Source organism: Mercenaria mercenaria, chromosome 2, assembly GCF_021730395.1.
Source record: "Mercenaria mercenaria strain notata chromosome 2, MADL_Memer_1, whole genome shotgun sequence".
Lineage (NCBI taxonomy): Eukaryota > Metazoa > Mollusca > Bivalvia > Venerida > Veneridae > Mercenaria > Mercenaria mercenaria.
This window is the reverse complement of record NC_069362.1, coordinates 106,026,569-106,098,657: the sequence shown is the minus strand read 5'-3', so window position 1 is coordinate 106,098,657 and position 72,089 is coordinate 106,026,569. Positions and strand designations below refer to the sequence as shown.

General features: G+C 33.5%; 2 protein-coding genes across 3 annotated transcripts; both read left to right on the top strand.

Annotated features, from left to right (window-relative positions):
• Window positions 1–2,403: 2,403 nt before the first annotated feature.
• On the top strand, window positions 2,404–11,559 carry LOC123564822 (uncharacterized). 2 transcript variants are annotated; one of them, XM_053537437.1, is made up of 2 exons: window positions 2,404–2,540; window positions 9,190–11,559. In XM_053537437.1, exon 2 carries the CDS (start codon window positions 9,228–9,230, stop codon window positions 10,137–10,139), a length of 912 nt encoding a protein of 303 aa, XP_053393412.1. In that variant the 5' UTR covers window positions 2,404–2,540; window positions 9,190–9,227; the 3' UTR covers window positions 10,140–11,559. The 2 variants fall into 2 exon arrangements, with proteins under 2 accessions (XP_053393412.1, XP_045214603.2); XM_045358668.2 differs by lacking the exon at window positions 2,404–2,540 and adding an exon at window positions 8,638–8,970.
• Window positions 11,560–33,416: 21,857 nt separating this feature from the next.
• On the top strand, window positions 33,417–71,569 carry LOC123564819 (rho-related GTP-binding protein RhoV-like). Its single transcript, XM_053527618.1, has 11 exons — window positions 33,417–33,585; window positions 34,793–34,864; window positions 38,327–38,444; window positions 40,968–41,030; window positions 43,385–43,653; window positions 43,820–43,822; window positions 52,304–52,372; window positions 61,137–61,211; window positions 65,648–65,765; window positions 66,974–67,036; window positions 69,862–71,569. Exons 1-11 carry the CDS (start codon window positions 33,536–33,538, stop codon window positions 70,132–70,134), a joined length of 1,173 nt encoding a protein of 390 aa, XP_053383593.1. The 5' UTR covers window positions 33,417–33,535; the 3' UTR covers window positions 70,135–71,569.
• The last annotated feature ends 520 nt before the right edge of the window (window positions 71,570–72,089 follow it).

Sequence of the window (72,089 nt, the reverse complement as noted above, 5' to 3'; positions counted from 1 at the left end):
AAATGAAAGTTATTACTGTTTTTTTTTATTATTTTACTGATGTCTATCTCGGTCATGATTCAATGTTGAAATACGTGTATGAACAAATGAATTATATAGTGGGTTCACCAAAGAATGAACGACTTGGTTAAACAAATTGAATAAAGAAAGAAAGAAAAAAAAAAGAGTAAGTAGGCCTGAAGTTGCATGTGTTCTCATTTATGTATCATGACATGCCAGTTGCAATATTTGACAGCAATGAAATCTTTGATTTGAATAATTCTAATTCATAATAACTGCTCATTCGAGATATGCAAGTAAACCACGAAAACACAAATGCGAACCATGTTATATGTTAAACAATATTTTAAAAGCTTCTAAATATTCTACAAGAAATTATAGTACAAAAAATGTATATAGGTTACACGGTTGGATCTGTTGGTACTGAATTTCCGTCATATTCTCTAGTAAAATCATTGCTTCGTGGACACACTACATGAGACAGAAGGGAATGTTGACTATTACACGGATATAAGTTAGCTTTATATCAATAAGCATTTGCTATATTACAAAAGATGAAACGAAACTCTACTACGTGCATTCGTGATAAAAAAGAATGGTATGCATATTCATTATTTACTTCTAACCGTTCACTTACAGTCACAAAATGTCATCGCAAGTTAAGTACAACTTAAATTTGGACTTATAAATAAAAAAGGTTCGGCATATTTAATTTCTTTCATGGAACATTCGAGGCTATAATATGTTTAAACTGCTGATTGGTCAAAAATGACTTTTTGGGTATTACTTTTTTCTAACATATAAAAATGAAAAATCAGAGAATTTTAGAAATCCTGGGAAAATTCGCGCAGAGCATTCAACTGTCCAAAAATGACAGAAACCTTTGGACCCAACATGGCAATATGAACATTTTGGTAATTTCTTGGGTAACAAGGTTTGTTTTTGCAAAATGAAGTGCATTGCAAAACTGTATGAGAGTTAGAATAGGCGCAGTCACTCAAAACATCAACTAGTAAGTCTATGTAACATCAGTAATGAAGGTTTTGATCATCTTTCCTACTGATATTTGTTGTTGTTGTTTTGTCAGGTTAAGTGTCAAAACGACACAGTTTATGTCATATGTCGATTTTTCAAGCTTTTATGGTGGAGAAAGACCCCAGGTGCCCATCCGGGCATTGTTTCAGGCTCGGGCAGGTACCTAGGTAGAACTACCGACCTTCCGTAAGCTAGCTGGATGGTTTCCTCACACGAATAACGCAACACCCAAAACGAGGTTTTGAAGCCATATCGGTGTGTGGCAAGTAATTGTGTTTAAACAGTATTTATTTCCAAATCTGTGGTAGGATTGAGGGGTAAGCTGAAAGATGGTATTAAAACCTCTTTCCTAGCAAGTAATTCGAAGTCACATACCTTAACCACTTGGTCGCAGAAGCCTCGGTTTTCATTATAAACCATCCACTTAAAATGCACACATACTATAATATGTTTGTAACTTGTCAAAGAAGTTGTGAAGACATTGATACGAAAACTGTTTCTTTTTTTGTGAATTTGTAATAAAGACTACTTTTTGCATTGTTACGTGTATGAATCATGTAGTCCATTCAATGTCATTGTAAATTAAGTTCCAATTGGCCATTTACTTAATATCATAAAGAATAGACTCAATCAAACCGAGTCATCTTGTTATTTTTTGATTGGTTGCTCGGATCTTCTGACAATTGTTGTTAACCAATTTTTTACGGCAATATAAAAGACGCCGGTAATACAATGTCAAAAATATATAAACAAGCACAGCAACATCATGTAGAGTCCGCATGATAGAAATGTTGAATAGACATAACAGTTTTGTTTTGTTTTGTTTTGTTAGGTTTAACGTCACACAGTTACAAATGTTTTTGGTGGTGGATAAAGACCCCACCCTGGCATTATTTCAGGCACAAGAGGGCACCTGAGCGGAACCACCGACCTTCCGTTCGCCAGCTGGATGGCTTCCTGTGATGAAAGAATTAAACACTTCATGTGAGATTTCAAACCAACAGCTGTATAGGGCATGTGATTCAAATCAGTAACCTTTGCCACTTGGCTACGGAGACATCTACAGGTAACAGTATAATCAACACATTTAATACGACAATATGGTGTCCAAGCGTTGAAAGAATAGTTTACATATTACATGTGTAGACCCTCAAAAGTTAGGGCAATATACAGGTGAACAAGTCCGGAAACAGAATATTTCTTGTTTGCTTCGCATCTTTCAGATATGATATTATCATATGTTATTAGTTATATCAGCTTTCCCAATCTGCTTCAGTTCGATTTAAAATTATGTTATGATTCGCCATTGTGACATTATCTTCACTTATTATCAAGTATGTACAATGCGATACAATTGTTGAACAAAATAATATATGACATCATACGAGTATATTCAGGTTTCTATATATCGTATTGTGCAAACCTGTTCAGAAAATGTCGTGTGTTTTTGGAATGAATCAAGACATATCAAAACAAAGGAATGAATAGTTTGGTAGATATAACAGGTACTATGATTTTGTTTATAAAATGGTTTTGACTTAAGAAATCTTAGTATTTTCATGTTTAAAACTTTATTTTTATGAAATGTTCGACAAAACCTATGTTAAACGTCCATATTATCTTTTCAAGTACAACATGAATTATTACTCTTCAGTCTTCTCGTATTCCTTGTTTAATCTTTTTGAAGTAGTCCATATATATTTATGACCTTCTTCCGGATACACCTAGCAGTAACCAATGGCTCTAACAGATACACAAATACCTCGAAAAAAAATAATAAAATTTCTTGTTGCCCTAAGAGACATAGGCGTGGAAACTAAATAGCACATTTATGACAACTTATCTAATCCGTACATAAAACCTAAAAAACAATTTGTCGCTGTCGCTATTGTCTCCAAAGATGAAATTTTAAGTGAAAACTTTTCGGTGTTAGAAAACTTTACAGATTACTTACATGAACTAGTGGACCCGTCAATGACAGAGACAAGGGTCGTTCATCACGATCGTGTGGCGGTTGCAATGAATGCTGGTGAAAAATACTTCTACGAACATGGCGAATGTCGACTACTTGATCCATACAGACTACTTCTTTTTAAATTAATAGATAAAGAACTCTTATCTAAAACAGGAAGAAATGTGAAAAGAAATAAAGTAGCAACATTTGATAGAGGTGGTCGTGGTGTGTTAGGAAACATGAAAGCGGCTTACAAAGAAACTTTTAAAAACATATTTAATGCAGTATTTCTTCTGTTCTCATTTTACATTCCTTGCTCATTAGATTTCCACAACTGTGCAAGATTAATACATGAGTTTGTAAATTCATCTGGTCATGAAATGGCAATTGGCTATGAACGTGTTTACCAACTCACTGATAAAATTGTATCTCAGGAATGGCTGAACAATGTTACTGTAGTCAGTAATTACGAAATAAAATGGGAAATAGAAAACCAGGTTTCATCTTTGTTGAAAAATAATAAATGCAAATCTGAATGCAATTCCAAGAGTGATGGTGATTATGATGAAGACTTTGTCGAATACTCTGATGATATTGAGGATTTGAGAAAGGAAAAACACTTACGACAATTTGGAAAATGCTTATGTAGAAGGATATTGAAAGAATATAACTATTCGCGTTGATAATCCTACAATCATTGCGTACTGACCTTGTGCTATTACCTACCATTGATTCTTGCGTCATGGTTTTTGAATGCAGGATTATACTAACAGTTTTCTACTTTGGACCAACTTACTATGATTCAACTTACTATGATTTCATAAGATCGTTAAAGACATATATTGAAACCTAGCCGCAGTAGATATGCATGTTTTCCACATGTAAAGTGGTAAAAGTAATTCAGTTCTTGTTCATTAAGAACACAAGTTTCAAAGTCTCTTTTTTAAATTTCTAATTCAAATTAAGCGATGTGATGGAACTTTAAGTTTGCTTCCCATCCATCCGTCTGTGCGGAAAGTATGGATATTACGACAACAACAATAAAATCAAGATATGAGCCGCGTCATGAGAAAACTAACATAGTGACTTTGCGACCAGCATGGATCCAGACCAGCCTGCGCATCCGCGCAGACTGGTCAGGATCCATGCTGTTCGCTAACGGTTTTTCTAAATGCAATAGGCTTTAAAAGCGAACAGCATGGATCCTGACCAGACTGCGCGGATGCGCAGGCTGGTCTGGATCCATGCTGGTTACAAAGCCACTATGTTGGTTTTCTCATGGCGCGGCTCATATCTTCACCAAACACCGATTGCAACTAGAAGGCAATTAGGATATTTATTTTATTTCGTTGAAAAGACAGAAATGTGTTTGCTACGACAAAGTACACAGCAAAAAATGCACAAAAACACGGCTCCTGCAATGATGAAAAAGATATTTCTGATATTATTTGTTAGCACTAAAGTAACTGTAACGCTAATTATTGTGCAATGCCGCTTCAACATATGACAGACGATATTCAAAGCGTTTGGAATTAGGTTGTAGCGCTAACTTCATTTAATTTAGATCCAAATACTTTTTAACAGGAATACTATATGTGAAATGAAAAGGAAGAATGGAAATCGAATGCAGTCATGCAAGTTCAATGGCGATGATTATTTCTGATAGATCCACATGAACAAATACAAATTGGTGTACATACTCCTTAAGAACATGTAGCTACAGTGCCACTCGTGTATGTCCGGGCTTACACATACTTCTCTGAAGAGATTGTTTCTCCCTATATATGCTGGAAACCGATCTATGTGAATACATTTCTGTGTTTATGTAGTCAAAAATCATTTAAAAGAAACTCTAATCTTACAAAGTAAAATTATGCTGTATGGCTTGAAATATTTAAAACCTGATGCACTTTCGATGTCTTTCTACCTCAGACTGAACATTAAATAACTCTTTGCCTCGTTGTGTTTTTGCTCTAGAAAGAATGATTATTAAGCTACTTCCCTTTATGAATAATTACCGTAACCTGTGGTATAAAAAGGAATAAAAATTTAAGAGCAATTATCTTTGCCTCACTGCTTTCTGATCTAACACGTTACAATGTGTGTGGCCAATTTACAAAAAAAGTATAAAAAAAAAAATAAATAAACTTCAATAAACATGCTACTATATTCAAAGCGTTTGGAATTAAGTTATAGTGCTAACTTTATTTAATTTAGTTCCAAATACGGAATAACTTTTTAACAAGAATACTAGATAAAATGAAAAGAAAGAATGGAAATCCAAGGCAGTCATGCAATTTCAATGGCGATGATCATTTCAGATAGATCTACATAAACAAATATTAATTGGTATACCTAGCCCTTAAGACTTTTAAAACATATAGCTACAGTGCCACCCGCGTAGGCACAGTATATGTCCGGGCTTACACATACTTTTCTGAAATATTTTTTTTTCTTTGAGTAGTTTGATTCTAGATATGTCGGAAATCCATCTAGGTAAATCATTTTCATTGGGAACATGTTACCGATGCCCCCTAGCAACCCGAGCCTGTGCTAATATTATGGTGTACACCTCAGATTGTCAAAAATCATTTAAAAGAACTTCTTATCTTACAAAGTAAAATTATGCTGTATAACCTTGAAATATTTAATACCTGATGTACTTTCGATGTCTTTCTACATCAGACAGAACCTGAATAAAAATCTATTTCTCCTTTACTAATAGCTGTAATTTTGCAATCATTTATTTTTTCTTGAATGGGCGCCATTTACATCATACACAGTAATGGCTGATGTGCCTACCATGCATGCGTATAACATTTATAGCCTTAGCTATACGTATAATGTCCTATTAATCTTACATTAAACTACTTCACATTCACACGAGTGGTTACCCTTGGTCAAGTGTGATGTTTAGAGTCGATTAAATAACTCTTTGTCTCGTTGCGCGTGTGTGCGTGCGTGCGTGTGTGTGTGTTTTTTTTTCTTGTTTTTTTTTTTTTTTTTTGAAGGATTATTAAGCTATTTCACTTTACGAATACTTTAAGTAATTACTATAACTTGCGGTATAAAAAGGAATCAAAATTTAAGAGCAATTATCTTGCCCCACTGCTTTCTTATCTAACACAGCCAATTTACAAAAAAAAAAAAAACATCAATAAACATGCTATGATACAAGCTATACCAGGCACATTTAGTATTACAGATTACTCATTACTCTGCATCCAGTCTTACATATAAATTAAAAAAAAATCACCACTTAAAGTTCAGTAATATTGTACAGTACCTAACTGTTAGTGGTATATTAATAAGGAACGTACGGAAGCTTATCAGGGCCTCCACTTACCTAAAAGTTTCGCGTCAAGTCAACTTGTGTCTTTTCGTTTTGAACAAAAACATCTGATGAAGGCGTGATAACTAATACATTATACGTAAATGTTTTTAATCATTACGCATACTTTTTTATCGAATTGCGTGAAATATTTGTCAATGCGATGAACTTCTACACGTCTAACTAGATCTTTCAGCGAAGTCGTCAAGAAACATAACAAGAAGATAAATGTATTTGGTATTTCAACATAATTTACTCGACTTGTTACATCTTTTTCTCGAGAACTTTTACTTTAAGCGATATAATTTTGCATGTCTCGTGATAGTTAAACACGTCAGGTTAAAAAATTCCCTATATTGGTCTTGTCTGCACAGTGATGGTTTCATTATGTCTACGCCAGAAATATTCTAGGGAGACATATTGTTTTTCCCAGAGTTGTCTGTCTGTCCGTCTGTCTGTCCCGACGTGCCCACATGTAAATTTGGGGTTAGCGTTTCTGTTGAGTTTGACATTCTGAGGTTGTGGTCATTCTGGGATTAAATTGGTATTGTGGGGTTAAAAAATAGTATTGTGGGGTTAAAAGGATCAAAGGAAGATAAAAGGTAATATAAGGGATTACCCCACAAATCCTGTAAGTTCGTCCGTCTGTCCTTCACAAATCGTGTCCGGGCTGTATTGTTTAAACCCCTTAAAGGATTTTCAAATTACTTGGCATAAATAGTCACTGTAACAAATCATGGAGGCTTGGGGAGACATGTGTTTTTGTTACAAAAACTCTTCTTGTTTGTGAGTTGATTTTAACTAAACTTGCACATAACTTTTACCACCAAAAGATCTTGGTTCCTTTCTTGAACCAGGCATATCCCATGATTGACTCGAGAGTTATATCCCCTAAAAGGGCAAAACTTGTCTAAATTGTGGTCTTGTCTGCACAGAATTATTGTTTCATTTATGATTTTATTTTTCAGCTATATTTCAATATGAACATGTGAAATTTCATAATAACACAACAACACTCCACCCTCTTCCATCCCACCCCCACATCACAACCCCCTCCCCACACTGAGGTGACCTACCCCCCCCCCCCCCCCCTCCCTAAAAAAATCTGTTGTTCAGCTATATTTTCAATATGAACATGTGAAAATGTGAAATTTCAAAACAACAGTTCCCCGCATCCCGACACCCTGCACCCCCTCCACCAGGGTGACATCCCTCCCCCAGTTATTCTTTTTATTTTCCAGCTCTATTTCAGTATGAACATGTGAAATTTCAAAAGAGCACTTCCACACGCCCCCGCCCCCTCCCCTCCTCCCTCCCATTCAGTTATTTATGATTGTCCATTTTAGCTCGACTAAATATATCAAACACTATCAAAGCTTTGATACTAGCTAGATCAATGTAATTTTGTATGTGAATAGAGGGCAATATTGAAATTATGAACTACTCATGTTGCTATGGCAACAGAAATAGTCAAAATATAGTCTTCCCATATGGATCCTTTGATGACAAAAAATTATAGTGGCTAGGTTAATGTAATTTGGTATGTGAATACATGGAAATCTGGAGATTACTATAGGTTTACTCTCCATCTATCTGTCTGTCCATCCGTCTCACAATTTTTATCTCGAAAATCACGATGTATATTTTTTTTTTTCAATTAAATATTTGTCGAAAATAGAAAAACATCGAGCATATTGAGAAAAGTTAAGTCGAAAAGTGAAAAACATCGAGCATATCGAGAAAAGTTAAGTCGAAAAGGGAAAAACATCGAGCATATTGAGAAAAGTTAAGTCGAAAATAGAAAAACATCGAGCATATTGAGAAAAGTTAAGTCGAAAAGGGAAAAACATCGAGCATATCGCGAAAGGTTAAGTTGCATTACCTCTATACTTTAAATCTTTGTCAATAAATTTTATTGACATGTGTAAAACATCTTATCTAGGCGAGTAAAGACAAGTCGACTTAGCACAAAACATCTCACCAACTGTAGGCCCTAATAAGCTTCCGTAGGAACGTGAGGAAATCGAAAAACTAACTTTAAATGCATGATTAAGGGATAGAGCAGTAAGTCGTTGAAACACTTTTTCAAGAATTTGTCTGTATCGAAAGATCCGATTTATTACTTCAGCAACAGTTACGTTTGTAGAAATTCTGAGTGAAAGGATTATCTTCATCCCATAAATAGACATTCAAGGACGCACTGCTGTTAAACTATAATGCATGTTCGTTTTAGTATTTATAACAGATGAACATTTATATGACACTTAGATTTCCACACTCCGAACATTGTCTCCAAACCTCAACTTTCTAGTTTTAGTTCATTCTGTTAAAGTTATTTTACGTATTATCATGATCATGCAAATTGTTATCAAAACTGTATGATTTGATAAACTGATGATAGTGTTACATTAATTACAATAATAAGTGTTTACAAATTAAGGTTTTATCATTTGTACCATTGCCAATTTGTTCATACATGTTTATAACTTAAGGTAGATTGTCTTATCACAGATATTATAAATCGATACACACATGTCACTATGTTTAACTATTTTTGTAATATAGGGGTATTGCATTACAATTTTTAGAAAACAGTAAAACGAAAGTAGAAATTATTGTGTGATTTTCGTATGACTTGGAACATAGTTTGGTAAGTAATACCGTTTTGTGACATTGTTGTCTTTAAAGTTAGTAATGTTTATTAGCACAGTGGCATTATATTTTGAACTCATTTTGTTCATTAGGCCAAATTATATCAAAAGTTGTGTTGGATTCTGTATTAGTACCCACGTGTCTGTTTTGAAATTATCAATTTAAATGCCAGTAATAGTACATTCTTTGCCAATTCGATATATGTTCTAATTTCCAGGAACACAAACTAACATCTGATATCTGAATAACCGAAAAATGGCAGGAAAAGACATCAAAATATACCGTAAAAAGTTACTGAAATTTCTTGTTGCACTGAGAGATGTTGGCATTGAAACCAAATTCCACATCTATGATATTTTACTAGATCCACTCAAGACAAGAAACCGTAAAAGTCAATTTATTGCTGTTGCTATTGTTTCTAAAGATGAAATTGTAAACGAAAGTTTTTCAGCGTTAAAAGATTTTACAGATAACTTACATAATATAGAAGACCCATCAGTGATAGTGTCAAAGGTCGTACATCATGATCGCGTAGCGGTTGCAATGAATGCTGGTGAAAAATACTTCTTCGAACATGGCGAATGCAGAATATTTGATCCATACAGACACTGTCTATTCAAAATCATCGATGAAGAAATTTCATCTAATACAGAAAAGAAGAAGCGCAAGAAAATAGCAATAATTGACAAAGGCGGACGTGGTGTGTTGGAAAATATGGAGAACACTTATATAAAAACATTTAATAATTTGGATGATGCTGTATTGCTGCTTTTCTCATTTTATATCCCATGTTCAATTGACTTTCATGATTGCGCAAGATTACTTCATGATTATGTAAAAGCCTCTGATCATGAAATGGCTATTGGTTATGAACATGTCCACAATCTTACAGACAAAAGTGTATCTTTGAAATGGCTTAACATGAGAAATGTAACATTATTTTGTAATTCGGAAGTAGAAAGAGAAATTAATTATCAAGTATCCCCTTTGATACGGGAACAAGATGAAAACTGTTCCCTAGAATGTGACAACATGTATGCTGGCGATGAAGATACGTTTGACGACTTTATTGATGATATTGATGATCTTAGGGCCTCAAAACATTGGAGACAGTTTGAAAAGGGTCTATGTAGAAAGATTTTAAAGGAATATAAGAACTTTTATTAAATATCTGGAAACCAATACGCTTACATAACATCCAAAGAAATAACTAATTACACGCGGACATGGCTAGTTTTCAATCAGTGAGTTAATAGTGTGTGAAACATAACAACATTGTTCCATGGGAAATGACGGAAAACATAATCATGTTTAAAATGACAACTGATGACATATGCAAAGTGTAAATTTACATTTAACTGGTTATTATCATCGGCTACATATTATAATTACGTCGATATTTTATTTTTTTTTTTAAGTTAGAACTTAGGAGTAAGGTATTTCACGAACGCCATTATGTTTCATGAACACCATCAAAAGTAAATTCATTTTAAATATTCGGCTATTCTTAGAATATAAACCGAAGACAAAAAGTGATAAATCTGTCATAGAACAATTAATGGCACCTTTTTAAATTGATACAAGTTATATCCTATGAAGTAAATGAGTTTTAAAAGTCCATACTTAGAAGGGAGAAACTATGAAGGAACTTGTGATTTGTTTTTGGAAACGGGGCCCTGGTTTTTATACCAGATAACGGACTTTCATCGGTTGAATTTTGTATAGTCTGTCTAGTGAAGCTGAATGTAATTATAATAATCATCATGTATGTCAAAACGGTAAAATTTATATTATTTTTGTTTATATCATCGACTCGACTAAAAGGGGGAAAGATAAATTAATTCTTTCGTTGTAATCTGGATTTGCATGCTAGATTATTCTCCCTTGCCTGAAACAGATATCAAATAATGTAAAGTAGGACGATATTGTAGTTTAAGTATAACTTCCTGGTTCAATTTTGAATTCTACATATTGTGTGGTTGAAATATTTCAGGTTATTATGTGAATGCACGTTGGTTTTGTTTAGCTTGAATAAAATGCGACCGCTCATTCAAATTGAATCCTGTCCTTGACAAAAATATCTTATCGTACGTCGTATGCTTTTGTAAAGCGTAAAACTACTATTGTTTAACTAAACTGGCTTTAACTTACAAAAATTAAAAATATCGTTAAAAGATAAGCTAAACATTCTGCAGTACTCTATTTTAACCCAGTTAAACTATACTAAAGTTACAATAGCTTTCAATTCAGTATGAATTGGAATTTGATAGGTATCAAATATAATCGTTTAAACAGGTTTGATAAGGATAAAAATGTTAGATAAGGATAAACAGGTTAGAGAAGTATAAACAGAGTATATGCTACTTCCTTTTATTTTTAAGGCTAAAAAGAATGCTTTCTTGGAAGAAGTGAAAGTTCAAAATTGCATTATCATTCGATACAACGCTGAACTTCTGAAATTCAACCCCAATGACTAACACGTTTGCAGGGTTTCGTATTAACAGAGTTAGAAAGGTTAGAGAGGAGTACTCTCAAACCAGGAAAATGGAAAGTAGTTTAATAATATAAAATAAAACAATAAAATCAAGCTGATTTGATTACAAAAACCTGAAATTTGTACAATGAGAACTTAACTCTGTAACCGCCTCGCTAGCCTAGTGGTAGAGCATCACGGGAGGTCGTGGGTTCGATCCCCGGCCGCGTCATACCAAAGACGTGAAAAAAGGTACCAGTAGCTCCCTTGGTTGGCGCCAAACATTAAAAGGGAAACTGGCCTCTTCTCTCATACCCTCGTGGCGATGGATTCCTTCAGGAATGAGGTATCGAGAGTGATTAATACACGCTTTAGAACTTGTGTCACCAACTCTGTGATCCTGAGTACATACGCTATTTATGGTTGATATATTTTTGGTTGATAGCGTTGCGGTGCTGTTGGGTGTAGTACATGTCATTGACTCATAATCAATCAAAGCGCATCTGCTATTATGTTTTCTTTGCTTTCAAACAGTCTTCTTTTAGATCTTATTTAGTAAACATTCCTGATTTAAAAATACACGAAATAAACCTCCAAAATACTAGCCTGAAAAGCGAGTTAAAGGTGTCCACAGACGGTAGGTTCTAGCTGTACAACACCAAATATCTCAAAGATGTACAGTTTTAATATCGTACAATTTTCACATTCAGACAGTATTCCACTCCCATATAAATCAAAGAGTTTTCCTCCAAAAAGGAGGATCTTTATAGTTGACGGAAGTCTTTATAGTTTTATAAACTATGTTTTTCGCCTATATAACAGACGATAACTCTTGTTTTAACTTGCAAACGGTAAAAATGCATTCGCACTTTTGAAATTTAAAAGTGACAACTAAAACTGATACTTAGTGTATATGTAGATACATTGCTAAACTTATCGATATGTCATGAGAAAACGTATTCCTGTTAAAATACTGGTTTGAAAATAATCTAATCTTATCTCACATCATTTACATCACACCCGTCACGGACTACTTCTTCTTTCATCGGGTGCAAAATGTTTGCCGTATGAATCTGCTATGCCTATTAAGCTGTGGAGATGCCACCCTGGATTTAAAATGTGCAAAGAACTCAGTAGAACCTCGTTTTGGACTAATCTCAGCATCGGGTCCACAACTAACGAAGTGGTTATATCTATTAATGACCTGTTTGTCTTGCAGGATGTCTACTGTGTCCTAGGTACTTTTCATTTGAGCCGTGCCATGAGAAAACCAGCATAGTGGGTTTGCGACCAGCATGGATCCAGACCAGCCTGCGCATCCGCGCAGTCTGGTCAGGATCCATACTGTTCGCTTTTAAAGCTTACTGGAATTGGAGAAACTGTTAGCGAACAGCATGGATCCTGACCAGACTGCGCGGATGCGCAGGCTGGTCTGGATCCATGCTGGTCGCAAAGCCACTATGTTGGTTTTCCCATGGCGCGGCTCATTTGTGTTAACATATTGAATGGTTGTAAGTCGATAACTCTGTATTCCTATTGACCCATCTATATCGGTGGGCTTAAGATGTCTAACTTAGTTTTAAATCTCACCGGATCTACTGACATCTTACATCGTCTGTCCAACTCTTTAATGAGGCAGATGTTCATCTCTTCAGACACGAGCAGACACTCAAACGGGAGCCACTCTAACCCATTGCCCGAGTCAAAATATGACGTCAAACTATAACGTCAATTTGCGCACTTGTAGCTGGGATAAAAAAAGGATCTTATATGACTGCCGTTGAAAACTCGAGGGGCCAGCGAGGTTTTATCTATGTTGTCCCGACCCCAGGGTTGGGAAAACACCTGCCCTGCTCAAGCAGTCATGTAAGATATTTTTTCATGTCTACCATTGATATTATTACAATATTTCTTAGGATATCATGAATTTAAAAAAAAAATCGATCACACTATGACGTTATAATACGATGTTATATTATGACGTCAATATGCGCACGTGTTTTTTTATATCTTTTTCCTGTGGAAAAGAAAAGAGATAAGATGATCTCGTAACAAATTAACATTGTCTTACCCAACGTAGCAGGCAAGAAAAGGTGAACTCCTACCAGGATAAGGAAAGACTGCTTTGAACAAACATATAAATAGAAACGTTCTTAAATACTAAAAAAGAGTGGTTATTAGGAATAAAAGTGTCTGTTGCCGAAGTGTGACCATCTCTTTTAAACAAGGGTGGTAAACGCGCAATCCAATTACGCTTCAAATGGGTTGCGTGACGTCCGCTGCTGGCATTGCGCGTAGGAAAATGCAAAATTGAGGATGATAAACTTGCATTTTGCTCAGTTTGACACAATAACATATGTTCTCGGTAATGGCAAAATGCTGTTCGACACAAATATGAAAAAAATATCATATGTGATAATATCTGATTTGTAATTTATGAATCGGCCGTTTATTTTATCAGTAGGACACGAATATAAGAAGCGGCAGACTCACCCGCACTCTGAAAGGCATGTTTTAACCATGATGAGAAGTGACCTTGATTTAAACCGTATGTCAGTATGAGTGGCCTGTCGCTTCTGATTATTGAAATAAGTAAATTTATGTTCTCTTATGAAATAAATTGTTTTAATTTTGGTGGGTATCGTCTTGTCTAACATAACGCATCACTGCTAATCCGCCCCTGTATTTGTATTTATTGTCGTATCAGTTCAAATACTAGTCTGACAAGTTTTTATCCCACGGGATTTTCATGGGCAAATTTAGTGCAGTGACAAGTACATTCTTTATCGGAAATCCGTAGAGGACAGATCGTTTACAAAAATTTAAAGAAGATTACGACGGAAAACTGCAGCGCTACTGTTTTGAGAATTCACAATTGAGATGAGTATACATTATATATTTTCTTTAGATGTCTGCGCTTATAATTTTGATTGCTGAACTTTCTGTTTGTACGGCATTTGAATATGTCCTCTGGAAAGTAATGGAGACACGTCAGCAAGATATTGGCTATTTGGTTTTATTCAATCACTGACTGAATCAGTCTGAAGTGAATTTTAGTTATAAAAAAAATAAATAAAAAAATAAATAAATAAAATTAACAGACATAGTGAGCTGACAAACACTCACAGGTAAAACATGGGTGTGGTCGAGCGTTCTTTTTGTTTGCATGTACATACGCAAAAATGCAGTACGTTAGTTCCTGTACATTATTCTCGGTCATTATTATTTATGGACTTTAATCATATGTACAATATGCATGTACTGGTTTCACCCGAGGTGTATTGAGGATTATGCATTTCTAACGTACATTGTTGCGGAAATATTTTGTAACATGATTTAGTATCGCTAGGATTAATCAAAGAATTTTGCTTTGTAGCCTAATATAATTAAAAAAAAATCACAAGCTTTTAAGTCATTAAATCAAATAGAAATATACATTTGGTTGTTTCTTACCAATTGTCAAAATTATACGTTAAATATCTTGCTTCAAATGATAAAAAACATGCTGCATAGTCTAGTTACAGCTTAACAGATCGATGAGAAAGGAGCGACATACAATTAATTGGTTCCATGCCGTTTTCAACAGTATTTCAGTCAGATGGTTAAAGTGTTCGTAGAGACTGCACATGGGAAAATTGAACTGTTAAACAATATAATCCGGACATGTTCGAAGTAAGACGCAGTTCTAGCCTATACGATTTGATGCGGATTATCCATTACGTCAGCAACTGTAACACCAGCATTAACACGGTCAATCTCTGGTATAAGGGACTGCAGAAAACTAATGTCGTCAACCGGCTATTCTCCTAATGTCTTTAAACAGTTTAGCTATAGGAGCGGCGTGGCATGGTCGGGATCGGCAGCTATTGGGACACCTTGTGTTGAAAGGTAACTGCCGTACCTGGTTAATTTTATTAGATCCGATTTATCTAGGTCCGTTGCATGCATTACTTAGCTGCCTGCATGTAAAAGAATAAGTTATAAAAATGCATTGATATGGAAAACGAAATAATCAAGAAATATCGAAAATAGGTGTAAAACAGAATTGAATCAATTATGAGAATAATGTTAATAATAATAATAATAATCATAATAACAATAATGATATGAATAATAATTTCAATAATATGAATGCAAAGAAGACGTCACATGAAACTGTCCAAGCATATTCTGTTTATGACGTAACAAGTCAGTGGCAGTAAGACTCTTCTAATTGAAAGTCTTATGGCTATTGGTTTCCTATTCGTCCGCCTGTCCGTCCGTTCGTCTGATGTTCGTTCAAAATAAATAGATAATACATTTCGACTGAAACCTCAGCAAAAGGTTTCATGATGACCCTAGCTTATAGTAATCGAACTATTGGATAATATGTACATGTACCTGAATGACATTGTAACATTTAAAGATATACAATATGTAAAATATGCAGCGAGTTTCATAGATTTTGATACATCTTAAAAAATTAAGGTACATAGCAAAAGTAATTTCTAGCTCTAGACTTTTAACTGTTTGTCAATGACCTGCTGTACCTATTGAGTAAACGTGTATTCACTGCATACCTCGTTTTGGCGAATTTTATTTTCATAAAATGTTGAGTGGCCCTCATACACGTAATGTGCATTTCGGTATGACATATTGTAAATCTTATTAGTACTAAAATCTAAAATGCATTACATTCGTTGAAATCTATAGTTATCATCTTATATCATAGAGATCGGTTAGAGCATCTTTGTCACGTTTCTCATTAGTGCGAAGTACTAGAACCTACAATTTCCTATTAGGTCTGGTATGTTCTGCTCTTATTTTCATAGTTTTCTGCACCTTCGCGCTGCTATGTTGCTTCCAGGCATTTTAGCTGGAGCTTTGTCTTTCATATTTTCTCATCATTTTCATATATACCATGCTATATATTTACAATATGCCATAATTTTCATTTGAAAATTTACAATAAAGTCACGGCCTTATCCCACATAATTTTGTTTTGTTTTTGCTATATTACTTGGTACATTTACCTTTGTCATAGAACCGATGAACTCCCTTATGCAGTCAGACCCGTACTGTAGACAGCCTCCAAAAAATATAACCTGCTTACTATGGTCACACGTCACCTGTCTTGCGAATATATATGTTATCACAAATACCGGCATTTTTTAGTCCCCAAGGGAGGTTCTGCAGCCGGGTTTGACTGTATATATATATAAATACCCTAGCACCCACCAATAAATTAAGTAAATTTATGTTCTCTTATGAAATAAATTGTTTTAATTTTGGTGGGTATCGTCTTGTCTAACATAACGCATCACTGCTAATCCGCCCCTGTATTTGTATTTATTGTCGTATCAGTTCAAATACTAGTCTGACAAGTTTTTATCCCACGGGATTTTCATGGGCAAATTTAGTGCAGTGACAAGTACATTCTTTATCGTAAATCCGTAGAGGACAGATCGTTTACAAAAATTCCCTCCCACCCTTCCCATTACAGTAACTTTGTTGTTTTTTAACATATTTCTGCCGTCAAGTTTAATCTGTTTCAGGGTCACAATGGTGAATCATACTGCTGAACCCTGCAACAAAATGTACTGCTGCACCAAACATGTCACGCCGCTTCTGTAATCTATGGTATATTAGAGAATAAACTCTTTACAGTGTGTGTATAAACTCAATTTTGCTAGTATGCTTCTGTTGGTACATTTAATCATCATGGAACAATACGGTTGAATGAAACCGGCTTGATTTTTAACTGCATGTATTCATTTATAAACATTCCGAATGTTACTATCTTTTTCTTTTTGGTACTTTGTTTGTTGTTTTTTGTTAAATTTGGTTTGAAGTTAAGCACGAAGATAACATGAATTAGTGCGGGTTTGATGATAGTAAATACTCGGAAAGCAGGGGGTGGAGAGAGCCTTTTCGCTGGTCAGAGCCTCGGATTCTCCCTACCCCTTATATAAAAATATCATAAAAAATAGAAAAGAGTTAGGGTTGGGGCAGCCGGCTCGCAGCATACGATTAACCTGTCTTTCTGGGTAGTTTTTAGATGAAATTTAAACAAAAAATAATAATTATAATAATAATAATGCGTAAAGATTAAGATAACATGACAAGTATTTGTCATATTACATATGAATTGTCCATTCTGTATTCTGTCTTACTGCATATGTTCATAAATAGTCCGGTATATTTTATGTTTCTTTCGGCATATTGATTGCTTAAGTACATGCATATTTGGATGCATATTTGGAAAGAATTATGATATTTCTGTCTATATATATTTCGAAGGCGTTCTATTGATGCATTGTGTTATTGGGATATTGATTGTTATATGAACAGTAGTTAACCACCATCTTTGAAACCAGTTTAAGTTGTTTGTTTGGTATTAGTTATAAAGTAAAGGAAAGAAATAAGGCGTGTATGCTATATAAACTTGATTTTATTAGTAAACATACATTATTTGCATTGATCTGATTTCATCAATTTAGAATTTGTATTGTCGTGACTTAAATGGCGCTTACAAATTGTAATCTTTATTCGGGGGGTACAGTAAAGAAAGTCTTCTGTATTAAAATGTTTGGCTCAAGTCAATTCTAATTTCATTTTAATTTTTGTCGTGTTGTGAGCAATATTTAGTGATCCACAAAATATTTTATTCTTGTATACTACGGCAGTATCAAAATAAAAGCTCACTTGTCTAGGTTGACCTTCTCGTATCTGCAACCTCGCGCTCGGTTGGTCATCTCTTATTATTGGTGTTATTGGGCGGGCGCTCTTTAACCGTTAGAGGGGGCCTTGTACCATGTGGTCGGCCATTCACCTGGTCCATGGATTGACTGTGTCTTATATAAACAGGGTTGTTCAACTTATCGGCCATACGATTATTAGTGATCAGTCGAAAGTTGCATTTGTTATATGTACGTGTAGGTCCGTACATATTTTTATAATTTGTGGATCACTTTGCTACAAACCTTAACACATGGGTTATGTTGAAACAGACATGTAAATCCCCCCTGTTTTCTTACGTTTCCAGTCTGCTGGTTTAGCTCAGTCAATCGCTTGGATGGATTATATATTATTGTAGCATAGTTTGCTATAACCATTCCCTCGCACCGGGCCGTTTGTTCATATATTACATTGAAACAATTTTTTCAATATTTCAATATTTTTGTGCGTTTGTTTGCTGAAGACTTTCTTGACTTACATCAGATTTTATTTTGATCTTGGTGTTATGTTTCATTTTGCATTTACTTAATCTAGGAAGAATATTTTTGTTGATATATCATCTCATGTCATAGAGATCTGTGAGAGCATCTTTGTCACGTTTCTCATTAGTGCGAAGTACTAGAACCTACAATTTCCTATTAGGTCTGGTATGTTCTGCTCTTATTTTCATAGTTTTCTGCACCTTCGCGCTGCTATGTTGCTTCCAGGCATTTTAGCTGGAGCTTTGTCTTTCATATTTTCTCATCATTTTCATATATACCATGCTATATATTTACAATATGCCATAATTTTCATTTGAAAATTTACAATAAAGTCACGGCCTTAAACCCACATAATTTTGTTTTGTTTTTATATTACTTGGTACATTTACCTTTGTCATAGAACCGATGAACTCCCTTATGCAGTCAGACCCGTACTGTAGACAGCCTCCAAAAAATATAACCTGCTTACTATGGTCACACGTCACCTGTCTTGCGAATATATATGTTATCACAAATACCGGCATTTTTTAGTCCCCAAGGGAGGTTCTGCAGCCGGGTTTGACTGTATATATATATAAATACCCTAGCACCCACCAATAAATTAAATAACAAATGCTGGATAAGGCCGTCACTTTATTATTACATTGTATAATATCATTACAGAAAATTCATAAAGTATCATGGCATATTGTACGAGATATAAGTATCGTGAAATGAAGCATGAAATGATAGACATCTAGCTAAAATGCATAGAAACAAAATAGACAATGCTATTATTCTGAAGAAATCATGATAAGCACATATGCATCTGACAATATAAGGAGAATGCATTGTGCTAGGCAAGTCCAGCTACCGAAAATCCGAGGCCAGATGCTCAACGAATTCTCAACATGATGATGATTTTATCTCTGAATACCTAAAGTATGCTAATGATTATGCATACAATATGCCATACCGAAATGCACGAAGTGTGTTGAGAGCCCCCAAATATTTTATCAAATAAAATTTTCCCATACTGAATCAGTACATTGAATATCGTATATACTTATAAATTAAATAGCCGCATGGACAAATTAAATTCTTAATAATATCATATTCTTTCGGATTATGTACTTTCAAAGATGACAATAAAACTTTATACAGCTCTATTTGACCATTATTTCTCTTGTTTTTATCTAATCCACCGATAGCGAATACTTACAATACTATACAGCAGTTACTTTTTTCCTAATAAATTTGTTGGGTCTTACCCGAGATAGGTCAGGCAGTAACCTTGATAAATCACGTTGTTAATGATCCAGCCATTATGTAAGCATATAATTAAGTATACTTGAATGGATCAACTCATAATTTTACTTACCCTTCTAGGAAAGCGTCCCCTTGATTTCACCAGTCCTAGATGAAACAACTCTACCGAGGTCATGCCATCCGCCAATCCTAGTGTACTGTTAGATTCGACAATGCTCTCATGCTATCCTGCTACTCCTAGAGTACTTTTTGAATCGACATTGCCTCTCCCTCTCCAGTATAATAGCATATATCAACAGCGCAACGCATATGACAAGAGGATGTAGAAGTTGCATACGCAAGCCTCTAAATAAAAGAAAATCAAATATCAAATTTATTTGTTTATTTTGTTGGGTTTAACGTCACGCAATCAAATACCTAAAAAACAGAATTACTACACAGTTATTAATAATTGATGAATGACTTCGTTCTTACGATAAAGTCACGAAACACACAGTCCTAGGTTTGTCACTGTGGACAAAAATGATTGCGAATAAGATACTCAAGACATTTCCTGCTCGACTAAAGCATTGATATTGGTCCGAGAGCTCACGGACTTTTATTGCAACAATTGAGGCCAAAAGAAGTTTATACATTTTTGGAAACACTATTTCATATCCTCCATGAAAACCCATTTCTTAAGTGTCAAAGCCGTGCCTATCTATATTTTGTTCACTTATGTTTGTGATATGGGAGGTTAAAAATCCACTTGTAAAATTTAGGGGGTAGGGGAAAGTTTAAGTTTACCAATTTTTTCACTGTTTAATTACAGTAGCTTTGATTGTCAGTAAATGTATATATGCCAACCAATGTCAGCAAAAAGAAATTCTCAAAAAGGAATGAAGGGCAAACTTGATATTTAAGGTCAAAGGTCAAATTTATGTACAAATCACAAAAAATTTGGGATATTTGGGAAAATTTTTTTTTATTCTTAAAAATTAGTTTGTTATCATAAGTCACTCAGTTTTACTTAGTAATGTGTTTATATCAGCCAAAGTCAGAAATGCAAAACTTGTTTTCAAACGTCAAAGTCAACTCTGATAATTGAAGGTCAAAGTTCATTTTCATTGCAAAATGTGAAAAACGTTACCCTTTTCTTTTTTAATCTGTTTAATATGTATTCTCATTATAAGTCACCGAAGTTAATTTGATTAAATGTCTGCATGTCAGGCAAGTCAGCAGTGCAGATGTTACAAAAAAACTGCCAAAGGGGAAAAGCTTATATAAAAGGGGTCAAAGGTAAAATTTTGAGTGAAATTTGCATAAATAGCTTCCTGTTTGAAATATAAATGCTTTTCCCTAATCATTTTTTGTAATTGCTCGTGATTTATTTTAAATGTATATATGTCCCAAAATGTCAGTAATAAAGATATCATTGAAATCAAAAAAGTTCAAATGTGATATAAAGTGTCAAAGTTCGTTTAAAAGCAAAAAAAAAAATGGCTCTTTAATTTTCTTCTTGTTGATAATATTTTGTAGATTTTGGTCAACGATATCAGTTCATTTAATGTATAAATGTTAGGCGATGTCTAGTATGCAATACAATTTCAAAACATTCAAGGTCAACCATAATATCAAAGGTCAAAGGTCAAAGAAGTGAAAAAAAGGGTTTGCAAAGTTTATCCCCTATTTGTATTAATTTTTATTGTTTAAAAGTATTTTTTTTGGGTCATTTTAGTAACTAAATCGTTGTTCATTTTCTGTATATATGTCAGACGATGTCATAGAAGAGAAAATAAGTCAAGGTAAAACCTTGGTATTGGAGGCCAGGGGGTCACTTTTGTATAAAAAATCACAACCTTTTTACCATACTTATCATTATTTAAATTTCAAAAATAGCTTGTTGTTATAATTCACTGTTAGCAATTTACTTTAATGTATACATGTCAAGCAAGGTAGCAATGTAGGTCTAATCCTTATAAGTAAAGGCAAACCTATTATCAAGGTCAAAGGTCAATTTTTGTGTAAGAATTCGCAAAATAACAAGAATTTTGCAATGATTTTTGGTTGCGGGTTTATCCCCTACCGATTTTTAAAGTGTATTTCTGACTACCCTAGCATCTTTATTTTATTCAGAAATCAAATCCAAAGATGTTCATGTGCTACTAAAAATAGTCCCATTCATGCCCAGTGCGGATGAATTATCAATGAACAAGCAATTCTTATTCAACCTGTATCCACTCACATTTACCATTTAGATTATATAGACAATCAATGAAAAGGGTTTATTCTAGCCCATGGTTACATCACAAGCTGGGTCAGGCAGCGTTCATCTTAGATATGATGCCATAAATTTGTATTTGTTTCTCTTCATGTATATTCATAGACTGGCATTTTAAACAGAAAAAAAATTTTCCCCAAAAAAACCCGAAACCATCAGACATTTCAGGCTTCGATTCTTTATTGTGTAGGTTATTTCTGTCATATTAGTAAAAACTGATCGTATTCATTTTCAAATATATACAACTGACAATATCACTGTTGAAATAATAATAAAAAGTAAGTCAAGGTCAAACCTGACATTAAAGGTCAAAGGCATTTCATGTAAAAATTCAAATACAGCATTTTTTAATTTCTTCTTCGTTCAAATTATATTGTCATTTTGTTCATTGAAAGCAATTTTGTCTTATGTTTATTTGTAAATCAATGTCAGCAATGCAGATCTAATTTAAAAAACAGTGATTGTTAAAGCTTATATCAAAGGTAAAAGGTGAAATTTGCATGAAAGATCGCAAAAGTAGCATTTTTGCAATACTTTTCATTTTTTAAAAAGGTATTTTGTCATTTTTTAATATTAATATTTTATGGTTATTCCTTGAAGTCTCATACATGTATATACATTATCTATATATGGGTAAATGTCTACAATGGAGATATCAAAGACATGGGTCTAGATCTGTCCTGAAGTTAAAGTTTAAAATTTCATTTTCGGGTAATAAATACAAAAGATAGCATTGTTTTTTATTTCTTTTTTTCAAATATCTTGTTATAGCTTGATGTTAATTCATTTTAAAGTTAGCCTTATTTCCCTTACTGCCTTCCATCTTCTTAGGGCCCGTTTTATATCTTATGATTAGATGCGGCAATGAACTCCCTTCGTATTCTGCAGGTCGCTGAATCTCTTCACGGCTTGGTCTCAAATGGGATGTCTGTTGGCCAAACTTTCTGTCCTGCTTCTTCCAGATGGGAAACAACTCGGGCAGAATGTGAAACGGTGTTTGTTCCTCTGATCCGCACTGACATTTAGCTTTCTCTAATTGGCTGTTTAGCTTGTGTGCAGTCATGATTTGGCGGGTAACCTCCATTTATGTTCTTCAAGTCTGACGCAAAGCTGTTTTTCCACAGAGTCTGAGCTTCTCTGTATGAAGTTTGAGGTTTGGGGTGTTATTTATCTGGTTGCTTTCTTTGCAAGATTGTGCTCAGCTTCTTTTCCCAGCTATGCCATATGTGCAGCAATCTATCGAAATGCTACTTTTGTTGTTCTCAGGCAGGAGACTGAGTTTTTTCAACAGCTGTCTGATTAAGTTGTCTGATGGATCTGCTGAGAGCGCTGAAGGAGGGGACTTGGGGTTGTTAGGAATTATATTGTCCCTTTTCTCCTCGCTCTACTGTTTGGAGTGTCGTGTGATGTGAGGGCTTGAATCTGGATCTGTAGTTGGAGCATCTTTTCCCGACTGTATGAGAAAGTATGAAGGGAGGAGCTGTCTGAAAATTTGATGTAGGCACCACCCCAAGCTTTCTGAACTGCTTTTTTCACTGATCCATTGGTATTTTCTTGGATGCAAGAGTGTGCTGGATAGCGGTTATTGTTTCATTTCTAGCTTTAAGAGATTGTTGGTTAGCCTGATTTTGCTTTCCCTTTTCTTCTACTCCTGGCACCTCAAATGTGATCTTGGGAGCACATTGTCTGGGAAACCATTCTTTGGGCTCGAGCGGCTCTGCCTCTGTGTCCAGTGCTGCTGCTTTCTATTTTTGCAGTTTTTTACGATGTGGATAAGACTCTGTCTTATCAGTTTGTTCTTGGGTTTGCTCTCGAATTTTGAGTGGAGTGGGGGGGATGGTAGTCTCTTTGCCTTTTATGCACGGTCAAAAGCTTTGTACTCTCGTCTTGTCTCTAATTGTTCAGGGTTGGCTGTCTTTTCGATTCATTTTATTTTTAGTTGTTTTCATTGCCCCCCAGCCTGAATTTAACCTTGTCAGTTTATCTTTACTGGTTTTGGAAACAGGTACCAATGAGGTTGATGGTACTATGCTATGTATCGTACGTTGCCTGTGTAGACTTGCAGAGGAACTTTGCATTCACCCCCAACCTGTTTAAGCAGTTTTTTTTATAGTGGCGAGTTTTTTAAGGCCCTCTTTTTTGACCTTTAATGGGCAGATTTGACCTTGACTAATTTTTCATTATTATTTCAAGATGATATCATCTGTTATAAATACACAAAATGAATAATAATTAGTTATAGTTTTTAAATACCCTAAAAAATAATGAAAAATCGTTGCAAAAATACTGTTTTATTTTTTTTGGCTAATTTTCACGCAAATTTGACCTTTGACCTTTGGAATAGGTTTTTGCTTTGCCTTATTTGAATAAGCCTACATTTCCCGACCTTGCTTTACATGTATACATTGAAATAATTGCAAAAGAAATTTAAAGAGATATTATTTTTGAACAAAGTAATGAGTAAGTATCTACAAAATTTATCTTTTACATAAAATGACCCCCGACCTTTAATACCCGGTTCGACCTTGATTATTTTCTCTTCCATGACATCGTCTGACATATTACAGTAAAATGAAAAACGATCAGTTACTAAAAAGACAAACAAATACTTTTAAACCATAAAAAAATATTACAAACAGGTGATATTATTGCAACATTTTATTCACTTTTTTGACCTTTGACCTTTGAAATTATGGTTGACCTTGAATGTTTTGAAATTGTATGTTTCATACAAAACTCGCCTAACTTTTTCATTAAATGGAATGATATCGTTGGGCTAATATCGACAAAATATTATCAACAAGAAGAAAAGTTAAAGAGCCCTTTTTTTTCTTCCTTTTACATGAAAAAGACCTTTGACCCTTTATATCACATTTGAACTTTTTGATTTTAGATGGATATCTTTATTACTGACATTGTGGGACACATATACATTAAAATAAATCACGAGCAATTTATTAAAAATGATTAGGAATAGCATTTATATTTTAAACAGGAAGCTATTCATGCAAAGTTTCACTCAAATTTGACCTTTGACCTTTGATATAAGCTTTACCCCTTGGGAGTTTTTGGGGTTACATCTGCACTGCTGACTTTGCCCGACATGCAGACATTTAATCAAATTAACTTCGGGACTGATTTAATGCGATACATATTAAACAGATTTAAAAAAGTAAAGGTAACTTTTTTCACATTTTTGCATGAAAATGAACTTTGACCTTAATTATCAGGGTTGACTTTGACGTTTTGCAACAAGATTTGCTTTCTGACTTTGGCTGATATAAACACTTTACATAAGTAAAATGAGTGACTTATGATAAAAAACAATTTTTAAGAATAAAATAAATTTCAAAATGCCAATTTTTGTGATTTGTACATAAATTTGACCTTTGACCTTAAATATCAAGTTTGCCCCTTTATTCTTTTGATGAATTTCTTTTTGCTGACATTGGTTGACATTATAACATTTACTGACAATCAAATAGCTACTGTAATTAAACAGTGAAAAATTTGGTAAATTAAACTTTACCCCCCCCCTAAATTTTTACAAGTGGTTTAACCTCCCATATCACAAACATAAGTGAAAAATATAGATAGGCACGGCTTTGACACTTAAGAAATGGGTTTTCATGGAGGATATGAAATAGTGTTTCCAAAAATGTATAAACTTCTTTTGGCCTCAATTGTTGCAATAAAAGTCCGTGAGCTCTCGGACCATATGTTCCAGGGTTATTTTCCTGCGTAATACTTAATACATGCATGCACAGAAAGCCGCAGTTTAAAGGGAAATTTGTATGACGCATGCCGTTCAATTTTGTTCGACCAATCTTACCTCCTTAGAAATTCGATTTTACAAGAGCCACAGCAAAAGCGTAAACATCAATATTTCGGACATAAACCAATGTATAGTCTGTCTCATATATGGTAGAACAAAACAGGACGCTTTTAATGGACCAAAGACAACTGTTCAATAACATTTCACTTTTACTTGTCCGCATTTACAATAACCACAGCAAAATAATTTTAATAACAAGCGTTAACATCAGTAGTTTGTTCACAAACCAATGTATATGGTAGAACAAAAGGGACCAAAGACAACGGTTTAATAATATTTAGCTTTAATCTTTCTACGTACCTTCGGGTATTGCTACCAAATAACTTTTTCTCACTACTTTACCCAATACCAACTTTTAATTTTCTCTTGTCCACTTGTACGTTTTTCTTTACCCATGGCTCAAACGAAATTTCGTATCAATACCTGCTTAAATGTAAAACAAAACAAAAGATTGTAATGCTGTATACTGAACAAAGTGTAACACAATCTTATACTTAATGCATTAATTTAAATAATTGCCCGTTTCAGAAGGTCAACATAGTTATTGCTGTAAGTATCATCCAATGTACACTAAAATGATCAGTCTAATCATCATCATCATCATCATCATCATCTTTTACTTTAGCGTTTACTAGCATCATCATCAGGATACCATCAAAATCATAAAAGAGAACCATTAGTGCATAACAACTATATTATATTTCTTTAAGTAACAACAGCAATAATGAAAATGATAATCATTGTGATCATCATCAAAATCGACCCTTCCAGTAACATCACAAGAATCGTCTTGACCACTAGACATATTCATCAACATCGTCCTTTTTCTGTACATAAAACTACTAAATCCATCCTAGTATACTTTGTATCATCACCATCAGCAACGACAGCAGCAAGACCATAATGGACATCATGATAAATTATCAACACTTTCAAAATTATTCAACGATTGTAGAAACAACCAAAGAAAAGTATCGAAAATATGTAGCGAAACAAATAGAATATTGTTGATCAAACTGTTAGAAGCATGTACCATAACGAATAAGGCCGAAGCAGCTATAATTCCCATTTTAAATGCGTTACAATCTTTAGGAGTAACCGGCAAAGAAAACCACATAAAGCCGATCCCGCGTAAAATGCCGCCAACCAAAATGTAACTACAATAAAACTTACTTAAGGTCGACATTTATCTTCTAGTTTTAAAAAAATAAATAAAATATGGATGCATTGAGACCGTCCGTCATCAAATATTCAAAGACATTTTCTTTATTCAATTAGGGAAGTATTACAGGTTTGACTGTATAAGCAGTATAAACAGTGTGAAAATTTGTGTTTTCATCCTAAATTATTAAAATTTTGCGACGTGTCGAATCTAGGACGTGACAATCCAAAATCCAAAATGCAATGTCTCCACAAAACGGTAACAAATGTTGCTACTTTTTCAGTGAAAACGGGAGTTTACCTTGAAAAGAACTCAGTTTTTGGTATTATTAAATAACTAATGAGTGTTCGACATAAATAACGCATGGACTAGTACTTGAAATTATTCATGAGCATGAGCGCACAATAATTGTATCTAGGCATTTATCTTTTTAATTAAATACGTAATAAACTAAAAAGAAAAAGTGTGTTCAACAATTTATCTGCATTTCGCTTGAAGCCTATATGTGGCAACATTACTGGAAAACGCTAGTTCTTCAAACATGTGATGTACATCATTTTTGTACACGAAGTATCGACTGGCCTGCTGAGTTATTTGTGAAGGAATGAACCGGTTTGAAATATAAAATGACAAAACCCGTGAATTGCTCGTTCGTGAAATTGATTAATCGAGGCGCGTTATATTATTTGGACTGGACTGAAATAACAAAATAAACAGCTCTTAAATAACTCTTGCGTGCCTACTGAAAAATAACATAAATTTATTTCTCAAGATAACATAAATTTAAAATATTGTTACAAAAACTCTGCCAACACGTATCATAACAAAAGTATGAAATCAACAAATATACCCATTTCTGACATCATGTGCCTATTCTGAGGACACCTATCACTTCAATCAGCGAATATTACATTCATTTTGTTTTTCAAATCCTGCTTATGTGGAAAGAATTGACTAAACTATCATTGGCTCATTGGCAATACGGTAGCGTATTGAGTTGGTCGTATACATGATGCAGTGTAATCGTCCTTTTTCAGTCCCAAGTGTTTTTATCAATGTCATGTTTTGCAATAGAACAATGTTTGTTGACATTGTCCTGAACATTTTACGGCCAACGGTAGGCTGAAAGCACGCATAAAGAACATTCATTTGAACTAAGAAAAACAAAATTACATATGCTATGTTTGCAACAAGATAAAATAAACGCAGTCTCTTTCTGTTCACAAAGAGGGTAAAAATACACAATCATGTAACGTTTGCCTCAGGGAATTTGACGAAATGGTTTTAAAATTGACACAAGAGCAGGAAAATGATGTTTGTTTTGGGTTAAATGTCGTTTTCTCAGTTGTATTTCTGTTATGTTTGGGTGGACATATACCTAACCAGAGTCTGTACCCGCATTAACCTGTTCTCTACAAGTAAGTGCAAGCTTCTCTACAATCAGAGGTGAAGAACGATGTATTTCACCATATCGTCGCGGACAACATACGCCTCGATCAATGATCGAACTCGCGACCCCGCGATACGTAGATCTTCACTATCCTTTCTGTTATTGTTAAATATACGTGCGACGTGTGTTGAAACAGTGCAACATGAAGACATTCTAGGGACAACAATACCTCGACAGAAAAAGTGTATAAAATAAAAAAAAAAGACTTCACTAGTAGCACACTCCGTAACTATGACCAACATGTTCGTTGTCGAGATCAAACGCTGAAATGTATGTGTGAAACTTGCGGAGATGTTTTCTGTGGTCCGTATGCATTACGAAGTTAAATCTTAGCAAACATGCACAACAGTGACAGACTATGTACGAACGGATGGAACTGTTTCAGATTTTGTTCTATATACCAGTATAAATGCGCCTCTAGCATTGATTTTGTTTGAAATAACCCCCGATTTCAAAAGCAATAAATTTCGCTAGTGAATATGATTTCATTATAGGCTGAAAGTGTATAAAATGTAAATTATGCAAAAACGATTGTCAAATGATTTAATGATCTCTTAATCTTAATGGTAAATACATGCGTCATGTTTCGCACGGGAAACACTGATGCTTGAGACAACGTAAATATTTCTAGCAATGTTGGCGACAAATCTCGTATGTCCTAACCAATTATTCTTTCGGTTTTGAATTTGAAAACATGGTTCTGTATAGACAACATTGTTGAAACAATTCCAGAGTTTATCTTTTGAAGTTGTTAATGTTGCTTATTTGTCATTTTTATAGTTCCTTTAAAAATGATGTGGAACCGAGCGACAATCATAGCTAAAATTTCTTAACCCTTTCACGACTGCCTATCTAAATTGGAAAGAAAAAGATATCACTTGAAGTTTAGATACTAATTAAATCGTTTTATTTTTAATAATGAGTTTACTTATATTAATGTAGGTAAATGCCGTTTATATCGAATATCAAATTTCAGAAAAAGGAAATAATTTAACCCCGATATATAAGAGTTATGTATCTGTAGCTTAAGTTAATCGTCCAGAATTGCAAACGTTGTTACTTGCGTTCTCTGCTTATTGTCTTATAACTATGCAATTGTTATGCAAAATGGTAACAGCTCGGCTTAAAATATAGTAATTATGCATCTTTCCTTAGGATTATATTTTGCATTATATTTACTTTAACATGCCTGAGATTCACTGTACCATTCGCTACAGAAAAGATACAATTCTTTTACAATTACAATTGTGTTCGAATCCTGATCACATACTTCTCCGAATCATTTAGGCAAGCATATTCATTTGAATAATGCTGTAACAAATTGCTATGTTGACACAAACTGGTTTTCTAGTCACGTATGTGATAGGAAAGTTTGATTATAAAGTGTATACAAGCAACTTCATCCCGGTGAATTTTTGTCAGTTTTTTCCATATAAGCAGGATTTGAAGCAAATGAATTTGATATTTGCCACTATGACTGATTTGGAGTCAGAAATTGGCATTTTTTTTTATTTCATTTTTTAACGTTTGTGTCGACAGAGTTTTTGTGATAATAGGACATAATCAAATTGCAAAGCAGGTATTTCAGACATACGAATAGCATTTTGCTCTTTTTAGAAGAAATTAATGTTTTGGAATTCTTTGATAGAAGACAGGACATAGAATCAACCCTTTACACATTTAATCTATAAATTTTACATTCGTCAATTTTGTAGTGACTAAGTATGGAGGGTATTATCCGCCCCAATACAAACTTACATATTTCAAATTAGTAAATGCAAAGTCCATGCACCTAGATAACAACTTCTAACTTCCTGTGAATGCAAATTGCGTTTTGGTATTATCCGCCACAATACAAACTGTATATTTCAAATTAGTAAATACATACTTCATGAACCTAGGAGACAACTTCTTCTAACTTCCTGTGAATGTAAACTGCTTATTTGCACCTTTCAAATTGATAATTATAAATTACATGCTCCAAGACGACAAATTCTTACTTCCTTGTGCGTAGACCAAATGTGGCAAATGAGATATATGCAAATCCTAAATTCTTATTCCCATGCATGTACATTTGATGTTGCAACTTGGTGTTGTTATTTTAGCTGTTCATAGTGATAAACTTACTGTCAGTCCTACAGTTATCTGGCATATTAGGATTGACAAACAGGCTCGGGTCCAGGGCCCCACCCCCGCCAACACACACACTTGGCTAAGAAGTAACCTATATACTCATCAAAGATGCACCCTACTGTTTTAGGAAAGGAATACTTTTTCTCAAAATTAAGACCCCAAAACGCACCAAAAGCCAGCATTTCATACCTGTATTTCAAAATTTCTCAAGGGGAGAGCCCCCCTGACCCAACCCATCTTGAGGGGAATAACCCTTCTATTACCTCAAAATTTAGACCTAAAATGCACCAGATGCCACCATTCCATGGCCTGTATATATTTCAAAAAGTCCGCCCGATTAGCTCAATAGGGAGAGCGCAGAACTACAGATCTCGGGGTTGTGAGTACGAGCCCTGGGCGAGGCGTTTGTTCTCCGTGACGATTTGACAAAAGATATGGTGTCTGAAATCATTCGTCCTTCACTTGCGGAGAACAGTTTGTACTGGTACGGAATCCAGGAACACTGGTTAGGTTAACTGCCCTCCGTTACATTACTGAAAAACTGTTGAAAAACGGTGTTAAACCCAAAACAAACAATATCCATGGGGAGAGCCCCTGACCACCTAAAATGAGGAGAGTACAGCCACCAGTAAAACACCAGAGGCCACTATGTCATACCTGTAATTTAAAAAATTCTAGGGGGACCCCCTGACCCCCTAACATGGGCAAAGGCACCCCTCCAATACCTACCCACTCTCAGACCTTGTGTCGGTTCTAGACAGGTACCCCCATCCCAGTCAAAAATTTCTAGATCCGTGCCTGACAAATATGTAAAATGGGTTGAGCCTCTAAGCGCCGACCGGCAACTAAAACCAATTCAATTGTACAGTATCATAGTCTATATAACCAAGTCAGTATTTCGACAGATAGGTTTATAACACTGGGAAACCCCTGGAAAAAAACTTGTCTAGATTGAAGCGCCTTCTGTCTTAAAAGGGCACCGGTATTTCTGGTTCCTTCTGTGTTATAATTTCTATGTAGCTGGATACCAATATTACTGGTACCCTTCTAAGCTCTACTTTCCAAGTTGAAACTTCTAAATGCGTACGAGACAAGTTTCCTATTATAACTTCTAAATGATGTTATATATGTTTGAAATAGATTATACAAACGAAAAATACATTCTACATGAAAATAAAAGCGAACAATGAGACTTAATGAAACACTAGTGAAGTGTGTTATGAAATTTACATTTAATGATTATCAAATTAGGACCTAATCAAAACTTCAGCATTAACAATTTAAACATAACAAATATGTGAAATCCCTTTTGCATGCAGGAATTTTTGTGATAAAATGTTATGTTTTACACTATTGATTCTCTTTTCCATACAAAGAAATTAAAAAATGATACACGGAGATGAGAAATTGGGATAAAGAATATTAGAACATTAAATTATCATTGTATCAATGTAAAGTTACTTGCAAGAATAAGTCATTTACATGAATGGACTTTTTACTTAAATGCCCTTCCATACACTGGGATAAGAAAATGGGATTTGCGTATAAGAACACTCTAAATGTTTAGTTGCAAATTCAATTTTAGCCACATGGAAGTTAGAAGTTGTCATCTAGGTGCATGGACTTTGCATTTATTAATTTGAAATATGTAAGTTTGTATTGTGGCGGATAATACCCTCCATAGCTAAGATTTCTCCATATACTGACTATAGGGTGACATTGCTTAAATTTTTCAATCGCTTAGATTTTGTTTGAAAGTTGAGGCACTTGCTGATTTCATCTAGTCTCTGGTTAGTTTTCTTTTCTATTTGATTTAAGAAAAAATAATTACATAGAAGACATACATTCTAACACAAGCGATATTTCGTAACATTTCCTCATTTCCTGACTGCGTAATAGCGAGTTAAATAGAGTTTATACCCTTATATCATAACATTAAGTAGACATTTTACATGGATTATTAACTAATATGTTCACTGAATGATGATCAAACACGAACAACAACAGGGCATATTTGTGCTTTTCAACAGACATGTGTAGGTGCAAATGTTTGAGTAACATTTCAATTCAATATCTTTATTAGTCTCAGGCGGTACAATCAAACATGGAATTTATCAATACAGTCAATATAAATACATTTTTTGTATTCTTAACAATGTTTAAAATCAAACTACATTTTATTATATCTACGATAAGCTCGCCAAAATACTGAAGAGATCGATATATTGTGTTGTGTGTGTTTTTTTTTTTCAAACATACTGATTTCTTTCATTGATGACTGTGTCATTGAGCCTTCTTTCTTTATGGACATGTGAAGAAAGTCGTGCTACATGTATACATGAAATGTTGTGATTAAGTTTCCTTTCGTTCAAAAGTTTATTTCCAATTCAGAATGTAAATGCATACGTTTCTTTTTAATTTTATTGTAATATGCTTGCCGGATTGATCGAATATAAACAGTTACGTCAGTGAGTCTTACATAACCAGTGACACCTAAGTTTTTACATATGCATCAGCTTTGATGTTTTAAACAAAGTGTTTATGTTGATTAAACTATTTATACCATATGGGCTTTTTGACTAAATTTAATGTCATTTCTCATTTTTATTTATCTTTCGACTTTTTCCCATGTGTTTATCGTGACTATTCAAGTGTCAAATTTTCGCGTGGTTGCTGACGTATCCCCGATACGGCCTACTGAGAAGTTGTGCCCCCATTACTAATGACAACGTTTTCCATTTACATTAATTCGGAAACTGTTAATACAAGTACATAAAATACATGAGATGTGACGAATAGCTGTATGAATAAAACAGGAAGTGAATGCGCCTATAGAAATACTCATTGTACAAGGTACATATGAATGTTTGGACAAAGTGCATAATACTATTAGCCTCTTAGGTTTATAGAGATTTTATGTAAACGTTAATAACAAAGTTGTTACAATTTTAGCTTAGGATGGGTGAGGTTACGAAGGAAATAATTCAGAGTCATTAACTTTTGACAATATTTTTCTTGACAAGGAAGGGATGATTATGTTTTAGGAAGGAAATTATTTTTATAGTATATTGGAATGTTTATTGCTTAGAGAAGAAATGAAATAAGAAATTAACTGTTTACAGTGACCTACTTAGGGAAAAAACGGATATTGACAATTTTCTTGTGAAATATAATTGATTTTAGGATTAATCATACACAAATTTATTTAGTGTTTTTACAAGTGTTTCGCAGATGGCAGCTGGGGGCAACCTTAAATGTGTTGTAATAGGAGATGGGTAAGTATTTAGGTGTATGACAAGGTCTTATTGAAACAATTAGTTATGCTATACTTTTTATGTTATATGTTCAATTCATGTATTTAGTTGGAAAATGTTATGTACAAAATCACAAGGTGTCTGAGTAGTTTCTCTTTGAAACGGAGATTTAATGAATTGAACGTTTAAACAATTACTTTGACTCTATTGACTGAGTAATCAAGATTTAATTTGATACGGAAACAGGTCATTGATAAAAATATATAAAATTATAAGGAAGAGTATTAATAAATGGGGTTTTAACTTTAACAATAGCTAGAAAAGGAAAACTTGGTCGTTGAAAATAAAGGAAAAATTCAAATAAAAATGATAAAAACGGGGAAAATAAACTTTATCTTTAAAAAAGTAAGGATTCCAATGAAAAATAATAAACTTTTAGAAAGTAAACTTATTTACCTAAAGTAAAAATTAAAATGAAAAATGGCAGAAACAAAACCATGTTTCTTGGTTACTGACTTCCTATTATGTTTTCTTCCCAATATCTGTTCAAGGGTCCTAGGCTTTTCCAAATATAAATCAAGTCGTAAAAGGTGTCAAAAGTATCTTTTCTTTTACCACAAGCCCAAAAGGTACACATCCTAAACCATTGTTTTTCTTTCAATTAATTCTCGTTTGTGCACCAGTGACATTAACTTTCCTTATAAACAATAAAGAAGTTGGGTTTTTGATACATGCACCTTCAATATTGTGTGTGTAATGAAGTGAGATTAAACGACTGATCCATTTGTTGTTTCTGTTGTTTTCAGAGGTGTTGGAAAAACATGCTTGATGAAAACTTACGTAGATAATTCTTTCCCGTCAGAATATGTACCAACTGTGTAAGTATTTTAAATACATTTTCATTACATATATGGTGACCACGTTGGTAATGATGTTGTATATGCTAACATTGTAGCTAATAAATATCGTTTTCCTTTCTTCATACCAGCATCATGAAAGGTACTTATATTGACCTGCATGTATCGTTATTTTAAGCATCATGAAAGATAATGATATTGACTTAAGTTGCAGCTAACCTATATCGTGGTTTTTATTTTCCTGTCATTATCACGAAAGTTAATGATTTTGATTTTAAGTATGAGCTAATATACAACATTTTCTTTACTTTCATACTAGCAAATGGTAATGATATTGACTTAAGTTCCAGTTTATATCATATATATCGTTATTATTTACTTTCATAATATAATCACAAAAGGTAATAATATAGTCTAAAGTTGTAGATAAATAATATAATTATTTTTTACTTCATATCAGCATCACGAAAGTGAATCGTATTCCCTTAAGTTGTATTCCCTTAATACCTCATATCAGCATCACGAAAGTCAATGGTATTCCCTTAAGTTGTATTCCCTTAACTTGCAATTTAAATGTATCGTTATTATCTAATTTCATAATAGAATCACAAAAGGTAATTATATTGTCTATAATTGTAGCTGATATATATTTCGTTAGTTTTTATTCATACAAGCATCATGAAAGGTATTTATATTAAATTATCATATATCGTTATTTTTAAATTTCAAAGCAGCATCAGAGGTTGTTTTTTTTTGTTTTTTTTTGTTTTTTTTTTTTTTTGCTGTTGTTGAATTACTAGACCTTTGTGGATAAACAGTACAGTAAATGAATTTATAATCCTTTGTTAATGCACTTACATTTTTATGAAATAAGACTGTTCAAATATGATAGCAAAGAGAGTCTCCCATATACACTTATACATTTGTAAGGCGTAGAATTATGAACTTCCGATGCTCAGTTTTGTGATAATTTGTCACATGCTGTAAGATCTAATATGGGAAAATCAGATTAATTGCCTGTTTCCGGCCTCACATCCTGACAAACTGCATTCCTCCTGTATGAATCTTTTGTACGAAATACAAATCAGATTGGAACCTTTGTCATTTAGTGCCTTTCAATATTAGTAGTAAATGTTATTTCATGAACAAGAGACAAGTGCATTTCTTTACTTAAATAATAAAATGCCTATTTAATTCTTTAAAATGTTGCAAGTACATGTATTTGAAAAATCACGCTGTCTCATGCTGTAAATAGGCAGATGGAGGAAATATAAATTTATCAAACTTGCATTTGTTTGTTGGACAATTAGAATAGGACATCAACTTTTAAAGTATTCAATGAAGATTTAACATGTACTGTATGCACACTCAGTCAAACTGATCCGTTGTTAACGTTTCAAACAAATACAACAAAGACTTTACTTGAATAAAATCTGATTAACAGTAAGTCTTGGGTTTTGGAAGAAATATATGATAGATTTTATAAACCATTAAGATTACCTAGAGCGTTCAATCGCTGATAAGAGAAAACAAATTTACACTGATTACCATCCTCTTTTGTCTCAATGCATATTTATTATCGAGTATGACTCACTACTGATAATTTAACAGGATTGATAGATTTTTAAGACGATACGATATATAGTTTAGTTTTATCAGTTATACACATGAGTATTTATACCACTCTATATCATTTTTCAAACTGGGAACATCCCTGTATAATATTGTCTTGTTTTTGTCTTACAACATCTGCAGAATCCCAAGAGACTGATTGGTACCCGAGCCCGATAAGGAATTTATGTTTACTTTATTCAGCATTTTCAGGTATTACCCTCAATTGACATAGCTTATGACAGTCGGGTAAGCGAACTCGTGCAAAATATATTGATTTACCTTCCTCCCACTAGGCTCTAGCGTTTCCGCTTGCCAAACGGCATTTCCGCGGAGAGTTAGCAATTGTTAATTATTATCATGACATTGTCACACCATACACAGGGGCATTGCATAAACAAGGCTGTTTTCTCGTGCAATTGTCATATCATACACACAAGGGCATAACATTTGTACAGTAGCCTGTAGCGCATACATAATTTATTGACATCTTTATAACACTGACAGAACGTTTCTTTTCATCCGATCTTTATTATATCACATACACACATAGACATTGTATTAATAGAACTCTTTATCATCCGGTCTTCACACAAAGGCATCACATTAATAGGACTGCTTTATCGTCCGGTCTTCATCATATCATACACAAAAGGACATTACATTAATAGAACTGCTTTATTATCCGGTTTTCATCATATTACACACACACTGGCATTACATTATTAGGACTGCTTTAAGATACGGTCTTCATCATATCACACACACACACTGACATTACATTAATAGAACTGCTTTATCGTCCGGTCTTCATCATATCACACACACAAGGACAATACATTAATAGAACTGCTTTATCATCCGGTCTTCATCATATCACACACACAAGGACATTACATTAATAGAACTACTTTAAGATCCGGTCTTCATCATGTCATACACACAAGGACAATACATTAACAGAACTGCTTTATCATCCGGTCTTCATCATCTCACACACACAAGGACATTACATTAATAGAACTGCTTTAAGATCCGGTGTTCATCATGTCATACACAAAAGGACATTACATTAATAGAACTGCTTTAAGATCCGGTCTTCATCATGTCATACACAAAAGGACATTTCATTAATAGAACTGCTTTATCATTCGGTCTTCATCATATCAGACACAAAAGGACATTACATTAATAGAACTGCTTTATGATCCGGTCTTCATCATATCACACACAAAAGGACATTTCATTAATAGAACTGCTTTATCATTCGATCTTCATTATATCACACACACAAGGACATTACATTAATAGAACTGCTTTATGATCCGGTCTTCATCATATTATACACAAAAGGACATAACATTTACAGAGCTGCCTTATCCGCCTGTACTCGTCATATTGCATACACATGGACATTACATATTCATCCAGTCTCTATATCATTGCATTTGAAGAACTGTCTTACATCCTAGTACCAATAACAATGTATACACACTGACATTACATCTACAAACTTGTCTTATCATCGGGTCCTTATCAATATGATATAGATTGGTATTACATTAACTTCACATAACTGTCGTACCCCCTGTAACAAATCGTATCGCATTAAGAAAGACATAAATTTGCAGACACTTGTTTCATTCCCTTACACGTCATATCGCATACATAAGTTCGTAACATTTGCAGAAGTGTATTAATCCTAATACTCGTTCTTTTCGCATAAACGAACCCTATAGTTTTTTTTTTGTGCTTTATTCGCGTCTGAAACTACAGGAAAAATATATTAGGAAAACAGGTAGAGGTGTTTTTTGAAGATTGACTCGATGAAATTCCAACCATTTGTGCTATTAACATTTATTACTGTTTCAGGTTCGATAATTATACTGCCGTTCTGTCTGTAGAAGGGCAACGTATCAACTTAGGCTTGTGGGACACTTCCGGCCAAAGTAATTATGACAGACTAAGACCACTTGCATACCCACAGACGGTAACATAAAATATTTTGAAACGATTTAATTTGCCAAAATGAATAGAGAATATTATTTTTTGTCGTTTCAGTATATGTTGACCGAGTAACAAAAACGTAATATTGATTAATGTAACAACCAGGCTGATCTGGATCCATGCTGGTCGCAAACGCACTATGTTGGTTTTCTCATGGTGCGGATTATATATATATCACAGATATATTTATTTCAGTTTTCAACAATTCGCTCAAAACATGTAAGAAGGAAGTGTTATTCTACTGCCTATACATAATTACATGATATCTGAGCTCTTGTATTGTACACTTTTTTTATACATGGGTAAAATCGTTAAAGTATGTAACCCAAAACTGCAAGTGAGCCGCGCCATGAGAAAACCAACATAGTGTGTTTGCGACCAGTATGGATCCAGACCAGCCTGCGCATCCATGCTGTTCGCTTTCAAAGATAATTGCAATTAGAGAAACCGTTAGCGAACAACATGGATGCGCAGGCCGGTCTGGATCCATGCTGGTCGCAAAGCCATTAGTTGGTTTTCTCATGGTGCGGCTCAAATATGAAAAGGTATAGCTAGAAAATGTGTAACATAACAGTTTGGTCATTTGCGTTTTAAACAAGAATTCTTTAAAAAAAAAACAAACTTTTTACTGAAAATTTTGTGGTTAAATTCGTGTTTCAGCAGTGCCTACCATTCAGATAAACTAGCCAATTGTTGTTGATAATAACAACATCCGATATAGCTTTGTTTGAAAAACATTTGCTTGTCCATTTATGCAGTTGTTTGAGACAAACATATACATGAAAGGAAAACTAACAAGAAATATCTTTAAAAAAGATGGTCGGCGTGATGTAACTGAAGTACAAGTTATATATGGACAGAAACCTGTATTTTAAATCTTTTGGCAATGTTGAAAGGGGCCTCTGTGAAGTTTTGTATAAATGAGGACAGTAGTTCTGAAAAAGACTGTGTTTAGAAATTGTGGCGGGACACACGACGGACACCAAACAATCACAAAAGCTCACTTTGAGCCTTTGGTGCTTAAAAGATGGTAACAGTAAGCAAACAATATTGAAATACGTTCTATACTTTATTTCTGGAATTGTTGGAAGCAACATGAACCCTTACCCTACTTCAGCTTATTATTAAATTTGTCTATCATTCAGAATATGTACAGTACTGTTTTCACCGGAAAGATTAATTTAAAATTTAGAGTCTAAAATTTAACAGTATCGGACATGTTGTTGCAGGTTAGAAATGATTTGCACTGGTTAGAAATTGTTGCTGTAATGCAGGGTAAGAGTTAATGACTGTATAAAACAAATAACCTTTTTGTAAAAACAAAACTTAAGGAAAGGAAACTTAACAAAACAGAAATAACTTAACAAGAAAACTTAACAAAACAGAAATATGTCCGGATGAGCAGATGAATATTTGGTTACGCACACCTGTTCAAGTGGTACGCTTACAACCCGATGGTGCTGTACTTATAGAGGTTATAGATGACGAACGCGTTGTCATTTCACTCAGTGTCACACATGACCCGGAGTGAAGCATTTTCAGCCTTTCATCCAGTCAGCGCCACTCTTACAAAATCTCTCATTATGGCTATAAATACCGAGAATACCTTACCAAACAATCCGATTGGTACATTATTCAGGCGGCATAAGGTCATACGAGGTCATAAAATCGTGCTTAATACGGCACACCGAAAAATGTTTCTTATTTGTGATGAAGATTTTGATGAAAGGTCGGAAAAATATTATTTTCATTAAATGCATAGATACTGAGATGCTTAGTTATATTTACTTCCACAAATGCATAATCTTAATTTTAAAAAAAACAATGGGTTTTGTAAACCTGCATAGATATCGATCCCATACTATATGAATGGAAGGTGGCATATGCCAACAAGAAGTAAGGTAAAAGCAGCATTCAATTCCTTTAATGTATTGGGAAAATATTTCGAAATATTTTATCAGTTGTCTTGTCAAATTTGATAAATCCATTTTTGATATTCAAGGAAATTATACATATTGAATGCTGATCTCAAAAGAATAAAAAACAACAAAATATGCATGTTTCAAATAAAATCATTTTTGCGTGTATCTAATAAGTAATATGGTTGCTACGGAAATTTTAATGTCAAAATCCATAGAAATTCTACTCATAAACAGTTTCGTAAAGCATTATGTTTTCAATAAATATATTATTGCTAACAATTATGCACAGTTAGACATAGACCGGAAGTACTAAAGCAACAATACAAGAAAATTGCCAGTTTTTAGCATTGCTCAGGTGAGTTATTGTGATCGCTCGATGTCCGTCATCTGTCGATCAACATTTAGCATGTGTATGCGATAGAGGCTGCATTTTGTTACGGCAAGGTGGAGTTTATAATGAAGCCATCTGACTTTTTCAGTCCAAATTAATGTTAGGATAGTCAAAGATTAGTAGGGAAAATTAGGAGTTTTTGTTTGGTCAAAGTAAAAGTGTCCATTTTTGTATGAATTTTAATTTATTTCAGGATGTGTTTCTGTTGTGTTTTGCAGTCGATAGTCGTGATTCTTATGATAATTTAAAGCAGCGGGTATGTTTATTATTTTGATCTTAGTTCATACGATTCTCTTCATACACTTAGAGCATACCTTTCCCGCAATGTGTCCATTTCCTTTATTTTTTATTTTTATTCATTTTAAAAGTACTTTTTGCTTCCAATTCAAAATTTCTGTCGTATATGTGCACCTAGATTATCATAGTACGAGTACAAAAAAAGAGTTTCTTATTGTGTACATCAGAGTTTAGCTGTGTTACTTGTCGTTGTACGTGTGTTAAAACGGTATTCATTTATTCCAATTACATTTAATTTTGCAGTGTTTATACAAAATATCGGAAGATGATTTTTTTTATCTACAATGTCAATTTCTTGTGCATGGTAACTTGCAAATAAACTATGGGTCTACAACTTTCTTAGCTACTAATTAATAATCATTTTATCAAGAGTTGGATGGCCGAGCCCTCGGTTGTTCCTACATATGTGGGGCTTTTTTTGTCAGTTTGTTTTAATTTGTCTATGCATTTCTGTGTACATGTTCATTATGCACAAATATATACATAGATTGTTGTTGTGTTTTAGTTTAAGCAGGTTACGTTTTTGCTGTATTGGATCTTAACCCTTAACCTGCTAAATTTCTATAATGAACTTGTCCATCTTTCAATTTGGACAGTACCATTAAATGTTAAAAGGGGTGATTACCAAAAATCATGATCTACACTGGTCGCAAAAGCAGAATCAATGCTGTCCAGCATGATAAGGGGTAATCATTGTAAATTTGCTATTCGCAGCAGGTTTGCTATAATAATTGTTGTTGTCTCTAGAATAAGCAAGGCAGCTGTCGATTTAGCTCAATAAATATGCCTTAATAAATGCTCAATAAATATGCATAAGAGCATCTTTAATTTTTTATAGTTACACATTTTAACAAGGAAATACTTCTCTTGCATAGCTAAGTTGTTAAATTGTCAAATAAATTGTTTGTCCAATTCTGATTGTTTCGAGCTTTACGAATTTCTCTGAAATTGGTAGCATATTGATATTAACTAATGGACAAATATCCATTACATAAATTATTATGATAATTTACCAAATTCATATTTTAACATACAAGTGCAATAGGATACTGCTTGAAAGTGAAGTGTTCTTAAAAATGCTTAAAATACTTCCGCTCGGGAAAAAAGAAGTGCAAACCACTAGAAAAGTTTAAACGTCAATGATGTCGTTATTATCACAACTTGTGCATGTATTGTATGTTTTACTGCGAACAACAGCTGTGAAACATTGTACAATGATGTATATAAAGGTAGTGAATATTTAGTTATGCAACTGACGCACGCAATTTACTTTTGTATATGCATAGCGTTCGTTATATTATACTGCAAAATTTCATTCTAAAATTCTTTCAGCAAATGAAGTAACAAATTGAAATCTCTGGCTAGAAAGTTTGAAAGGATATACATGTACACATCTTCTAACTCCACACTTTGTTGATTTTGTTGTTATGTCTGCAAAGTAATAATAAATGTCAATAAAATAGAACATAATGTTAAGTTAATAATGTGTGTTAATGAAATATAATAACTATAATAATCAGACGTAAATGCCATTAGTAAAATAAGGTTACGATGAAGACAGAAGTCACATGATCGCTTAATCCCTAATAAGTTACTGCGTTTCATATGAGCATGTGGAATTGGTGTATTTCACAGAAATTTTAAACTTATGTAAGTTGAAATGGAACATCCGCAAATATTTTAAAAAGTATTTTCTAAACTTTATATCGGCTGTGTTATGTCACTAATAACACTACATTCACGGATCATTTTATAGAACATGTAAATATGAAAATGCAACAAAACGATCACTAACTTTACATCGAAAAGCATGCACGTTTTTTTTTTTTCGGAAAAATAACTTTAAGTCTTGCAGTATTTCTCATGCAGAACTCGTGCATATTTGTAGATGCATATCTGATAACTTACTAATGTACATATACGTCCTCATCAAGGCATCTTTCTTTTTTTGACGAGTGAAAGGTTGGCTACAAAATATTTTCATCCTTCAGGACACAACACTTGCCTCATAATTAAAGATTTTAGAGTTCTTTTTGCAACATGCACATGTCTGTATCTATATTTTTTATTGTATCCTACTTTTATTTTCGTTTTATGAAATTTGATATTTCAGTTTTTCTTGGGTGTTTTTTTTTTCCAGAAATTTTGTAACCTCACGCTTCTTTTTCACGATAACATTATCACATAGTAAGGGTAAGCATGTATTTATCTTGCTAGATCTGCATATTTCTATAAAATAGTAAGACAAGAGCATTATTTGTACGTCTTATGTCAGTTGATATCTATTCGTTAACATTTTATTTAATTTTCCAGTGGGTTCCGGAAGTTCGACATCATTGTCCATCAACTCCAATTATTGTAGTGGGTACGAAACTTGACAAAAGGGACAGCAGTGTTGATCATGACAAGAACTTTGTCTCAAATAGCCGAGGTGTTCATTTAATGAAAGAAATTGGTGCAAGACGTTATTTGGAGTGTTCGGCATTAACTCAAAAAGGGGTGACAACTGTGTTCGAAGAAGCTGTAAAAATTGCCCTTGAGCCACCTCCTAAGAAAAAGAATGAAATTTGTTCTTTATTTTAGCCAGTGACGTGTTTCGTGGAAAAGGAAAACAGGAATGCAGTTCAATTCCTGCACTTTCAGCTCATTAGTTTATGGGAATAAGTCTTGACGTATGGATTTCAAATAAGGAGAAGTCAAAGGATGTCCCATAACGATATGCTAATTCTCATCACATTTTGTGTAAAGCCAGTAAAATCACCAATGTGACAAAAGCTTTTTTCAGGTTACCTCTTCTTTAAATTGTCACTGAGTTTGTGCAATTTACAATTAATTGTAAAACAGTCAATAACCTTGCTCGATTGTGTTACATACAAGAAGGTATATTTTAAATGGTAGAACAACCCTTTCCAATTTAGAAAAGGATGAATTTGATAATTATAAACTGTTTGAAATGTCAAACCGCTGTGACTATTTGTGTATGTTGGACATAAATCTTGTGAAGAAAATACCACTGTGTATCACATGTTGGAATTAATACTTCCATTTTGGTCAGAAATATTGGGAGGATCGGCGTTTTTATTTGATTTTATACATACACCATGTGCTTTTACAAAAGTTCCAATGCTTAATATGTATGATTTATCATAAGGGAGGGGAGACTATCAATATGGAAAGACTGTAGAAGTTGCTGTGAGTCAGTGGCCTTGTCATCAATCTTGATATACCGGTATATTGAATTGTATTTCTGATAATACATGTACGTTGAAAATTATAACAAGTGAAAAACATGATAACTAGTATTAATCAAACCACTCACTCAAAGTTAGAAAGAAAACTTCCTTCGTTTATATATAAGTGATCTGATCTAAAACATTAGTAGTGAAATCACAAACGTGACAAAACCTTTCTTTTTCAGGTTAGGCTTGTTGAAGTTGTCACTGAGATTTTGTAATTTACAATTTAAGCTTTAAAAGTTTCTTATAACAAACAAGAACCACTGCTCGATTGTGTTACATACAAGTAGGTACATTTAAAGGGTAGAACAACGCTTTCCAATTTAGAAAAGGATGAATTTGATATAAAATGTTTGAAATGTCAAACCGCTGTGAATATTTGCAAATCCTAATACTGTGTATCGACTTAAAATACATGTGAGTATGGCGATTCAAGTTAAGTTCGGTTATTTATCAGATTATAAGATATTCGGGCCGCATTATTTGTTAACTGTATTTATTTACATGCAAACATTGTAAAACAAATTCACGTTTACACCAAACCATGTTTGTATGTGTTGGACATAAATCTTGTGAAGTAAATACCACTCTGTTTCGCATGTTGGAATAAATACTTTCATTTGGTTAGAAATCTTGAGAGGATCGGCGTACTTTATTTGATTTTATACATACACCATGGGCTTTTACGGTGTTTCCAATGCTTATCTATATGCTTCATGTAGTTTGTATCAATCAGCATGATCTGTCGTTAGGGAGGGGAGACTATCAATTTGGAAAGACCGTAGAGGTTGCTGTGAGTCAGTGCTCTTGTTATAAATCTTGATATATATATATTAAATTGTCTTTCTGATAATACGTTGAAAAGTATATCAAGTGAAAAACATGATTACTGTATAAATTAAACCACTCACTTAAAGTTAGACAGAAACTTGCTTCCTTTATACCCAAAGTGATCCGATCCAAAACATTAATAGTAAAATCGCAAACGTGACAAAATCTTTCTTTTTCAGGTTACCTTTAACTATTTAGGCTTGTTAAAGTTGTCACCGAGTTTCTGCAATTTACAATTAAGCTTTAAACGTTTCTTATTACAAACAATAACCACTGCTTGATTGTGTAACATACAAGTAGATACAATTTAAAGGGTAGATTTAGAAAAGGAATTTGATATAAAATGATTGCTGTCAAACCGCTGTGAATATTTGCAAATCCTTATGTTGTGTATCGACTTTAAATACATGTAAATATGGCGATGTCTTTCTGGTAATACGTTGAAAATTATAACAAGTGAAACACATGATTACTAGTATTAATGAAACCACTCACTCAAAGTTGGAAAGAAAACTTGCTTCCTTTATACCCAATGTGACCTTATCTAAAACCTGGACCCAGTTGTTCGAAACGTTAATAAGCGATTATGCTAACGGTTGATTAACTTTTAAGAGATATATTTTGACATTTTAGAAGAATCAGAAAAACAAATGTATGAATTGAGGATAATGAACACTAAAAAGCTTTGCAGTAAAGGTAAAACATCATGCAAGACGAATATTTTGAATCAAAATTCAAATTGAGGCACCACACAAATGTGTAAAATACAGTACAACCTCTGTAGAGCAACACCCTTTGGGAGATACAAATTTTGACTGTTATGTAGAGGTTGATGTTATGTAGAGGTAAATTTGATAGTATATTTCAGCTTAGGGAAATTTTGATGATGTTGTTATATAGAGGTTTTTGCTTAAGAGAGGGCCACTCTAGATAGGTTGTACTGTATATGATAAAACCCACAAAGAGAAGACGCATACTACGTATAGAAACCGGATATTGGGATATAATTAAGACATAGAAAATATACATTATGAAACCAAAGCATATTGGAGATGGATGTAATACAAGTTATAAGAAGGAAAAGTTATATCAACAAATGTTCGATAAAATCCAAATATATTTAAATTTGAAAAAGTTGTAAACACATATCCGTTAAAGGACGTGTCATATTGAATGCTGTGTTAGTTTAATTATAACTTTGAAAAACTATGGTAAATATAATTCACTTTCTAAATGATTTTGTAATATCATTTTGTTTTCTGGTTATCAAAATATTACTTTCCCGAGCTATGTCAAGCATTTATTTTTAGTCTAGATATGTAATAGTCATGCAATGTTTGTACCTCATTCACGTTTTCCCATTGTATATTCTTTAACCTCATAGTGAAATGTATTATGTATTGAGTGAAATGATAAAGGAATTTTGTTTGTTGGTCGCGTGTACTACAATACGTGCACTGCTGTGAGTAAAGGTTCTTGGAATGTGGCTTCCATGTTAGATATTTGCCCTTGTTTATTTTTCCTTTATTTCTATTTATATTATTATAAGACAATGTTTATTATGTTATGCATAGTTTTAAAGAATTGCGAGCATGGTAATCGGAATTTTTATATAAAATTCATCGTCGTCAAAAACGGGTGGTGGGGTATTGTCCATTGTAAATTTCAGTTATTTTGGCCACAAAATATTTAAACATTGGTTAAAATAATTGTTGATGGATACCGAAGCATTAAACCAAAAGCAACATTTCTTTTAAAACAAAACGTAAAATTTCAAAAATAATGTTCATTGACCATAATTTTATTCGAGGAAAAATACATTTTTTGGTTAATTAAATTTATATTTTCTGAGACATGTGAACATATCAAAAAGACCTTTATACCCTCCTCCGCACCGGAGATCTTTAAAATGGTGTATAACTAACATCTAAAATTTGTATTGTAATAAAATCGAAATTCATGGAAAACCCTGTTACGGATCCGGTGGATCAAATATCATTAGTTTTGCAGGTTATACATCCAGTATGTCAGTAGGTGGACGACCAGTCGATAGTTTTTCCAAGTATATGTAAATTATGGAAAATCAGTACATCAGAAATGTTGTTCCATCTCAATACAGTTGGCTTAATTGTATCTTTATTTGAAAAAAAGATGGCCATTTTACTACATTTTTACTGTTTTTATATAAAAAATATGCCATGTTTATGAATATATTTTTCCTACCCAAAAATAACGGATTATCATTAATTCCATCTGTTTGTTTTCTAAATCGTAGTTACTTCTCTAATAAAAGTGGCTGCTGTGCTCTATACAGCGCAAGATCGAGCCTCATACTGTTTCTTCTTTTTTACCAAAGAAATGAATAAATATGACAATTACCAATTTAGTTTGTTTGTTGTTTAGTTTTGTGTGAGTGTGTGGTGGGGGGAGGTTTGTTGTTGTTGTGTTGTTGTTGTGGGGGTTTTTTTGTTTATTTTTTTTTGCTTTTGCGATTGCTTGATTCTTTTTACTGCAGATAGTAACGCCGCTCGAACGATCAATCGGGAAGAAAAAGTTCACGCGTTTGGTCAGCCAATTTACCACACCAAATAATTATAAACCATATGTAGCAAACTACTCGAAAGAAATGATATGGAATCACTCGCATATAAAATAGACAAATGAACATATGTTTCTTTACAAACCTTAGTTGGAAAGAGGCATTTTATACATGAAACCCTTTTTTGATTTCCGAACCAAACATCTCTTAACATTTGAACAAATGAAATATATGTATGGCATTGGAAATGGTGAATTTCTTAACTATTTGACAGTGAGAACAGTAACTTAACACTTGGAACTGGATATCTAATAGATAAGATTAATCAAACTATAAAAGTAAACAAAATGTTGAAGTGCAAGTACAACAAAAGTATACGCAAAACTGAATCTTTCAAACTTTATAACTTTATTTATCACGGCGTATTGGTATTGAACGAACAATAGCAACCTTGAAAGACAAAAATAGATATATTTAATACAACATGGAATGATTTATAACTTGAATTTTTATATTTCCATACAAATGCATCTGAATATGAAGAAACGCAGAATATAATATCGTACAATTTATATCTTCCAAACATTCTTGCTCACAATCTTTTGGGACCTTTTCCAAATTTTCAATTCCCAAATCATAAAACAAAAATATTTCAAGCCTATCAGATTACACACTATATTAGTATTGGTTATACGCAGTATGTTTACTTTTTCCTTTTTGCAACATATATTGTTAATATACAATATCTGTAAGTGTTTAAAATGTATAACATTTGCAGCCTGTGTACATTGTATACTTAAATGAATAAAAATGTAAAAAAAATGCCACACCAAGACAGGAAAGACGGTAGTCCATGGTTGTGTCTACTAATGCACTTCCATGCGCTAGTAAGTAAATTTTCAATTTTCCATGTATCTATATTCGGAGCTTCTTTTTTATTCAATGGTATAATATGAATTTATTTTATGTTTTCCAGTGAATTATAGAGTTTTCTCAGTGAAATAAAAGTAATAATCCACAGTTTTGAAACAGTAGATTATCATTTTTATTTTTCACTGTTTTCGCCGAACTAGTACCGGTCCTCCCTCGCGATTGAAGTCAAATTGTATACCGAGCGTTATGAATACCGGAGACGTCATTTTTGTTATGCTTTCTGCTGACCCTTCCCGCGATTTTCGACATTTTATAAATTACGCAATAAAAGTAGAGTTTTACACATGAAATAAAAAGAAAATTTGTTTGTTTCAGTGAAATATCAATTTTATTTCACTCGTGAGCACCAAATAAAAAGTCATTTTCACTCGTGGCTACGCCACTCGAGAAAATATCAGTTTTTGATGCTCACTTGTGAAATAAAATTGATATTTCACTGAAACAAACAAATATCCTCTATTTCTTGGTTTGATACAGTTTTTATCACAATTTTGACGTCACGGGAGTGTAATAAAGTCACTACTTAAAAATGATAATACACTAGTGTAATAAAGCTTTGACGTCAATGTCATTTATAGTATATTTTATTTGTATTTCAAAACGAACATGCTAGAATCAGTATACTTTTTCTGTTACATTAAATTATGATTATAATGCTGTTTAAAATGACCGCGCAGTCAATTTACTTGGTATTTATCTTTTATTTTCCATTCCATTCTTAGTAGCGGGATTTGTTGTGTTGTGATTATGTTTTGTAAATACACTAATATCAATCACAACTGTTTCAGTTTTTGTTCTGTAAACTAGTTTGAATGTGCCTAAAATAGAATTTATATCAAAAATATTTTCGTCTATTAATTTTATTTGACATAACCCCGATTCAAAAGTAATAAATTTCGCAAGTGAATTTGTTTTCATTACAGGCTGAAAGTGTATAAAATGTAAATGATGCAAAAAACGATTGTCGAATGATTTAATGATCGTTTAATCATGATAAATGCACACGGGAAACACTGATACTTGAGACAATGTAGATTATTCTAGCTAGGTTGTCGACAAATGTCGTATGTCTTAACCAAATATTCTTTCCGTATTGAATTTGAAAACTATATGACTGAATTTCTCTAATCCGTTAATCTTCAACATTCTCAGTTCTTATTTCAGAATTATCATTTTCATCACTTTCATTACTAAGAAATGTCAGTACAGCACAGGTCTCTCAATACACACCATGTCCAGATGGCTCTGAACAGATAAAAATTGTTGAAACTAGAAATTGCTTTTATAAAAAAGCACATGTCTCCCCCAATGCAAAGTCCTATAGGCAAGAAGTCAATAGGGGTCAGGAGCGAAAGTCAAAGAGATACTGATGGTTGGCTGCAATAGGGATCATCTACTTCGCATGTCCAGTCATCCCGCTAAATTTCAACACTATTGGCCTAGTGGTTTTCAAGTCACTGTTCAGGCTCCTGTGACCTTGACCTTTAATGAAGTGACCTCAAAATCAATAGGGGTCATGTACTCTGCATGTCCAATCATCCTATTAAGTTTCAACATTCTAGGTCAAGTGGTTCTTAAGTTATTTTCCAGAAATGATTTTTCATGACCAGGCCCCTGTGACCTTGACCTTTAATAGACTGACCCCAAAATCAATAGGAGTCATCTACTCTGCATGTTCAATCATCCTATGAAGTTTCAACATTCTGGGTCAAGTGGTTCTCAGGTTATTGATCGGAAATTGGTTTCCATGTTCAAGCTCTTGTGACCTTGACCTTTAACAGAGTGACCCAAAAAACGATAGGGGTCATTTACTCTGCATGTTCAATCATCCTATGAAGTTTCAACATTCTGGATCAAGAGGTTCTGAAGTTATTGATCGGAAATGGTTATCAATGTTCAGGCCCCTGTGACCTTGACCTTTAACAGAGTGACCCCAAAAACAATACGGGTCATTTACTCTACATGACCAATCATCCTATGAAGTTTCAACATTCTGGGTCAAGTGGTTCTCTAGTTATTGATCGGAAATTGTTTTCAATGTTCAGGCCCCTGTCACCTTGACCTTTGATGGAGTGACCCCAAAAACAACAAAGGTCATCTACTCTTCATGACCAATCATCCAATGAAGTTTCAACATTCTGGGTCAAGTGGTTCTCTAGTTATTGATCGGAAATGGTTTTCAATGTTCAGGCCCCTGTGACCTTGACCTTTGACGGAGTGACCCCAAAATCAATAGGAGTCATTTACTCTTTATGATCAATCAACTTTTGAAGTTTCAACATTCTGGGTCAAATGGTTCTCCAGTTATTGATCGGAAATGGTTTTCAATGTTCAGGCCCCTGTGACCTTGACCTTTGACGGAGTAATTCCAAAATCAATAGGGGTCATCTACTCTTCACGATCAATCATCGTATGAAGTTTCAACATTCTAGGTCAAAAGTTTCTCTAGTTATTGATCGGAAATGGTTTTCAATGTTCAGGCCCCTGTGACCTTGACCTTTGACGGAGTAACCCCAAAATCAATAGAGGTCATCTACTCTTCATCATCAATCATCTTATGAAGTTTCAACATTCTGGGTCAAGTGGTTCTCTAGTTATTGATCAAAAATTGTTTTCAATGTTCAGGCCCCTGTGACCTTGACCTTTGGCAGACTGATCCCAAAAGCAATAGATGTCGTCTACTCCAGCAGCCCTACAACCTTATGAAGTTTGAAGGTTATAGGTCAAATGGTTCTCCAGTTATTGCTCGGAAATGAAGTGTGACGTACGGGCGGACGGACGCACGGACGGACAGGGCAAAAACAATATGTCTCTCCCAGAGGGGGCGGGGAGACATAATAATTCCAGAATACACAATATTGGTTATTTCAGTGAAGTTACTAATGCTTCTAATTTTTCATTGATAAGATTGTGTTGCGAAATTTTAACCCTTAACTATCTTTCGTTGAAGAATTATCATGTCACTGCCGTCTATCAAAAAAAGGAAGAAAAAGATATCACTTGCAGTTTGGATACTGATTTACTCGTGTTATTTCAATAATGAGTTTTCTTGTTTCGATATTTTCCTTTGTCCACTCAATTTGTGTAATTGCAAGGGAAGTAAAGTAAAATATATTTATGCTTGAAAGTACTTGCCCTAAAAGGCAAGAGTTGTCACTCTTGTGGTCACAGCTTTAAATTCAGTAATAAGTTTTCAAACTTCATTTGTGGATATAAACACAACTTTCAAACATTTCACATTTGTAAAGTCATCTTTTAGTTATTTGAAGGACTTAGAGATCAATTTCTAGACTCTATTTAATGTATTTCTGTCTTTAAATATCTTAGGTTCTATCTGGAGTACATATGAATGTTAAGTCAAAGTGCATAATGCTATTACTCTCTTGGGTTTATAGAGATTTTATGTAAAAGTTAGTTATAAAAGCTGTTATAATTTAAATTAAGGATGGGTAATGTCGTTATGAAGGAAGTAATTTGGATTCATCAACACATGCCAATTTCTTTTCTTGAGTTATGTTCCAGGAAGGAAATTATTTTCATAATTTATTTAAGTATGTATTGTTTAAAGAGGAAATGAAATAAGATATTAACTGATGTAGATACACAGTTAAACGTGACCTACTGAGGGAAACAATTAGATACTGATAATTTTTCTCAAATATAATTGATTTGAGGATACATCATATATTAATTAAGTGTACTTAGTAGTGTTTCGCAGATGGCAGCTGAGGCCAACATTAAATGTGTTGTAATAGGAGATGGGTAAGTATTTAGATGTATAAAACCTTTTTTGTTGAAACAATTACTTACGCTACTTTCATGTTTTATGTTCATATCATGTATGTTTGCTGGAAAATCTTATGTAAAAGATCACACATATGACATGCAGATAACGCTACATAAGGTGTTTGTGTGGCGTTCCTTGTAAAGCTAATGGGTGTTTCTGAGCAATTTCTCTTTGAAAATGAGGTTTAATTAAAAATGAAATGACTTTTTTCGGTGTTTATGCGAAATAAACGACACAATAGGATCGGCAAATCCATGAATAGCGATTCATGTTTAATTTTAAATGCTGATCCTGTTCTGTCGTTCATTTCGCATGAACACCGAAAAAAATAGTTTCATTTTTTATACACGATTTACATTATATTTCCTTTCCATTTCTAAACAAGATTATATCATAACTCGCGCATATTTTGTGACACTTAATATTAAAATCAGCTTCCCGGCCATTCTGTTCACCAGACGGAACAACTGCGACGTCATCTAGAGAACGTTCCCTGACTAAACGCGGACGTCGTCAAAACAGTGGTCGGTTATCACTAAGCACCGATGACATTACTTTCTCGCCTTTCCTTTTGTTGTTCATACGAAATGAACCTCATAATTTTCAATGGAAAGGAATAGAACGAATGTAAATATTGAATTATGTACGAAAGATTGAATGTATAAACAATTATTTTGACTCTACAGACCGAATACAGAAGGTGTAATTTGACACGCCAATGATAAGAAATATATAATTATTAGGAAGAATATAGATAATTGGGAGCTTATCTTTTAAACATTATGTCAATAGTTGAAAACAAAATAATCTGGTCGTTGAAAATAAGAAAAACTTTCAAAAAAATAATTTGGAAAGTAAACTTTAACTAAAGTAAAATTTCAAATGAAATATTAGAAAATCTAGGCAAGTAAGCGTGATCTGTTTCCCTTTATATCAAGTTAGAAATTTTAGGATATTGAAATATTTCTTGAAATTGCACTCAGTGCAAAAACAACAATGGTATTTTAAAAACAATAATTATGACAATGAGACAAGATATAGATAGAAACGTTAATTGTAATAACTGGGTCACACAAGTAAAACAGATGTTACAAAACGCCGGCTTTCCTGATGTATGGTTATTCCTAGAATCTGTAAATGTTAATATGTTAATTCCTTCATTTAGATAAAGACTAGTTGATATATATACATATTAGTTACTGGAGAAGTGATATCGCATTAAGAAGTTCAATAATATTGTTTCAAGAATTTAAAACTACTGACAGCTTTGATATATCAAATTATCTGTAAAAGATAAAATTTTATAAAGTTAGATTCGTCACACAACTTAAACATTGAAACAGGAAGACATCAAAACATCACAAGAATAGATAGAAAATGTATTTTATGCACAAAAAATGACATTGAAGATGAATATCACTTTGTATTGATATGTGAAACCTATAATACTTTAAGGCGTAAATATATATCTAGATTTTACTACGAACAACCAAACATGTATAAATTTATACAACTATTAAATTCCACAAATGAAAAAGAATTATATAATGTAGCTATTTATTGTAAATATGCTTTTAGACACAGATTGGAATTGTTGAATAATACAGTTCAACTTTGTATTGTAATGGAAATACTCGGATGCATACTTTATGTTATTGCTATTTAAAGTGTGACCAGCCGTAAAGATTTTGTGCATAATAATTTTATATATTTTTACCAATATATCTATAAAAGAAACGTTGTGCAAATTGTTCTGAAGAATATTGGCAACAGTAAAAAATTGAGATAAAATCAGAATCCTTGAAGCATTAAGTCCTTCGAGCAAAACCGGTGCAACACACATCTCAAACTGAACAATCCGCAACTGTAATGTCGAGATGATTCAATTAACATTCCAAAAGATACAAAAAAGAAATGTATTCTTTGGGATGAGGGTGGTTGTAGCAGAAAACTAAAAGTAAAAGAAATAACACATTAAATTGTATGGAAAAATCAAGTTAGCGTTTTGATACTTTCATTTAATTATCTACTGAAGTAAGTCAAAATACATCTAAACATTCCTTAATCTTGCTAAACTAATTTTTCAGCTAATTAACTACGTATTTCATTATCATTTGTCCGATAAATTGATCAGCTAACTGATATGTACCCTCTTTCAGTTTAACCAATATTTTCTTTTTTATATGATATATTTATTATTTGCACGACTTAGGAAAATAGTTACAGCCGTAACGGAGTGGGCGTAAAATTCGTACCTGTTTCCCGAAAATACGAACGTAATTATGTACTTCAATTTGATTTAACGTTACATTCTAGCTGGTGTATGTGATTAAAAATTTCAGTAAATGATATAATTAATTCAAAAGAAACATTATTTTTAACAAGTTCGCCTTTTAATCGCCGGTAGATTCGCGGTGTTTTCGTCCCCAAATATTCACGTATTGGCGTACGGTTTCTTCTCGGATAATTATACAATTGCGGGATTCGTAAGACTGCAATGAAATCAAATTCAAACTAAATTTCAATATTTGCATTTTTATCAATAAAATTCGTAAAGAGATCCTTTGGAAGCATAAAATGCAACCAAGAAGATTAATAGCTGACTCGGTTTGATTGAGTCTGTTCATGAGAGGTAATGAAATGTGCACCCTAGCACTTCTTAAGCACCCTAGCACGGGCTCAAGCGGAACTCTACTACACATATGTTGAATGGCCTCCATGTTCCTAAAGGACCAGAAAATATGAAAACACTAAAACATGCATGTTGTCATGATTATGAGGCTTATTACATTAATCTAGTGTGTGTGTTTGTGTTCGGGTTAAACGTCTTTTCAACATTTTTTTCAGTCATATAAACGGCGGTGTCTACTTGTAGCAGTGAGCACAATGCCCAGCTTTATAGTGATGCCTCACTGGAATATCACGCCGTAGACACGTGGCACAATAACTCACCCAGTTACATTACACTGACACCGGGCTGACCAGTCCTAGCATTTCCCTCTTAATGCTGAACGCCAAGCAAGGAAGCTACTAATACAATATTAACGTCTTTGGTATGACGCGGCCACGACCTCCTGCACTATAACTATTCTGAAGTCTCTTTTATCTATGTAATTTATGTATATAATATATTCATAGCCTGCTTTTACCAAGATGAGATCTAATTTGAAAAAAAAAATGAATAAAAAATTACTTTCAAGCTCACAGGGGCCTGAACACATTGAAACCCGTTTCTGATCAATAACTTGAGAACCACTTGCCCCAGAATGAAACTTCATAGGAAGATTGGACATGTAAAGTAGATGACCCCTATTAATTTTTTAATCACTTGATCAAAAGTTATGGTCACAGGACCAAGAACTTTGAAAACAGTTTCCATCCAATAACGTTAGAATAATTTGACCCAGAATCTTCAATCACGGTGATAGGGATTACAGAGTAGATGACTCTTAATGTTTCTGGGGTTACTTGACTTAAGGGTCACGTAACATTATGCTTGAAGATGGAAAACCTCTTTCTGGATCAATAACTTGAGTATCACTTGATTCAGAATGTTGAAACTTTATAGGATGAATGGACATGCAGTGTAGATGACCCCTGTTGATTTTGGGCTCACTCGATCAAAAATAAAGGTCAAAGGGGCCCGAACATGGAAAACGGTTTACTTGAGAACCACTTGACTCAGAATTTTGAACTTCATAGAGTGATTGGATATTCCAAGTAGATGATCTCTGTTACAGCCAACCATTAGTGTCTCTTTGTCTTCCGCTCTTCTACTGGCTTCTATTAAGACTATGCATTGGGGAAGACATGGGCATCTTCTAATTTGAAAATTAATTGTCCTCCTTTGAAGGAGGAGGGGTATATTGTTAGTATTATTGTTTGATGATGGGTGTTGGTTGGTCTGTAGACCAGTTGGTTTCCGGATTTTAACTGGAGAACGCTTAGGCCTAGGATCATGAGATCGGGAGATTTCTGATGACCAGCAGATGACCCCTATTGATTTTGAATTTAATAGGTCAAAGATCAAGATCACATTGACAATAGAACTTTTGTGCCAGAAAACTAGATTACGCTTTGGTCTAAGATCATATTTGATACGAAGGTCATTTAAGACTGGTAATGTGTTTGTGTCATTGTTTTTTGGATTGCTGCCTGTGTTGATCTAATATCTGCATCAGAAACAATCACATAAATAAATTTGGATATATTTATTGTTGATAAACACTTTGTGAACTTTCGCTCACCATTGTGGTTTTCAATAATGGATCTTATTATGTATGACAGCAATTTTCTACACCGAATTGGACACAGGTGTAGACTTAATCCTATTGTGTTATCAAGGTTAAAAGATATGAGAATATTGAACAAGTACAGAGGAAAAGAAGCTGGTCACCTGAAGGCACAAGCATTGAACAATAGCAAAAGTGGTTACGGTAAACCAGTGGTTTTCAGAGGTGTAAACTTTAGCAACCTTGTCTATCCTAAGAAAAATGGAATAACATTGAATAGATAAAATGAACAGCTTACATGTTTGACGCTGAATTATCGCTCGGCAATAAACAAAGATGTTCTTATTGGTCAATTATTACGTGAGGAAAAGATAGATTTTGCCCTTCTTACAGAGACTTGGTTTTCGGACGACAAACAACATCAACATGAAACGTCTGATCGCAATCAAAATGGCTATAAACTGAGTGTAACTAACAGGCAAAACATGCGCAAGCTATCAGCTGGAAATTTTCACAGTTTTAAATATGGTGCTTGGCAGTTGATTTTCAAGAACATTACTATGCATGTAGTTAGGATACACAGAACCCCGTCTTTATCAACTTGTTCCATGTTTGTCACAGAATTCTTCAGTATATGGAGGGAGTACTATCACAGTATTCAAATGTAATGGTCATGGGTGACTTTAATATTCACATCAACGATAACACAAATGCAGTAACAGAATTCAACAATTCCTTGTACGCCATGAGTTTGCAACAGCATGTATAATTTAGTAGACACACTGGTGGCAACGTTCTTGATTTAGTCCTTACGAAAGTGGTGAATGGTGTTAAAGTAGTTTCTTGTGAACAGGGCCAATATATTTCTGAACACTGTGCAGTAAAACTTGTGACAAATGTTAAAAATGGAAAATAAAACCCGTGAGGTGGTGCTTTTTTGAAATTTCAAAGACATGGATACGAACACATTTTCAAGTGATCTGAGAGAAATGGCCATCAAAAGTGATAATGTCGACTCTTTTGTTGATGAATTTCAGACAGCAGTGGAAAGGATTATGAACTCACACGCACCAATTATAGAAAAACAATCATCCGTCGCGCTCCAAAACCCTGATTTACAGAAAAACTACTTCATCTTAAAAGAGCGGCTCGCAAATCTGAACGTTTGTGGAAGAAACATAGACAATCACATCTGTATGAAGCCTTTAAAACAGCACGTAAAAGCTATGAAAATGAACTCAAACCTTATAAAAGATCACCGCTGTGTGAAAAAGGTCTAAATGCCAAAGGTGACTCAAAAAAGCTTTATAGATTTGTATCTGAGACAACCGGCACTAGGTCTGAGAACCCTATGCCAATTGGACATGACACCACACTGGCAGGGAAATTTGCAGATCATTTCGGGAACAAAATCGAAAAAAATCGAGAATCGTTGAAACATTTCGATAATTTTCAACCATATGAAAAAGATATTCCTTGTTTTGACAGTCGTAAAGATCTGAGTTAGGAAGAAGTTAGAAAACTTATAAACCAACTACAGACGAAATCATGTGAACTTGATATTCTACCAACAAAAGTGCTAAAATCGTACTTGGATGATCTGTTGACTGTTATTAGGTAAATTTGGTAATATTGTCGTTGCGTGAAGCCATCTTTCCAACGAAATGGAAACAGGCAATTGTAAGACCTTTGTTGGAGAAATTGGGACTCAAACTTGAATTTGCAAACCACAGGCCTGTAAGCAACCTCTCGTTTTTGTCAAAACTTATTGAAAAAGAAGCTCTGTTCAGACTCAGTGATCATGTAAACAAACACAATCTTCTACCCAAAAATCAATCTGCTTACAGGAAAAAAAACCATTTTTGCGAATCAACATTGTTACGTCTAGTAAATGATTTTCTGGATGCTATGGAGAAAAAAAGAAGTAACGGCGCTAATTGCCATCGATCTCCGTGCCGTCTTTGATACTGTAGACGTGTTGAACAAGCAGTATCATGGCTTTTGTGGAACAGCACTGAGCCGGGTTGATTCCTATCTGCGCACCAGAAGTTGCCGTGTAAGTGTCAATTCAGCCATTTACTTTCCATGCAAATTACACTGTAGCGTTCCACAAGGGAGTTGCTTAGGACCGTGGCTCTATTTGACATATGCAGGGACACTGTTTGATGTTATTCCGCCATCGATTTCAGTTTATGGCTTTGCGGATGACTACACTGCTAATAAACGCTTTAAACCATCATCTCCAACAGTCGAATCCCAGGCAATACAAGAACTTAAACAATGTGCTACAACAATCAACAACTGGATGAAAAAATAAGCTCAGAATGAATACTTCCAAAACTGAGTTCATCATGTTTGGTAGTAGGCAACAGCTCTCTTAGTGTGCAACTGACAAAATATTCATTGTAGATGATGAAGTGAAATCAGAGAACTTTATTCGATATCTAGGTGCAGACCTGGATGAAAACTTAAATCTAAAAGGGCATGTAAAACGAAAGTGTAGAACAGCAATGCTCAGCTACTTCAGAATAAAATGTATCCGGAAATATCTTACCAAAGAGGCTGTCGAAACTCTTGTGCTGTCATTGGTGGCACCCCATTTAGATAATTGCAATGTTATTCTGTAAGGTATTGCTCACAGCGAGGTAAACAAAATGCAACGAATTCAGAACATGTGTGCAAAACCTGTCCTAAATCGAAGAAAATATGACAGTTCCAAGCAAGCGCTCTATGATCTTCGCTGGCTACCCATCAAGGCCAGAATCACATTCAAAATGCTAACCTACAATTATAATTGTTCAGATAGAAATTCTCCGGAATATCTTTCAGAACTTCTTACAAAACAAACACAGACAAGGAACTTGAGTTCTTCAAATTCCGTTACTGGGTGTTTCGTTTTTCCTTTCAACAAGCGCAAAACGTTCAGCGACAGAAGTTTTGGTACAGTTGGACCTAAACTCTGGAATGAATTGCCTCTCGAAATCAGGAACTCAGACACATTAGATGTTTTCAAAAAGAAGTTGAAACTCATTATTTCAGAAATTACATGCATTCTTTTAGAGACTGTGACTGATTTTTTAAGATATTCTGGTAACATAAACTGGATGACTTTTATTGTGTAAATCCATTCGAATATGAACAATTTTATCACACATACAAAAAAAGTTGTTTGTAATAACTTATGGACATGTCTCAATAACTCATTTCTACTTACTAACTAACAAAACAGCTATCTTACTGTATTTTAATATTCAAATATTTATTTAGTTTACTTACTAAATAATTTATTCATAATGGTAATTATGCTCATTTATTTCATACATCTTTAAAATGTCTTAATTTTTAAGCCTAATTTGTAAAACGCCATTGAATATGATTTACGTAGAAATAGGCGTTTGATCAAACAAAATAGTTACAGTTTCAGTATTAATTTAAGGTCAATATGTTAAATGTCCAGTGGGCAGTGACCAAAAAATTTCTGTTCCTTGTCAGTTACTTCATACAAGTGTTCTACAAGCTCTTGTTATAACTAGAACTTCCAAACATCACATAATTATCAATTACTCCATAACCTTTGCTATCATTTACTGTTAATCCCCTTGTCCAAGTAAAAGCAGTGTTTTCCAATTGATTTGTTTAAAAAATGCTTATAATTCAAAAAAGACTTTGAGCACGATTAACCAAACCTCACAAAATTTTCAGCACATAATAAGCACATGAGCTTTGTCCATATATTATTTTATCCCCATTGATAGAGTAAAAGCAAGAGTTTCGCCCCTTTGTTTGGTAAGAATGGTTGAAAAAGCTTATCAATCAAAAGTAGTTTATTCAGAATCATCAAACTTAAGCTAACTGTCCATGCCCATTACCAGAAGCTGTCAACCGCTGCCAACATAAGTCCTCTCAGTGCTTTGATTAAACTAGTAAACGCATTACTTACAGCTTAAAAGGCTTGATCGACAATGGCAGTTGGCTGTGATTATTAAGGTTTTGGTTCTTTTTTCACACGTAATGTCAGAAAGAGTCTCAATATGACCGGCTATGCAGTCGTCCAGTACAAGTTCCAATGATTATTTGTTTCTTGGTTACTAACTTCCTTATGTATGGTTTTTTTTGTTGTTGTTATTGTTGTTGTGTTTTGTGTTTTGCTGTTGTTGTTGTTGATGCTGTAAACCAGTTCCAAATTTCTGTGAAAGGGTGTTTTGCTTTTTAACATATATATCTGTTGTAAAAGGCATATTTTGTTTTACCACGTGCTCAAGGGGTATATATCCTAAACCACAAGTTTTCTTTTTATAACTTCTATTTTGTGCACCATCCTCCCTTTTTTTAGTTTTATTTTAATAGCAGTTCATTTTAATTTTGTTTCCAATGGAAGATAGAAATTGAACGGAAAATGTCAGTTTCAGCAAAGCAGTATTTTAATATATATCTATATCAATATGCGTGTTTGTGTAATGAAGTGAGATAAAGAGATTGATTCATTTGTTGTTTCTATTGTTTGCAGAAATGTTGGAAAGACATGTTTGGCAAAAACTTACGTAAACAATTCTTTCCCGCCGGAATATACTAATCCAACTGTGTAAGTATTAAAAGTACATATTCATCACAATTATCCAAAATGTAAATGGTGTTTTTTTTTTTTGTTTGTTTTTTCGCCTTATAACTTCTACAGAATTCTGAAGGATTGATTGGTGCCCGAGACTGGTAAGGAATTAAGTTAACTTCATTTAGCATTTTTCAGGTATTACCCACAATTGGCATAGCCTAAAATTATTTTGTTTTACATTCTTCCTACAAGATTCTAGCGTTTCCGTTTGTTAGAGGGTACATTTTCCTCTACATTTACGCGGAGAGTTAGCATGTGTTAATTATTATCCTGACATTGTCGCTTCGCACACAGAGGTACGTTGCGTAAATAGGCTGCTTTCTCGTATAATTGTCATATCACACATACAATAGTATTGCATTTGTATAGTAGCCTTAAGCTCATGCATTACCGCCCGATTTCAATTCTACCTACCATTTCCAAAATATGTGAGCGCCATAGAGTAGAGATGGTACCTAAAAATTTCTAATTGATCTTTACATATTTTTTCTAGTGTGAAATGATAGCTAAGTGCACTAATTTTCTAAATATGTTTATGGTTTTCCTCTTCTCCATGTAAAAATAGAAATATTTGATATTTAAAAATTTACTTTCTCAAAATATCTGAAGCAAAATGGACAACTCTTGTATTGGCCGTTTTTCAATGATTTTTGGATTTCCCCAATTATAGTCTATATCAAAAGTTTCCACAGCTTAATAAATTCAAAAGAGTATAATGTAAGTTTAGTCTACTTTCATCACTTTGAAAGAGCCTATACTGAACTTCCTTTTGTCTTTTGATAAAATCAAATTCCAAGACTAGCCAAGAGTCTAAAAGCTTGAAAAAATCTTTATTATAAGCTTACCAAAACCATACCAAAAATTTACCTGAAAGAAGTTATTAAAGATTTTATAGTGTAAACAAATCCCTGCACCATTTTACCATCAATATTTTCCACTCAATCCGGGTGATGTGATTGTAAATGAAAGACCCCAACAAAAACTTTTTTTCAAGTTGTGTAAACAGTTTAAGTTGTAAATTGATACTGATATCTGAAGTTATCCGCTTTCTTTGTTAAAAACAATAAATAAAACACCTTGTAGCTTGTTTAAGGTAGTTAACCTGTAACAAAAATCATTACATCATTTTACATTTTTAAAAAATATATAAATTTGGTCTAAACCAATGTATCACCATTGAGAACAATAAATAGCTTTGACTAAAAGGTCAGAGCTAAATAACGTTTCTTAATTTCGTAAATTTTATTTAAAGAAATTTATGCATTATTTTACATTATTTTCACGCACTACTAAACTTTCTATCAGGGCCTCACTACAACTTATAAAATAACTGTCAGTGTAAGCGATGGGAAAAGTGTGCATGTTGTATACTGAATACAATGAGATTTAAACAAATGTAGGTCATATTTTGTCTGCCTGATCAGTTGTTGGAAAAAGGACTTATCTGATTTTTCTTTCACTTTTGACCAATGCTTTATGTTGGCTTCAGTTTATTGGTCAATTCAGAGTTGTTCCCCTTAGATTTTCTTGGGTAGGTACCATCTCTACATAAAGCATCACATTTTCAATATTTGTTTTCAAAAAACATGTATAATACACGACAGACAGTCTGAGTTCAGGAAAAATCACTTTATCATTCGTACAATACAGCATTAAGGTTTTAGACCCGTAATAGAGTAGTATTCAATTCCTACAATAAACCTACTTTTGACTGAAATTATTCAGCGGGGCCGTAGTTTGAAGCCATCTGCCATCTGCCATCTTCCCCCCCCCCCCCCCCCCCATCCCCGAGCACATCGTTTTTCCTTATTTTCTTTTGTTTTCCTTATAAGGTTTTACTTTTTCAAGATTTATTATTGATTTAGTGTACAAAAGTGGAATATTCCATTTGATAAGTAATTTCTTGCAGTTCAAAGTGAATCTACCTGTGAAACAGAAGAGGGCAGGGTTAGACATCTTTAAAAATACTGAGTTACATGCGGTAAAAGTTCTGTATTTTGCCTTTGCTCTTTATATATTACATATTGTGGAAGAAATGTAGGGAGGTGTTACTTCTGCCTCAAGATTATTTTTAAATGAGGTGAGCAGAATTTGTTAGAATTCTTTTTCATTTATTCCGTTTACTTGAGGCACCCTAGCAAAATGATATTAACAGTTTAATTTTGTGTTTTATTATTGTTTACCAATAGTTTGATGTTTCTTTCATTAAAATCAATGGTGTAATGAATTCTCTGCGATCGTTTCGGACAGTGCCCATCACTTTGCATTTTGTTTCTGCTTGAGCTAGAGGAAATACCATAAATGATACAAAATTTATAAAAAAAAAACGGCACGGTAAAAGTTGTTTCAAAATTGCAACACAAAGCGAAACACAGTCAACTTTAAGAATATGCTTAGGAAATACCATTTTTTAAACATTACTATAAGCGGTCCAATACCTTAATAAGATTAATTTGTACTTGAGTCAAAGATAATAATAGTGGAAAAATAATTGGAACAATTGTCCTTGATTTAAGAAAGGCGTTTTATTTTGTCGGTCATGAAATATTACTTTACAAATTAAAATTATACCATTTGTCTGGAAATACACTAATTCTTTTCAAGTCTTATCAGTCAAATTTGAAACAGTCCAAGTTGGTAACTTACAATCTGATATATTTAGCTTCAGATCAGCTGTTCTCAAGAGTCTATTCTAGGACCTTTACAGTTTTTCAAATATATATATATATCAGTGACATATCAATATTACATCATGACTTTAATATAGACTTATATGCTGATGACTCCAAACTGTTTAACTCCGGTTATCAGTTATCTGAAATTCAAAACTATTTACAACAAAACCTCGACTAGGTCAAATAATGGTGTATTTTAAACAAATGTCATTACACCCAATGGAAACGAAATGTATGATAATCGGTTCTTCAATGAAGGCTAAAAAACTTAATGTTCTAAAATCTAAAATAGAAAAGAATTTGTAACAATTTGTTACCAACGTCCCACGCCTAAGTACATTTATCACAAACTTACTGCATGCCTATACAATATCTTGCCATGAACAAAATATAACAATAGTCCCAGAATGTCACAATATTATGCCCGTCATGTAGATATCAAAGTAAAATATATTCTGTATGAGTTTGGTAGACAGTAATCCCAAACAATGATATATCAAATCGTAACGAAAACCAGGTTAAAAAGTTTCAAGAATAAGCTATTTGTAGTAGCAACAAAGGGATGTAAGTTTTGTTTTAGCTTAGACTATAAAAAACCAGGAAAAGATACCTTTAAATACACCTAAAATTTAAAAGGAATTTAGTTGCACTAAAAAATGTTACAATATCAGCTATTTATAGTAACAACAAAGGGAAGTAATTCTAAATAAAGGACCTGGTTCTAACGCATGACACTCCATCTTATGATGGTGAACAATTGGGCCAAATTACGTAAAAATCTCTACAAGTCTGTTTTGAATTTTGCTCACTCCATTCAAAAATAACCTTGGGGCAGAAGTAAAATCTCCCTGCATTTCTTCCACAATATATAATCTAAAGAGTAAAGGCAAAATAGAGAACTTTAACCGCATGTAACTCAGTATTTTTAAAGATATCTAACTGTTTCAGAGGTAAAATCACCTTGAACAGCACGAAATCGTTTATCAAATGATCCACTTTTATACACTAAATCAATAATAACTTTTTGAAAGACGTGGAAACTTACTAGAAAAAAAGGAAAATAAGGAAAAAGATTGTGGTCCCAGTAAGTCTTGATCCTACCCCTCTCACCCCCCCCCCCCCCCCCCCCCCCAAAAAAAAAAAAAAAAAAAAAAAAAAAAAAAAAAAACCCTGAAAATTGCAGTGAAAGTAGGTTTATTTTAGGGATTGAATACTCTTCAAAAAGGAGGCGCTCTAATACTCAAATAGACAATGTATGTAAAAACATGCCGCCGTAAGGAGTTGTCACATTTTTTCTTATATTTTAAACTTTAGAATTGTTCTTGACATAAACGGCAGACCCAATTTTAAAACAATTATACAAAATGATTTTTTATTATTTTCATTCTTATTTATTTTATTTTATTTATTTATTTTTATTTATTTATTTATTTATTTTTTTTTTTTTTTTGGAAATTTGATATATGATATCAAGATTTGAATTTCTACCGTGATTCTTCAAATTATTGTCCTAGGTTAAAAAAATGGCAATGCCAATGTAATGACATATATATAATATAGACAAATATAAACGAAACTTTGCATGTCTTCTTCTCTGAATCCAGAATAGCTACAGTCTTTACATTTATATCATCCTAAATATGTACTTGTACCATTACGTTATACAAACATACTTGAAACCTTTTACACAGGTGAGCGCTTTAGCATCATTGACGTTCTTGCTTATTGTTTCAGGTACGATAATTATACTGCTGTTCTAACCATAGAAGGACGACGTTTCAATTTAGCCTTAACGGACACTGCCGGTAAAGAAGATTATGACAGATTAAGACCGTTGTCATACCCACAAACGGTAACATAAAAATTCGATTAGTTGCCATAAAAGAGAATATTAGTTTGGTTGTTTCAGTTTATAATCGCAATGTCTTTGACCGAGTAAACATAAAATTTATGTACTATTTTTACGATTTACGATCACAAGTGAAATATAGTTTTAATCCGACATAAAATAAACGAACTTCCCTTTTCTTTATGTTTTTAATAGTTTTAACCAAATATTTTGCAATTCGTAGTTCCATAGAAGGGTAAAATGCTTTCGATACGATTCTTTGAATCTCTAAATACTAGATATATGTTGACAGCAAATTTGCCAGAGTATTATACCGATACGTATATTTCGCATATTTATTTAACTCGGTGTTCAACAATTGCCTAAAAACATGTAAAAAGGAAGTATCAATCTACCACCTGCATGACCGAATATTTATAATTTCATGATACCTGACGACTATTTATGGATACAATTGTTAAAGTATAATGTTTAATGGTACATAACTGCAAATATGAAAAAGACAGTAACGCAAGAAAATGTGAAAACATAACAATTTGGTCATTCACATTTAAACACGAGCTCTTTACATGTAAACTCCCTTATTACTGTAAATCTTGTGTTTTAATCCGTGTTTTCGCAGTACCTACCATTCAGATAAATTAGCCATTTGGTGTTAATATCTAGTTGTAAATAACAACAACTTCCGATGTAAATTAGCTTGAAAAACAATTATGTTTGTGCAATTGTTTGAGACAAAAAGATTCAGAAAAGGAAACCAGACAATGTTTGTTATTTGTGATCAAGATTTTGATGAGAGGTTGGAACAAAATATAAACTTCATATAGAAAAAAGTTTAGAACAACTTAAGGCATACTAGTTCATGCTTCCATAAATGCATAAGGTTAATTCAAAGAGCAATTGGTGTTTTTAAATCTGCATAGATATCGTTTCCATACTTTTTGAATGCAATACATACCAACAAGAAGTAAGGTAGAAGAAGCATTAAAATTCCTTTAAAGTATTGAGAAAATATTTCAAAATATGTAATAAATTGTCTTGACAAATTGATAAATGAACTATTAATATGCAAGGAAAGTATACTCTTTGAATGCTGATACCAAAAGAATAAAAACAAATAGCCTCTTTGTTACGAATTTCAGTCCAAATTAATGTTAGGGTAGTCTAAGAGGCAATCGGGAGTTATGTTTGATCATTTTAACCAATTTCAGGATGTGTTTCTGCTGTGTTTTGCAGTCGATAGTCGTGATTCTTACGATAATGTATGGGAAAAGGTATGTTTATGATTTTGATCTTTGTTCATAATATTCTATTCATGCATGTAATAGAATACATATAGTTTCCCGCATTGTTAAGGATCTGCACATTGCAAAACCTTTTTTTTTCATTTCTTTTAACGAGGTTTAATGTATAAACTTACTCATTTCCTCTGCAATCCGATGTACTTGTTTAGAGATATAGCAAAAAGGGTTTTTTGTTTCTTATTCAACATTTCTGTCGTATACGTTAGAATATCACTGTTTGAGTGAAAAATTGATTATCCAAGTATGTACATTAGACTTATCATCATTGTACCTGTGTTAAAATAACTTTTTCATCTACAATGTCTTTTACATGTGAATGGTAACTTGCAAATAAAATTTTGGTCTACAATTTTTTCAGCGACTTTATCATCGTTTTAACAAAAGTTGGATGAATTTAATATACATGACTATATAATATGATGGGACCGTTACCGTATGTTTTTGGTATTTACCGATCCGATGCCATGTCATCCTTTGTTCCTAATATAGTCTGACAGAATCTAAGTTGGATCGTAAATTGATTACTTTACAAAATGCTATTACATTTTCGTGTAGGTGTAGCGTTGTAGATAATGAATCCGGTTGATGTGGAAGTGGCACAATTGAGCATTTAGCTAGCAACAAGATTGCGGCAGATATGGCGGCCAAAAGAAAACTAATACAAAAAATAACTAAAACGATTTAACAAATGCACACAATCCAAGAGCACTGCTGGGATGTCAATTTTCGTTAGGGTTTAATACGTTGCTTATATTTTATTATATATTACCAAAATAGTGTTTATTACTGTTTGTTTTTTATAATTTGGAAAATCGTTTTGTAATGACGCCGTACCTACTTTTAAAACATAACACATTTATACATTTCTTATGCAATGCAAAAAAAACGAATAAAACTTACATTGACTAGAATACGTATAACTCATTACTCTGGTTTAAACAATATATAAAAACATAGTAGTGTGACTCGATTTAAGTTGACATCTAAGGCCAGAATATATATAAAATGAAACGTCTATGGTATAACATGAAATTAACGGCGACCAGACATACTTGGTATTTGTATTAAAATCTTTAATTTCAACTAGTCAGTCACTTGTTTGACGATTTGTTTTGTTCCTTACAACAGACATCTTTGCTTATAGAATCACAAAACGTTCACGACAACCAAACTGTATTACATCGACCACTTAAATCAGGCATTTGCCATACATTTTTTCTGTCAAATGGCAACATGACACAGAGTCACATCCAAATAACGCATGAGCTGCTGGCAGATCATGAACTGGCATCAACCATAGCATGTATGCCAAGCTCTATACTGAATGTGGGGTCCCATTTTGGCCTGAACAGACACGTTGTGTACAATGAAATGTAATAGTGCGTGTATGTTGGATCCGCCTCTTTTGCAACAAGAACACCCCGTATTACTTTCGAATCCCCTTTTGTGCTGAAAGGCCGATACCTATCGAATACATTGTAATGGGCCAGTTTTCATTCGATGAATCTTTTGAAATACATGATATAACCAAAGAAGTTCCATTTCGATGGCCGGTGTATTTTATTAAATATGGCTAAACCATCTGTTTGAAGGTTTTCTGGCAGGTGTTTACGTCTTTAAGATATCTTTAACGTTACATCGATACAAGTTTAGGTCGCATAGCGACTTTCCAGATTTTCGTGATAGAGGGAGACTCAATCCGTGCATTATTTAACCACGGGCGGGAACTCCAATAGAAGCAATGATCTTCAGTAAGTCAGCTAGATGGCTTCCTCACATGTGAGTGGAGATAATTTAGCAATCAGACAGATATTACTGGAGAATGGTATTGCTTCTTGTTGTGGAATAAATGGGAAGAACACAATTTCTGAATATTTTGTAGTATTTCAGCTCGGGCTCGCACCTGTCCCACCAATGACAGAATCGCACACGATTGTGTGTGGAAACACGCCGTTGATACGCATCTGCCAGAATATTACCCAGTATCGGCTATGGACGAAAATTGAAGAGCTCAAGTCATTGACCCCGTTCATTGTGCCTGCAAATGCACAACCAGCAATACAGGAAATCTTCATATTGATAAGGTGTTAATGAGAGAGTTAGCTGCCATATTCTAATATGCAGTGTCGGAGTAATAGTGTTCTGTTGTCGGGGACGGTATTTTACGGATGTCTATTGTAACTGACAAGTGACTGACTAGTTGAAGTTGAAACCATCAATACAAATACAAAGTATATCTAGTCATCGCTATTTTCATTTTATATTATAGACATGTTATATTACATACGTTTTAGTATCGGCTGCAAACCCATATCGGGTCACAATAACTTATATTTTTTATATACCATTTAAACCAATGAATGAAAGATGTATGAGTTTATTCTGGCTTATATATATTTCGTTTGTTTTTGTATTGCCTAAGAAACGTACATGTGTTATTGTTTTAAAACATGTCACTATAAGAATATCTTTAATCTTTTGAGTGTAAGGTTGGCTCCAAAATGTTTGATCCTGCGGACGACACCCCTTGCCTCATAACTAAAGACTTTACAGTTCCATGAAGTGATGTCTATTTTATTGTGAAATTTAAATTACAGTTTTTGTCATATGTTATTTTTAGAAATATGTTTAGCTTTCGCTTCTTTTGTGCGATAAAATTATCACACAGTAAGCATGTATTTATCTTGCAAGTGTTGCACATTTCTATAATATAGCAAGACAGGAGCTTTATTTGTACGTCTTATGTCAGTTGATATTTATTTGTTAACATTTTATTTTATATTCCAATTTTTCAGTGGGCTCCGGAAGTTCTACATTATTGTCCATCAACACCAATTATTTTAGTGGGTACGAAACTTGACGAAAGAGAGAGCCATGTTGATCGTGACAAGAAATTTGTTTCAAATTATGAACAAGGTGTTTATTTAATGAAAAAAATTGGTGCAAGGCGTTATTTGGAGTGTTCGGCATTAGCTCAACAAGGGGTGACAACTGTGTTCGAAGAAGCTGTAAAAATTGCGCTTGAGCCACCCCCTAAGAAAAAGAAAAATAAGTGTTCATTATTTTAGCCAGTGATGTGTTTCAAGAAAAAAGAAAGCAAGACTCATTAGTTTATAGGAAAAAGTCTAGAAGTTTGTAACAATAAGGATAAGTTAGACGAAGTCTCATTATGATTTGCTAATTCTCATCACATGTTTTATAATACCAGTAAAATCACAGCCGTGACAAAAGCTTTCTTTTGTTAAGCTTACCTTTAAATATAAATGCTTGTTAAAGTTGTCACTGACTTTGTGCAGTTTACATTTAAGCATCTAGTTTGTATCAAACTGTATGATCTGTCGTTTACTTTTTATTATAGTTTTTATTATAAAGGAGACTAACAATATGGAAGGATTGTATGGGTTGCTGTTAGTCAGTAGCCTTGCCATAAAACTTTCTTGAAATATATAACGTGTGAAAAAAAATATGATTACTAAAGTTAAACAAACTACTCAGTCAAAGTTGGAAACAAAATCTTACTTCTTTTAAAACCAATGTGGTATAAAAAATGTGTTCGACATTGATATATTACAACAAATCTGACATCGGGTATGATGTCATTTTATTCTTTTTAGTTGGGAAGGGGACATAACTGTTATAAATACTGATATAAATAGTTATGAAATAATATGGCTGTGAGAAGCGTTATAAAATGGTTTCAACGCACAATAAAAGAATCACACGATAATTGATCACCAACATTAGGTTAGTAAGGGCGTGACGGATAAAATCTTGCCACGACAATTTGCCTAATTAACCAATTAATCCAGCTGCTACCCACTTTTCGCAAAATTTCATCAAACTTACATTTAGTATTTGATCCACCTTTTCTTGTTTGTTTTGTACTCATAGCCTGCATGTCAAGCTTTGTCGTCTATAAGCTGTGTGTGTGTGTGTACGTGTGTGTGTACGTGTGTGTGTGTGTGTGTGTCTGTCTGTCTGTGTGTCCGTGCGGCACCAAACAAATGTCTAGATTATATGATAAACCTCACAAAAAGAAACCTCAAACTACCTATAGAAATCGACTATTTGGATATAATTCCATTAGAACAGTAAAAATGTACATTATGCAATCAAAGCATATTAATAATTAGCATATAATAATCAATTTAAACAGGAAAAATATATCAGCAAATTGTCTATAGAAATCCTAATTAATATATTAAAAATTTGACAAAAAAAGAAAAACACAGATCCGTTAAAGCACGTGCCATGTACGTTAATATAGACCATTTTTGAAAGTAGGGTTAATATTAATCGCTTTGTTGATTTCTAAAGGATGTTGTAATATCATTTTGTTTTCTTTATAATTATGAAAATATTATGCCAAGCATTTATTTTTAGTGTAGATATGCAACAGCCATACAGTTTTTGTACCTCGTATATTTTTCCCATTGTATATTCTTTAGCCTCATAGTTTCATGTATCATGTATTGTGTGAAATAATAAAATTTTGAAATCTTGTGTCCTGTGTACACTAACATATGTAAATGTTTAGGGCTGTGTTCTTGGAACGTGGTTTTCCCTGTTAGATATTTGTCCTTGTTCATTTTTACTTTATTTCTCTTTGTACAAAAGACAACGCTTAAACATAGATTTAAATAATTTTTATGGATATCGAAGCATAAAACAAGAAGCAACATTTCATTTAAAACAAAATGTAAATTTCGAAATTAATGTACATTGACCATAATTTTACTCTGGGAAAAATACATGTTTGGCCGAAAAGCTTTATTATTTTCTAAGATTTCTCAGAATATCAAAACGATCTTTATGCTCTCCTCACGCCGACCCACCCACACCCTGACATCTTTAAGAGGGTGTATAACTAACATCTGAATGATAAGTCGAAATTCACGGAAGCACTGTTAAGGTTTCGGCGGATAAAGCTATCTTCTAATATTAGTTTTGCAGATTAAACATGCTGTATGTCAGTAGATGGATGAAAAAGGAAAGTCAGTTTACTGCATTTTAACATCACGTT

Coding starts and splice junctions, on each gene's coding strand:
- LOC123564819 (XM_053527618.1), top strand. CDS start 33,536: ATGAATAAAACAGGAAGTGAATGCGCCTATAGAAATACTCATTGTACA. Junction 33,586..34,792: donor AGAAATACTCATTGTACAAG/GTACATATGAAT, acceptor TGTTGTTTTCAG/AGGTGTTGGAAAAACATGCT. Junction 61,212..65,647: donor GAATATACTAATCCAACTGT/GTAAGTATTAAA, acceptor TTATTGTTTCAG/GTACGATAATTATACTGCTG.
- LOC123564822 (XM_053537437.1), top strand. CDS start 9,228: ATGGCAGGAAAAGACATCAAAATATACCGTAAAAAGTTACTGAAATTT.